Source organism: Chenopodium album, chromosome 6 (assembly GCF_948465745.1).
Source record: "Chenopodium album chromosome 6, dcCheAlbu1.1, whole genome shotgun sequence".
NCBI lineage: Eukaryota > Viridiplantae > Streptophyta > Magnoliopsida > Caryophyllales > Amaranthaceae > Chenopodium > Chenopodium album.
In genome coordinates this window covers 66129173-66201261 of record NC_137839.1, presented here as the reverse complement: position 1 = coordinate 66201261, position 72089 = coordinate 66129173, and the positions used below count along the sequence as shown (strand labels likewise).

At 32.6% G+C, this 72089-nt stretch overlaps 1 protein-coding gene across 1 annotated transcript; it reads right to left on the bottom strand.

Annotated features, from left to right (window-relative positions):
• Positions 1-23126: 23126 nt before the first annotated feature.
• LOC145635031 (cysteine-rich receptor-like protein kinase 8) lies at positions 23127-57891 on the bottom strand. Its single transcript, XM_081686335.1, has 7 exons — positions 57060-57891; positions 56771-56899; positions 50477-50598; positions 39241-39451; positions 35965-36202; positions 23588-23738; positions 23127-23467 (listed from the first exon to the last, which is right to left on the bottom strand). The coding sequence occupies exons 1-7, from the start codon at positions 57844-57846 to the stop codon at positions 23150-23152; spliced, it is 1956 nt and encodes a 651-aa protein (XP_081542461.1). The 5' UTR covers positions 57847-57891; the 3' UTR covers positions 23127-23149.
• Positions 57892-72089: the final 14198 nt, after the last annotated feature.

Here is a 72089-nt window from a genome sequence, read left to right as displayed (position 1 = left end):
TAAGGGGGACTAAAATTACCATTTTACCCCTGGCAAGCATCAAAGCCTATTTTGCGGCATTTTAAACATTTAATATGGTCGGATAATCGGTTTAAAATTGTGAATCATTTATAGCCCATGTTCGGGGATAATCAAACCACCATACACTTATCAATTTTCAGCAACCGTCGGCTTTCCTCAGGCTTGGAAAGCGTTATCGGTGGATTTTTCTTCAAGTATAGAAAACCTCCAAGTTGGCTTTCCTCGGGCATGGAAAGCATCATCCGTGAATTTTTCTTCAAGTATAGAAAACCACGAAATTCCTTTGTCGGCTTTCCTCAAGTATGGAAGGCATTATTGGTGGAATTCTTCAAGCATAGAATGATACCAAATTCATTTGTCGACTTTCCTCAGGCATGGAAAGTATTATCCGGTAGCTTTCTTCAGGCTTAGAAAGGTACCAAACTCTTCAGTCGGCTTTCCTCAAGCATGGAAAGCGTTTCAACCAATGTCACTCGGTAGATTCCTTCAAGTATAGGAAAATACCAAACTCGTCTGTCACCGACACACTGGTGCCAGATATGTATTCTATCCCTTTACTCTTTTATCTGTAGAACTAACATTTTTCTGCAGGTATCGGCGTATACAGATTGATTTAGGATCGCAGAACGTCTTAAATCATTCTCCGTCCCTATCGACTACTTTGACTATCGTTTTCGAAACTGACGTTTCTACAAACTCAGTCAAAGTGGGGGCTTCTGTAGACACCTAAAAATGTCTCCCCAAAACCAAGCCCGATGATAAATAACCTTTCATCGCCGCTATTGGTCGGGTTTAGTATTTAATCCCGAGAGTGTTTAAAAAATCGTATTTTATTAAATTCATATTTTTGAAAGGTCCATGGATCAGTCTTGGTGTTTGGTAAAAGCATAGTTTTAATTTGTTAATTAATTTTAAGCCCAAACCTTTTTTTTATTTTATTATTATTGGCCCAAATATTTTATTTAATTTTATTTATTATTTTCTTATTTTAGCCCGAATATTAAAAGTCAGAAAAAAGCCCGTAATCATCAATCGGCACTCAAAAAGCCGAAAGAAATTAGGGTTAAAAATGAATTTAGACGGAAAAGTGGACTGGAATTGACCGTGTCACGGTCAAGCTTGACCGTGTCACGGGAACTCTTCCCGTCTGACGGTGGGACTTCCCGTGACACGGGAGGTCTGCCGTGACACGGGGAGTTCCGTGTCCTTTCCGCGTAAACCCTTAACGCGTTTTCCGTTCCGTTTTCTGAAAATTTCCCGCGACACTCCAAAAACTGACCGTGTCACAGGAACTTGTACCGTCTGACGGTACAGTCTAACCGTGTCACGGTACAGTCTGACCGTGTCACGGGATACTTTTTTAGGGTTTTTATCATTTTAGGGTTCCGTGTGCTCCGTCAGCACATTTCCCTATAAATACCCCCTCATTTCTGATGAACGGGGCAACCAGAATTCTATTATTCTTATTTTTTCTCTCTTCTATGTTCTTAACCTAAACACTAGCCTACCCTTTTCACTTCAAAATTCCTTCTTCAAGCACTCAAAGGAGTCCATATTTTACTCGAGGTTCTATCCTTAAACCAAGGCGTGAAAGGTAGAATCGTTTGAGGGCTTGGCCCCAAAATTAACTTTGTTTTTATTTAATTTAATTTAATTGTTGTTTTATTATTTCCTTGAAGTTACTAACTCGTTTATTATTTTGTAGTTGCAAGCAAACAGATTCAAAGTAAGAGTTATGCTCTTTTTATTATTATTTTTCTAACGATTTTTCTGTTGTTAGAAGAATTATGACTAAATTGGTTCTTTTATGTTTATATTGATTTTATTATATTGACTAAATTGGCCTTCGAGATCGCATGGATCACTTGTAAGCCGTTCACGGATCATAAAAGGCAACCACGAATAAGGGACAACGAAAGGCAACTACAATTGACTCGTGAAGGTTACACCCCATTCATAATCCATGAGATTACTAAATCCATAGGGTTCGGAACCACGAAAGGAGGATCGAGGATGATGGTACGAAGTGAGTCATGGAATCACATTCGCCCGTATTGGCCTCTACTCGATTCTTATAGTGAAAAGTGATCCATGCGATCTCGAAGGCATGCAAGCAAAGATTCAATTTGCTCCAAACTATTATTAAGATACATTGGTTTAATATTAATGCAACATATAATTCTAAAATATCGTGATCACTTGATTAAACAACAAGATTAAAAAGGAAACTAAACCGGTTTTCCAAAGTATCTTATTAGGCGTGATTTTCAATTACACATTCCCTTTAACATGTAATATGGTGATCAATAAATATAATAAAATAAACATCATGATTAAGCTGTTATTAACTTCAATAAAAATATAAATCAAATTGAAACAATTAAATTAAATAAAAAGTAGAGTTGATTTGGTCCAAACCCTTAGTTAATTATAACTTTCACGTCTTGGTTTAAGTATAGAACTTTAGGTATTGTATTGACTCCTTGGAGTGGTTAAGAGAAGAATGATTTAATTAGGAATATAGGTTTTAAGGCTTAGAATATGAGAGAGAGAGAGAGAAGAATGATTTTTTGGTGTAAAAGAGAGAAAGAGAAAAGCATTTGATGCCCCCAACTGTAGAAAGGAGGGGGTAAGTATTTATAGGGAAAATAAGTAGAGGGAACACACGAAACCCTAAAAAGATAAAAACCCTAAAAATTAACACCGCGACACGGCAGAGAACATCGTGACACGGTGCCAGGCACCGTCAGACGAGGCACACTTCCGTGACACGGTGGAAAACAGTGCGACGTGGGAAATAATTAAGGTACGGGAGAGAAAACGCGTGAAGGGTTTATGCGGAAAGAACACGGAGATGCCCCGTGTCACAGCACAGGCACCGTGACACAGCATTGTCCACCGTGGCACAGTACAGTACACTGTGTCACCATAAAAAAAATACGCGGAGATTACACCCCGTGTCACGGAATGGGCACCGTGACACGGGAAATTGTACCGTGACACGGTGAAAAATCCCGTGACACAATGGATTAAACGTGAATAATTACACAAAAAAGGAACCGTGTCACGCCAATAAGCCCCGTGACACGACAGCATTTGCTGCGTCGCGGCGTTTTAGCTACTGCGCGGTAATTCCAGTTTTTTACCCGTTTTTTAAATCATTATAACTTTTGATCCGTAACTTGAAATAAGACATATAATATATCATTGAAAATCGTATCAAGTCAAATTTCTAACCCAATTAGAATCAGGTCAAAATAATTTTTAGATTTTATGATATGGCCGTTTTAGTGGAAGGGTGTCGGTTTTGGGCCGAGTTTAGTGTTTCGCACATATCTTTTTCCTTATAGCTCGGAATCGGGATTATGATATATGGTTGGAAATCTTATTGAAAGGCCTATCCAACCAAATAATAATTGGATCAAAATTATATATCCATAAAATCAGTTCAAGTCGATTTTGCGATGTGGACACGAAATGAGCTAGGAAATGGATTGGTTTATGAAATGTATTGGATAGAACATGGATTTAAGCGCTCCAAAGATTAAATACTCAAGCCTAACAATAATGGAGGTGAAATTTTGTTCATCGTCAGGTTTGATTTTGGGGAGACATTTTTAGGTGTCTGCAACGGTGAATAAAAAAATAATTCAGTGGCATTTAGTGAAAAATCTTTTTTTTTTTTTTTTTGTTTTGGTGATATGTGTATAGGATATATAATATCACTTACTGCCTATACGATATTATTTATAGGTTGGATGTTATCATCTGCAGCTGGATGTGATACCATGTATATCAGCCAATAAAAAGAACATTTCTACTAATTGATATCAGACAAGATTCGGGACATATCAAATATTAATTTAATAAACACTTGTCAGCCAACAAAATTAACATATCAACCAACAAAGAAACATATCATCCAACAAAAGGATGAAATTAACAAACAAAAGCAACATATAAGCCAACAAAGTGAACATAATAGCTAGTAGCTAACAAAAGAAACATATTTGTCAACTGATGTCTAGTAGCAACTAACAGAAAACATATCAGATATTTTTTTAAGAAAAAAACATATCAGAGCAGCTAACAAAAGAAATATATCAACCAATAGAACAAATATATCATTCAACAAATGAAATATATCAATCAACGCAATATTTATTGTGTTTCTTCAATTGTGATTTCCCGTAGTAGTGCTTTCTCTTTCGATGATGGTCTGATCTCCTCCTATTTTTCGAATTTGCAGCCAGACCCAAATCTAGAACTCGTGCTAGGGCCCATTAACTTCTCCTTCGACCCAAAAGCACTTATCTATAATTTCTTCTTAGTTGATTGTGGTTTTTTCTTCTCCTCATCATCACTATAATTCATCTTTTGTTCCTTTTCTTTAATTTGATAATGGGTTACTGTAATATCCTTCATCGTTCGATGCAGAACTTAGATTCTATATGAGCATCTGATTTTCTCCTGCTCCGAATACGAGGGTGTGATAGAGAATATCTATAGATTATTCTTCTCCTAGGTAGTTTTGGTATATATTTTGTATGAGAATATTTTTATAATATCTTTACATATCTTATTAATAACCTAGTAGGCTAGTATGATTAGGACTCTCATATAACCCTATAAATATTGAGCAATGAGAATAAATTTGATTGAGAAGTTTTATATTATTTGATAAACCCAAAACAAACGATGAATGACGCAAAAATCAGTGATAAAGCCATCATCGACAACCAATGACCGAGTTCTGATCTTCAGCATACATGTAGACACCTAATTGTGTCTTCCCAAAAACCAAACCCGGTGATGAGTACCTTTCACGTCATTCAATATCGAACGAGGTGAAATGTTGAAGAGTCTTGTGAATTATTCTGTGTTTCTAAAATGTTTTAATAAAAATAATTTACTTCTTTTTTCGAAAATCATTCATTTAGTATCCTATTTATTAAAATCATCTAATACAATTTAGTTTAGTATAGTTATAGGTCCAATAATTGTATAGTTGGATGGGGTTTGAAATGACCTTTCCAACGATATATTATAAGCTCAATTATGAGTTATAATGAGGAAGTTATGGCCGAAATACTAAACTAGCTAGATCCTAAATGAGTTTTATGGGCGACCTAATGATCATGTGGAGGGTCCGTTAATTTTAAATATATTCCTAAAATAATTAGTTTTTATCCTAATCTTCTAGAATCTTCTAGAAGGTTATTTTGAGTTCTAATGGGATTAGGATTATTAATTATAATAATATTTGATTTTGAAAAGATAAAAATTCTAATTGGAATAAAACAAGTATTTATAAAAGATTAAATCTTGTTTAATTAAAGATAAGTATGGAATCTAAGTAACCTAATTTGATTAGGAGAAGGAATTTGTACGAGAATTTTTATCATGCAGCAACCATCGTGCTGCAATGGGCTTATCACCATGCGATGGAGCCAGTTTTACTCCGAGTCTGATTCTGACTCTTTTCTATCATTTACGGACGATTTTTCACTATAAATAGGGTCGATTCCCCCCGTTTTTAGATCATCAAAAATCATCTGTTGTTTCTTTCTCTATCAAAGCTAGAAGCTTGTTCTCTCTATTCTTTTTTCTAAGCCTAGCCTTTTCAAAATACACGAGTCTCGAATACACCTAGCAAAGCTCGAAGTTGCCTTAGACCTCAACGTGAAAGGTTGATAGTTCTGAGGGTTTGGTCCCAAATTTATGTTTTTATTTATGTTTTATTGTTTGAATAATATTTTTATTTAAGTTACTAATGTGTGTATTCTTTTGATAGAAAGAGGTACGAGGCTTCAAATTAAAGTGAGTAATTCAATTACTCTATTTCCATAGAAATCATGCTTAGATTATTTTATAAATACCTAGTATTATGTTAGGATGTCTTTATTGATTTCTAGACTCTAGTATCATGTTAGGGATAAAGCTTTAATCTTTGTTGCTTAGTGACATGCTAGGATTTGTTATTAATCATGTTAGTATCATGCCTATGATCTTGCTATTATTATGCTTTGATGAGATTGAGAATATTTTGATGATGATGATTTGTTGTGTCAATATTATTATGTTTCTTGATATTATTGTTATTGCTTGATCACACCCTCCCTTGCAGGTTTAAAGGGAATGTACTTGAAATGATGCTTAATAAGATAATTGATAATTTATTTAGGCTAATATGATTTTAATTCAAGTGATCACCAATAATTGATTTATTTGTGTATCGATAATCAACCAACATAGATTAAACAGGTTTAGAATTAATATATTGATTGTATGTTAATTGGAAAGTGCACACGAATATGAGAAGCTAAGAACAAAGTAGAGGACTATTTAGGGTGTAGACACCTACTTTTGGCCTCTTGTCCCGAAAGGAAGTGCGATGATGTTATAAAAATCTGGTCTTCATGTTAGATCAAAGTTGAACTGTTTATGGGCTACGAAATGCATTATGAAGTAAATTGAAACCCATATTTGAGACCAATTTAACTTAGAGCCTTGTCCAATTACTAATTAGGCATAAAACATGTTCATACATGTTTAAACTTGATTAATAACGGACCCAAATGCGGCAAATGCAGTGATTGGATCCAATAGAACCTACATTGTTGAAAACCGAGCCAAAAAGATAAACCAAAAATCAAATTCCCATGAAATTATTTTACAGATGGATAGCCCTTTCATAGAGCTTTCCAACGGTATATTATAAGCCCAATTCCGAGCCAAAACAAAGAAGTTATGATCAAAACACTAAACCGGGCCCTAAAACTGACACCCTTGCACTCCAACGGCCATAACTTTTTATCCATAACATATTTTAACCTAATTCTAACGGCATTGGAAATTAGACATTCAGAGCTTTCCAATGATATCTCACACTCTCCGACTCTGCAATCAAAATTTATGGAAGTTTTAAAAATGCGTTTTCGTAAAAGGCAAACTGCAAACTAGCACAACTCAGTCAGTTGCGCGCCTGGCGCGCGCGACTCATTGAGATACGCGCGGCATCCAGCGCGACTCAGAGAGTTGCGCGCGCCACCTGACGGAGCGGCTCTAAAACCCTAAACCTAGATCCCTACGCCTATAAATAGGGGTCTTCGTTCAGCATTACGAGAACCAAAAAATCAGAATTAAAACCCTAGTATTCTTAAAACCCTAATCTCTCAACTTCTCTTACTATCATACTACTTTTTCTTCTCTCTTCCCAAATACTTTCCAACCCTAATTGAATCCATTGAAGTCCTTGAGGTACGAAGAAGAAAGAAATTCCATAAACACATTAAACGGAGATTTAACATAAAAGAAGAGCGGTTAGTTTCCTAAGCACTTATATAAATCTCTTTTCCTTTATTGTTTAAATAACTTTAATTGAATAAATAGTGTTGTTTGATCACTTTAAAAAAAATTTAATTAATTAATTCACATAGTATTATTTTGTTAATGAAGACTAGAATTTGATAATTAATTGTTGTTTTATCACTTAAGACAAGGCGAATATTGTTTATTTTGTTCTTTTCACGAATATTGATTAAACAAAGAATAATGAATTTTGCAATGTAATTCCTACGTGATTAATGCTTGTAAATAAAATCAAATAACTTAGTTTTAGGTTTCGCGTTGCATATATTGTTTGGTGATGAAATTTTGAAAAAGAAAAAGCTAATAGAGGCCGCACTAGGGCTTGAATAGCGATTATCCTTTAAAGGGAACGTTATTTTAGTGCCCTTTGCCCCCGAACTCATTTCTGGTTTATGTAGATCAATTTGGGCATGGGTAAACTTACGATTCGTGCTCATTATCCCATGAAATCCATATGGGAGAAAGGCATGAACGAGGTTTATGGGTTTTCCCAAAACTCATTGGCGACTCCTACTTGTTTCTTACAAAAAAGCGTGATGATAGAATCAATTCTAATTCCAGGTCCCCCAAACAATCAGGAATTCAAGTCCTAATACACCCTAACCAAGGGTAAAGTCCTAGGCTTTTAAACGACCATGGGAATCTAAGGAAGGACCCCCTTACGATTGGATCACCCTCCTTACATAGGGCAGGTTCAATCTCATTTATGTTGGAGTTGTACCTTCATTCTCGAATATTCAGTCATGGTTCAGGACTACTATAGAGTTAGCGATCTCTGTGATCGTGAATGGTTTATAAGTTCTTAAAACTTATTGTCAACTCTTTTGCTCTAGCTTCCTTCCCTTTGGATGTCACCATGCTTAAGTGCATGATCACAGCGGGGTTCAAGTGTGGAAAACTTGAAATATTCCCTACAATACCCGAGCGGTCAATGTTTAGTGTAACACTGATGGTTTTGCCGTCTGTAGAACACCGCCAATGGCTATATTAGGATACTAGGTAAGGGAGATTTTGTACGTGTAGAATTCTCCAATCACTTGCATTCTTAGAGAGATTGTATTCTTTGTATGTAGGTCTCTTAGTCTCTAAACCGAAAAATAATATGGAAAGACACTCGTATATGTAACGATGGGTATGGTGCCTTAAAAAACATTGGAGGATTTATGTGGATCACATGCTCTCAAATGATGCCCAAGCCCAACAACCATATTATTATTAATAATTATTTTTTGAAACAACCTAATAAAAATCGACTTTTTGTTCGAACTATGTATAATAAAATAAAAATATGTTGTAAGAAATTATCTATTAAAATGTGAAATCTTGTAAAAGACGACTACCATATGATTATACTTCCTTTGTTCTTTTTTTTTTTTTTTTGCCTGTTTGACTTATACAGTTCTCATGATTTTCTTAAGAATATATATCTCTGTTTCCATACACATATGTACAAAACATAAAAACTTCGTATTCATTAAAATTTATAATGAGGATAATCCAACAAGATCGATCTCATGTGACTAAATAATCTTTCATAGAGATCTTCTTTCAAAAATAAAAATATAAACTTTTATAGAGTAATGGAAAATTATGATCAAAATTTTGAAAGTTCAACCCAAATTTGACTGCAGAAGGAAAAAAAAAAAAGAAATGGAGGGAGTTGTATAGAAAAGGAATAATGATCATTTTTGGTGTATGTGTTGTGACTTAAGATATGAAAAAGGAAGAAACTTGTATAAATAATGAGGGTGGAATAAAATTGAAATTGTGTTAATTAATGGTTTTAATAACATAATTATGCCTGTAAAAAAATAACATAATTATGGACGGAATCTATAAAGTTAACTAATTAACTTGAACGTAGTAGTAAAACATTTCAACACTAGACTAGATAAAAGGATTAGTCTCTCTCTTGTCTCTTCTCTCCAAATAAAACCTTGCCTCTATTTTTTAATTTTGGAGAAGCCTTCATCAGTTTTTACTGGTGAAAAACTTCAATCTATGTTTTTTATGTGTCTTTTCTTTTTATTTTGGTTTGCTTTAGGTCTATTATAGATCTTCCTCTTTTAGGATGAACATTCCTTCTTCGAAAGAAAGGGCTTTTCTTGTTCTTTAGGAAGATTTTTCTCTTTCGAAAGCTAAGAAAGGTTTTTCTTCTCTTTTTTAAAGGAAGATTTGCTTTGTATTTGATGGGTTGTTTTAGGGTTGCTCCATGAATAAAGATTTGTGTGGGATCGAAAAAGAGGTTAATCTTTCGAATACAACCAAGTAAATTATCAGACGGAAATTTTCTTCACAGCTAAAGAAGATCTATAGACCCCCTCGTCAATTAATGGAGTAAATCACAGCAGTGTGAAAAAGGGTATCAAGAATTTATTATTTGCAACAACGATCGTAGCATTGTTGAAAGAATGTTTTTATTGATCCAATTGTTATTTATTTGTTATATATATAAACTTTTTGGTAGATGTCGAATGACTTTTTATTTGGGAATAATTTTTTATCAAAAAAAAAAAAAAAAAAAAAAAAAAAAAAAAAAAAAAAACCTTGTTCTAGGATTTTAAGGATGATTTACAAATTACATATAAGGCAATATAAAAAGAGCAAGCCCCAATTTATAACCTAGATAAGCAAATTGTGTTTAACAAATGACATTTTCGTATATAAGTTGCATTGCAAATTGTGTATTGTGATTAAAACTTTTTTTTTTTTTACTATTTGCTTCTATTCATCATTTTCTTCCTCCCACCTTCTTCTTCTTCGTGTTCATCTTCTTTCTCTTGTTCATATTTTTTCTTCCCACCTACCTTAATCTTCTCCTTCCAATCTCTGCCCACTTTTACCTTCTCTTTCAAGTCCGTTAGACTCCATTTTTGCCAGCTTCGCCGGCGAAATTAAACGAAAATCCTAATAACAAAATGAGAAGTTAATGGCATTGTTAACCCTAAAGGGTAACTGAGCTTTCCTTCCTCCATTAAATTCAACTTTGCACCACCATTTTTGGCGACAAAAACCCAAATAATCAAGTGAGAATAACGGACATGATTAACCCTAGAGGGTGGATAAGCTTTTCTCCCTCCATTCATTTTGACTTGTTCAACGTCATATAATGAATGATGTACTTTCTTCCACCATGGAAATTGAAAGTTGAAGGAGGAGAGAGAAAACAACAAAAGCTTGAAGGAGGAGATAGAAAATCAAAAAATACCAAAAGGCTGAAATGGGACAGAGAAAACAGAAGTTAACCTTGGTTAGATGTAATTTACATATACAACCCTTGCTTATTTATAAAGGTTATAAAATTGTATTTTGTCATATAAAAACTTAAGGAAAATTTGACAATTACCACCTTCTATTATGTCCATTTTAGCAATTACCACCTTATTTTTTTTTTAATTACCACCTTCTATTTTCAAAAATATCACAGGTTAACACCTTCTCCACCACATGACGTCATGTGGGCCCTACCCTTTACCTTTCCCTCCTATTTCCCCTTCCTCACTTCGATTCTCATCTCCCCTGTTTCTCTTCTCTCTCCTTCAACATTATTGGCAATCAATTCTTCCTCACCCACCTAATACTTTCTGAAAATTTACTCCCTATTGTCACATTCTCTATCTCCCTCATAATTCTTGGTCAAAATAGTTGCTAAATTGCCCAAAATTGTACCTTGTTCCAGGGGCAGTATTATAGTACAATTGGGTTGGAATTGAAACGTCATTGTTGAAGGGGGGACCAAGCTAGGATATCTCAATTAGTTCACCAATTGAACACCCTCACCCCTTTTGATTCGTAAAACCCTTATTGCAACCAGGTAATAAATCACAATTTGTGTTCAATTAGTTCATTAATTGAACACCCCCACCCCTAATTTGATTCGAAAAACCCTAATTTCAACCCTAATTTGTTGTTAATTTAATTCGGAAAATTACAATCGTAAACCCTAAAACGCATCAAAAATCCCTATATTAAGAAATTAATACGAACAACATACCTTTTTTTGGGAATCATTGTCATGTTGCATCAACCACCAATAATTGTTCGTCAATTTGGATTTAGAGGAGTAAATTGAAGTGTTCTGATTTTTTTTTTGGGTGGGGGGGAGTTAGAGGAGAGATGAGAATCGAAGAAATGGGTGGGAAATAGGAGGGAAAGGTAAAGGGTGGGGCCCACATGACGTCATGTGGTGGAGAAGGTGGTAACTTTTGATGTTTTTAAAAATAGAAGGTGATAATTTTCAAAAAAAAAAAAATACAAGTTGGTAATTACTAAATGGGACATAATAGAAGGTAGTAATTGTCAAAATTTCCAAAACTTAATTAAATTCTTGAGTTGAAATAAAACATAACTATGCTTGGGGCTTGCCCATCTCTTTCACCAAAAAAAAAAAAAAAAACATAACTATTAATTTATTAAACTATTGTCCATATAAGCTTGGTAAGAGATTCGTTTACTCTTTTTTTTTTCCAACTGCTTCAAAATACAGAAAAGAAAAAAAAAAAAGGGGCAAACTCTTCATTTCCCTCCCACCACCGAGGAGGAGAAACTCTTCACTTCACCCAAAAACTAAAAAGAAATACAAACGAAATAAAAAAAATTATCCAACAAGTGACCGGCTATTGGAGTTGATTAACTACATCTTATATCTAGCTAATCGTGTCTTCATCTTATATTACCTGGGATGCATCTCACTAATCGTGAATTGATTTTCAGATGATGATTTTGACTCACTAGTATTGCTCATTAACGTCGTTGATTGTAGACTATTGTAAAATCTTCGAGGGTGTGGCGGTGTTGGCATTGAGTTGATAGATGTATCGTTGTTGAGCAAATGAACAACGGTTGACATGGTCGGTCTCCCATTTGTGTTATTTTGTGCACACCATAATCCAAGATGAATGCATTTTAAGACTTCAACACTCGAGTAAGTATCGTTCAATATCGGGTCCATAAAATCCAAGGGTTTTTCTTCGGAAAACTTCTCCAAGCCTAATACATTAAATTGTGGTCATATTAGGGCAAATTTAATAATCTTTTTCTAGGATTTAATAAATTAAGAATGAATTACATTTAATTTAGTAAATATGATTTTCTCATTATTACACTTACATAGGTCAAGAGGTCTTCTTCTCCATGTTGGTGGAATTTTGTACTAATCTTCTTGCCACTAACAATCTCTAGAACCAACACTCCAAAGTTGTATACATCTGATTTTACATAAAATTGCCCATGCATTGCATATTCTGGAGCCATATAACCACTACAAGACATTGATGAATTCAGTAACAAAAAAGAAAAACACTAGGAAAAAAAAAATTATAAACAGTTTCATTATAACATTAGCTTCTTATAATTTAATTTGAAGTTGACTTTGAAAGATAGTTAAAAGTCCAATAAATATACTCATTTGTTAGATCCTTACTATGTTCAGGTATTTAAAACTTGGATTTTCTCTAAAAATTTGTACATAATTTTATTTTATTATTTTTTGAAGAGAAAAAATTGTACGATGTTTATAACATACCTATAAAATAAAGTCATATATTTGAAGGCTGTAAATGAGTAATAAATTGAGAGTCGGACCACTTTTAATTTTAGAGAAGGTTTTGCGTGAGACTTGACTCACCGTGAGATCAATATACCTAACAATTAACATGGTTGACAATAATATTCTAATATCTACTAACAGTAATAATTTAATTTATGACATTAATATTCTAATATCTGACAATAATATTCTAATATATGACATTAATATTCTAATTAATGTTTGACGTTAAATAATCTAATACTTTATTATATGACAATAGTATTTTAAGCAAAGAATAATGACTTTTGCAATGTAATTCCTACGTGATTAATGCTTGTAAATAAAATCAACTAACTTAGTTTTAGGTTTCGCGTTGCATATATTGTTTGGTGATGAAATTGTGAAAAAGGAAAAACTAATAGAGGTCGTATTAGGGCTTGAATAGCTATTCTCCTTTAAAGGGAACGTTATTTTAGTACCCTTTGCTCCCGAACTCATTTATGGTTTATGTAGATCAATTTGGGCATGGGTAAACTTACGATTTGTGCTAATTATCCCATGAACTCCACATGGGAGAAAGGCATGAACGAGGTTTATGGGTTTTCCCAAAACTCATTGGCGACTCCTACTTGTTTCTTACAAAAAAGCGTGATGATAGAATCAATTCTAATTCAAGGTCCCCCAAACAGTCAGGAATTCAAGTCCTAATACACCCTAACAAGTGTAAAGTCCTAGGCTTTTAAACGGCCACGGGCATCTAAGGAAGGACCCCCTTATGATAGGATCACCTTCCTTACATAGGGCAGGTTCAATCTCATTTATGTTGGAGTTGTACCTTCATTCTCGAATATCCAGTCATGGTTCAGGACTACTATAGAGTTAGCGATCTCTGTGATCGTGAATGGTTTATAAGTTATTAAAACTTATTGGCGACTCTTTTGCTCTAGCTTCCTTCCCTTTGGATGTCACCATGCTTAAGTGCATGATCACAGCGGGGCTCAAGTGTGGAAAACTTGAAATATTCCCTACAATACCCGAGTGGTCAATGTTTAGTGTAACACTGATGGTTTTGCCGTCTGTAGAACACCGCCAATGGCTATATTAGGATACTAGGTAAGGGAGATTTTGTACGTGTAGAATTCTCCAATCACTCGCATTCTTAGAGAGATTGTATTCTTTGTATGTAGGTCTCTTAGTCTCTAAACCGAAATATAATATGGAAAGACACTCGTATATGTAACGATGGGTATGGTGCCTTAACAAAACATTGGAGGATTTGTGTGGATCACAAGCTCTCAAATGATGCCAAAGCCCAACAACCATATTATTATTAATAATTATTTTTTGAAACAACCTGATAAAAACCGACTTTTTGTTCGAACTATGTATAATAAAATAAAAATTATGTTGTAAGAAATTATCTATTAAAATGTGAAATCTTGTAAAAGACGACTACCATATGATTATACTTCCTTTGTTATATTTTTTATTTTTTTTTTGTCTTTTTTTTGCCTGTTTGACTTATACAGTTCTCATGATTTTCTTAAAAATATATATCTCTATTTCCATACACATATGTACAAAATATAAAAACTTCGTATTCATTAAAATTTATAATGAGATTAATCCAACAAGATCGATCTCACGTAACTATATAATCTTTCATAGAGATCTTCTTTCAAAAAAAAAATATATAAACTTTTATAGAGTAATGGAAAATTATGATCAAAATTCTGAAAGTTCAACCCAAATTTGACTGCAGAGGGGAAAAAAAAAAGAAATGGAGGGAGTTGTATAGAAAAGGAATAATGATCATTTTTGGTGTATGTGTTGTGACTTAAGATATGAAAAAGGAAGAAACTTGTATAAATAATGAGGGTGGAATAAAATTGAAATTGTGTTAATTAATGGTTTTAATAACATAATTATGCCTGTAAAAAAAATAACATAATTGTGGACGGAATCTATAAAATTAACTAATTAACTTGAACGTAGTAGTAAAACATTTCAACACTAGACTATATAAAAGGATTAGTCTCTCTCTTGTCTCTTCTCTCCAAAAAAAAACCTTTCCTCTATTTTTGAATTTTGGAGAAGCTTTCATCAGTTTTTACTGGTAAAAAACTTCAATCTATGTTTTTTATGTGTCTTTTCTTTTAATTTTGGTTTGCTTTAGGTCTATAATAGATCTTCCTCTTTTAGGATGAACATTTCTCCTTCGAAAGAAAGGGCTTTTCTTGTTCGTTAGGAAGATTTTTCTCTTTCGAAAGCTAAGAAAGGTTTTTCTTTTCTTTTTTAAAGGAAGATTTGCTTTGAATTTGATGGGTTGTTTTAGGGTTGTTCCATGAATAAAGATATGTGTGGAATCGAAAAAGTGGTAAATCTTTCGAATACAACCAAGTAAATTATCAGACGGAAATTTTCTTCACAGCTAAAGAAGATCTATAGACCCCTTCGTCAATTAATGTAGTAAATCATAGCAGTGTGAAAAAGGGTATCAAGAATTTATTATTTGCAACAACGATCGTAGCTTTGTTGAAAGAATGTTTTTATTGATCCAATTGTTATTTATTTGTTATATATATAAACTTTTTTGTAGATGTCGAATGACTTTTTATTTAGGAATAATTTTTTATCAAAAAAAAAGAAAATCCTTGTTCTAGGATATTAAGGATGATTTACAAATTACATATAAGGCAATATAAAAAGAGCAAGCCCCACTTTATAACCTAGATAAGCAAATTATGTTTAACAAACGACATTTTCGTATATAAGTTGCATTGAAAATTGTGTATTGTGATTAAAACTTTTTTTTTTTTTACTGTTTGCTTTTATTCATCATTTTCTTCCTCCCACCTTCTTCTTCTTCGTGTTCATCTTCTTTCTCTTGTTCATATTTTTTCTTCCCACCTACCTTAATCTTCTCCCTCCAATCTCTGCCCACTTTTACATTCTCTTTCAAGTCCGTTGGACTCCATTTTCGCAAGCTTCGCCGGCGAAATTAAACGAATATCCTAATAACAAAATGAGAATTTAATGGCATTGTTAACCCTAAAGAGTAACTGAGCTTTCCTTCCTCCATTAAATTCAACTTTGCACCACCATTTTTGGCGACAAAAACCCAAATAATCAAGTGAGAATAACGGACATGATTAACCCTAGAGGGTGGATAAGCTTTTCTCCCTCCATTCATTTTGACTTGTTCAACATCATATAATGAATGATGTACTTTCTTCCACCATTGAAATTGAAAGTTGAAGGAGGAGAGAGAAAAACAACAAAAGCTTGAAGGAGGAGATAGAAAATCAAAAAATACCAAAAGGTTGAAAGGGGATAGAGAAAACAAAAGTTAACCTAAGTTAGATGTAATTTACATATACAACCCTTGCTTATTTATAAAGGTTATAAACTTGTATTTTGTCATATAAAAACTTAAGGAAAATTTGACAATTACCACCTTCTATTATGTCCATTTTAGCAATTACCACCTTATATATTTTTTTAATTACCACCTTCTATTTTTAAAAATATCAAAGGTTACCACCTTCACCACCACATGACGTCATGTGGGCCCCACCCTTTACCTTTCCCTCCTATTTCCCCTTCCTCACTTCGATTCCCATCTTCCCTGTCTCTCTTCTCTCTCCTTCAACATTAATGGCAATCAATTCTTCCTCACCCACCTAATACTTTCTGAAAATTTACTCCCTATTGTCACATCCTCTCTCTCCCTCATAATTCTTGGTCAAAATAATTGCTAAATTGCCCAAAATTGTACCTTGTTCCAGGGGCGGTATTATAGTACAATTGGGTTGGAATTGAAACGTCATTGTTGAAGGGGGGGACCAAGCTAGGATATCTCAATTAGTTCACCAATTGAACACCCTCACCCCTAATTTGATTCGCAAAACCCTAATTTCAACCAGGTAATAAATCACAATTTGTTGTCAATTAGTTCATTAATTGAACACCCCCACCCCTAATTTGATTCGCAAAACCCTAATTTGTTGTTAATTTAATTCGGAAAATTACAATCGTAAACCCTAAAACGCATTAAAAATCCCTAAATTAAGAAATTAAGATGAACAACATACCTTTTTTTGGGAATCATTGTCATGTTGCATTAACCACCAATAATTGTTCGTCAATTTGGATTTAGAGGAGTAAATTGTAGTGTTCTGATTTTGGGGGGGGGGGAAGTGAGAGGATAGATGATAATCGAAGAAATGGGAGGGAAATAGGAGGGAAAGGTAAAGGGTGGGGCCCACATGACGTCATGTGGTGGAGAATGTGGTAACTTTTGATGTTTTTAAAAATAGAAGGTGGTAATTTTCAAAAAAAAAAAATACAAGGTGGTAATTGCTAAATGGGACATAATAGAAGGTGGTAATTGTCATAATTTCCAAAACTTAATTAAATTCTTGAGTTGAAATAAAACATAACTATGCTTGGGGCTTGCCCCTCTCTTTCACCAAAAAAAAAAAAAAAAAAAAAAAAAAAAAAAAAAAAAAAAAAATCATAACTATTAATTTATTAAACTATTGTCCATATAAGCTTGGTAAGAGATTCATTTACTCTTTTTTTTTTCCAACTGCTTCAAAAAACAGAAAAGAAAATAAAAAGGGCAAACTCTTCATTTCCCTCCCACCACCGAGGAGGAGAAACTCTTCACTTCACCCAAAAAACTAAAAAGAAATACAAACGAAATAAAACAAATTATCCAACAAGTGATCGGCTATTGGAGTTGATTAACTACATCTTATATCTAGCTAATCGTGTCTTCATCTTATATTACCTAGGATGCATCTCACTAATCGTGAATTGATTTTCAGATGATGATTTTGACTCAATAGTATTGGTCATTAACGTCGTTGATTGTAGACTATTGTAAAATCTTCGAGGGTGTGGCGGTGTTGGCATTGAGTTGATAGATGTATCGTTGTTGAGCCATGGGCGGATCTAGAGGGGGTTCAAGGGGGTTCATTGAACCCCCAAATTTTTTGAAAAAAATTATAAGTTTTGATTTTTTTTTAAATTTTTTTAAAAAAAAAAGAAAAAAAAAATGAGATTAAAATAAATTTTTGTGAAGTAAATAAACAAATATGTAACTTTGGCACATTGGTAAGGGAGTAACTAATAGAGTAGTGAGGCTCCTCTTGATCACGGGTTCGAGACCAACCACCCTCATTTTTTTGGTTTTGTTTTGTTTTTTTTTTTTTTCCCTTTCGATTTCTTCCGTTGTTCTTTATGAGTTAGTCCATAGTTGGGTCAATAATTTTAGGAGCAATATGTTGGTCATTTTGTTAAGTTAGAGAGTCAAATGAATTTAGAAGTTAATGAGTTTATTTAGTGGGTTTAATCATGGCATTATACTTTCAGTTTTCTAGCTTATTATTTGTTGTTTGTTAGCCTACATATATGGGCCAATATGGCTCTTGTATTCGGTGAATTAAGCATGAAGAAATATTATTGAGTTCTTTATTTTACTTGCTTTATACTTATCTAATATTATTATTGTTTTTATCCTTTAGTACGTATTAGTTTCAACGGTCCTCTTATTCCTCTGCTCCTCTTAATTCTTAAATCTTTATTTGTTTGTAAATTAGTGACAATTAGATTAATTATTGATTTGTTTAATTAGTTTTGATATATTGTTGACGTACAAATTGAATTTAGAAACTTTGAATTTAAAATTTTTACTTGGTCTTTTAATTGATAATTAGAAAAATTTTACATTGTCAAATTTGTGTTTATTGGGAACTTTGATTTTTTTGCTATATAATTATAGATTTATCATTTATAGAAATAGTAATTTTTTTTTTTTTTAATTTTTTTTTAAACAAAGAAATAGTAATGTTTTAGCACGCTTTCAAAGTATAAAACTCAAATAATGCTTTTGTAGGTTTTTTTTTTAATTTTATTTTTATTTATTATTTTGTAACTGTTTAATCCATCCATTTGTAATAAAAAATTTGAACTTATATATTGAATATTTAATTAATATATGAGCATCGTTTGTTTTTTAAGATTCCGAACCCACAGTTCGGAATTCCTGGATACGCCACTGGTTGAGCAAATGATCAACGGTTGACATGGTCGGTCTCCCATTTGTGTTATTTTGTGCACACCATAATCCAAGATGAATGCATTTTAAGACTTCAACACTCGAGTAAGTATCGTTCAATATCGGGTCCATAAAATCCAAGGGTTTTTCTTCGGACAAACTTCTCCAAGCCTAATACATTAAATTGTGGTCATATTAGGGCAAATTTAATAATCTTTTTCTATAGAGTTAGCGATCTCTGTGATCGTGAATGGTTCAGGACTACTATAGAGTTAGCGATCTCTGTGATCGTGAATGGTTTATAAGTTATTAAAACTTATTGGCGACTCTTTTGCTCTAGCTTCCTTCCCTTTGGATGTCACCATGCTTAAGTGCATGATCACAGCGGGGCTCAAGTGTGGAAAACTTGAAATATTCCCTACAATACCCGAGTGGTCAATGTTTAGTGTAACACTGATGGTTTTGCCGTCTGTAGAACACCGCCAATGGCTATATTAGGATACTAGGTAAGGGAGATTTTGTACGTGTATAATTCTCCAATCACTCGCATTCTTAGAGAGATTGTATTCTTTGTATGTAGGTCTCTTAGTCTCTAAACCGAAATATAATATGGAAAGACACTCGTATATGTAACGATGGGTATGGTGCCTTAACAAAACATTGGAGGATTTGTGTGGATCACATGCTCTCAAATGATGCCAAAGCCCAACAACCATATTATTATTAATAATTATTTTTTGAAACAACCTGATAAAAACCGACTTTTTGTTCGAACTATGTATAATAAAATAAAAATTATGTTGTAAGAAATTATCTATTAAAATGTGAAATCTTGTAAAAGACGACTACCATATGATTATACTTCCTTTGTTATTTTTTTTTTTTTTTGCCTTTTTTTGCCTGTTTGACTTATACAGTTCTCATGATTTTCTTAAAAATATATATCTCTATTTCCATACAAATATGTACAAAATATAAAAACTTCGTATTCATTAAAATTTATAATGAGATTAATCCAACAAGATCGATCTCACGTAACTATATAATCTTTCATAGAGATCTTCTTTCAAAAAAAAAATATAAACTTTTATAGAAAAATGGAAAATTATGATCAAAATTTTGAAAGTTCAACCCAAATTTGACTGCAGAGGGAAAAAAAAAAAAGAAATGGAGGGAGTTGTATAGAAAAGGAATAATGATCATTTTTGGTGTATGTGTTGTGACTTAAGATATGAAAAAGGAAGAAACTTGTATAAATAATGAGGGTGGAATAAAATTGAAATTGTGTTAATTAATGGTTTTAATAACATAATTATGCCTGTAAAAAAAATAACATAATTATGGACGAAATCTATAAAATTAACTAATTAACTTGAACGTAGTAGTAAAACAATTCAACACTAGACTAGATAAAAGGATTAGTCTCTCTCTTGTCTCTTCTCTCCAAAAAAAACCTTGCCTCTATTTTTGAATTTTGGAGAAGCTTTCATCAGTTTTTACTAGTGAAAAACTTCAATCGATGTTTTTTATGTGTCTTTTCTTTTAATTTTTGTTTGCTTTAGGTCTATAATAGATCTTCCTCTTTTAGGATGAACATTTCTCCTTCGAAAGAAAGGGCTTTTCTTGTTCGTTAGGAAGATTTTTCTCTTTCGAAAGCTAAGAAAGGTTTTTCTTCTCTTTTTTAAAGGAAGATTTGCTTTGAATTTGATGGGTTGTTTTAGGGATGTTCCATGAATAAAGATTTGTGTGGGATCGAAAAAGTGGTAAATCTTTCGAATACAACCAAGTAAATTATCAGACGGAAATTTTCTTCACAGCTAAAGAAGATCTATAGACCCCCTCGTCAATTAATGTAGTAAATCATAGCAGTGTGAAAAAGGGTATCAAGAATTTATTATTTGCAACAACGATCGTAGCTTTGTTGAAAGAATGTTTTTATGTATCCAATTGTTATTTATTTGTTATATATATAAACTTTTTTGTAGATGTCGTATGACTTTTTATTTAGGAATAATTTTTTATCAAAAAAAAAAAAAAAATTCCTTGTTCTAGGATATTAAGGATGATTTACAAATTACATATAAGGAAATATAAAAAGAGCAAGCCCCACTTTATAACCTAGATAAGCAAATTATGTTTAACAAATGACATTTTCGTATATAAGTTGCATTGAAAATTGTGTATTGTGATTAAAACTTTTTTTTTTTTTACTGTTTGTTTCTATTCATCATTTTCTTCCTCCCACCTTCTTCTTCTTCGTGCTCATCTTCTTTCTCTTGTTCATATTTTTTCTTCCCACCTACCTTAATCTTCTCCATCCAATCTCTGCCAACTTTTACCTTCTCTTTCAAGTCCGTTGGACTCCATTTTCGCCAACTTCGCCAGCGAAATTAAACGAATATCCTAATAACAAAATAAGAAGTTAATGGCATTGTTAACCCTAAAGGGTAACTGAGCTTTCCTTCCTCCATTAAATTCAACTTTGCACCACCATTTTTTGCGACAAAAACCCAAAAATCAAGTGAGAATAACGGACATGATTAACCCTAGAGGGTGGATAAGCTTTTCTCCCTCCATTCATTTTGACTTGTTCAACGTCATATAATGAATGATGTACTTTCTTCCACCATTGAAATTGAAAGTTGAAGGAGGAGAGAGAAAACAACAAAAGCTTGAAGGAGGAGATAGAAAATCAAAAAATACCAAAAGGTTGAAAGGGGAAAGAGAAAACAGAAGTTAACCTAAGTTAGATGTAATTTACATATACAACCCTTGCTTATTTATAAAGGTTATAAACTTGTATTTTGTCATATAAAAACTTAAGGAAAATTTGACAATTACCACCTTCTATTATAACCATTTTAGCAATTACCACCTTATATATTTTTTTAATTACCACCTTCTATTTTCAAAAATATCAAAGGTTACCACCTTCACCACCACATGACGTCATGTGGGCCCCACCCTTTACCTTTCCCTCCTATTTCCCCTTCCTCACTTCGATTCTCATCTCCCCTGTCTCTCTTCTCTCTCCTTCAACATTAATGGCAATCAATTCTTCCTCACCCACCTAATACTTTCTGAAAATTTACTCCCTATTGTCACATCCTCTCTCTCTCTCATAATTCTTGGTCAAAATAGTTGCTAAATTTTCCAAAATTGTACCCTGTTCCAGGGGCAGTATTATAGTACAATTGGGTTGGAATTGAAACGTCATTGTTGAAGGGTGGACCAAGCTAGGATATCTCAATTAGTTCACCAATTGAACACCCTCACCCCTAATTTGATTCGCAAAACCCTAATTTCAACCAGGTAATAAATCACAATTTGTTGTCAATTAGTTCATTAATTGAACACCCCCATCCCTAATTTGATTCGCAAAACCCTAATTTCAACCCTAATTTGTTGTTAATTTAATTCGGAAAATTACAATCGTAAACCCTAAAACGCATTAAAAATCCCTAAATTAAGAAATTAAGATGAACAACATACCTTTTTTTTGGAATCATTGTCATGTTGCATCAACCACCAATAATTGTTCGTCAATTTGGATTTAGAGGAGTAAATTGAAGTGTTCTGATTTTTTTTGGGGGGGGGGAGTGAGAGGAGAGATGAGAATCGAAGAAATGGGAGGGAAATAGGAGGGAAAGGTAAAGGGTGGGGCCCACATGACGTCATGTGGTGGAGAAGGTGGTAACTTTTGATGTTTTTAAAAATAGAAGGTGGTAATTTTCAAAAAAAAAAAAATACAAGGTGGTAATTGCTAAATGGGACATAATAGAAGGTGGTAATTGTCAAAATTTCCAAAACTTAATTAAATTCTTGAGTTGAAATAAAACAAAACTATGCTTGGGGCTTGCCCCTCTCTTTCACCAAAAAAAAACATAACTATTAATTTATTAAACTATTGTCCATATAAGCTTGGTAAGAGTTTCAATTAATTTACTCTTTTTTTTTTTACCAACTGTTTCACAAAAACAGAAAAGAAAAAAAAAAAGGGCAAACTCTTCATTTCCCTCCCACCACCGAGGAGGAGAAACTCTTCACTTCACCCAAAAAACTAAAAAGAAATACAAACGAAATAAAACAAATCCAATAAGTGACCGGCTATTGGAGTTGATTAACTACATCTTATATCTAGCTAATCGTGTCTTCATCTTATATTACCTGGGATGCATCTCACTAATCGTGAATTGATTTTCGGATGATGATTTTGACTCACTAGTATTGTTCATTAACGTCGTTGATTGTAGACTATTGTAAAAACTTCGAGGGTGTGGCGGTGTTGGCATTGAGTTGATAGATGTATCGTTGTTGAGCAAATGAACAACGGTTGACATGGTCGGTCTCCCATTTGTGTTATTTTGTGCACACCATAATCCAAGATGAATGCATTTTAAGACTTCAACACTCGAGTAAGTATCGTTCAATATCGGGTCCATAAAATCCAAGGGTTTTTCTTCGGACAAACTTCTCCAAGCCTAATACATTAAATTGTGGTCATATTAGGGCAAATTTAATAATCTTTTTCTAGGAATTAATAAATTAAGAATGAATTACATTTAATTTAGTAAATATGATTTTCTCATTATTACACTTACATAGGTCAAGAGGTCTTCTTCTCCATGTTGGTGGAATTTTGTACTAATCTTCTTGCCACTAACAATCTCTAGAACCAACACTCCAAAGCTGTATACATCTGATTTTACAGAAAATTGCCCATGCATTGCATATTCTGGAGCCATATAACCACTACAAGACATTGATGAATTCAGTAACAAAAAAGAAAAACACTAGGGAAAAAAAAAATTATAAACAGTGTCATTATAACATTAGCTTCTTATAATTTAATTTGAAGTTGATTTTGAAAGATAGTTAAAAGTCCAATAAATATACTCATTTATTAGATCCTTACTATGTTCAGGTATTTAAAACTTGGATTTTCTCTAATAATTTGTACATAATTTTATTTTATTATTTTTTTAAGAGAAAAAATTGTACGATGTTTATAACATACCTATGAAATAAAGTCATATTTTTGAAGGCTGGAAATGAGTAATAAATTGAGTGTCGGCCCACTTTTAATTTTAGAGAAGGTTTTGCGTGAGACTTGACTCACCGTGAGATCAATATACCTAACAATTAACATGGTTGACAATAATATTCTAATATCTACTAACAGTAATATTTTAATATATGACATTAATATTCTAATATCTGACAATAATATTCTAATATATGACATAATATTCTAATTAATGTTTGACGTTAAATAATCTAATATTTTATTATATGACAATAGTATTTTATTATATGACAATAATATTCTATAGTATTATTTATGACAATAATATTCTAATATCTGATTTAGTAATAGAATCTAATATAAATAATCTAATACTTGGCAAAAAAAATCTAATATCTAACCTTATTAATCTAATTTTTGCGTTATTAGTAAACAAGGTATGAACAATGGTATGACTACTTTTTCAACTTCGCCTACCACTCTAATGCTATTGCTTCTCTCATTCTACTCCCATCCTCTCTCTTCCTTCACAAGTTTCTCTCAATTCCATCATATTTCATCTATTTTCTTCTACTTTTACCTAAAATTTACTCTAATTTTGGGTGTTTAATTACAGATCAAATCTTCTCTCTGCTAAGTTTCTCTCTCCTCATATAGTTATTTTATCTGCTTGTTGTTTTTGAATTAATCTTGTTGTTTTTCTGTTGCCCTGAAATGGCGACGTTGAATCTCCGACGAATAGCGTTGATAAGACACCGTGAAACCACCGTAGATTCACCGAAAGTCATCTCTGTCATCTTCGATATCATTAATCTTGTTTGTGTGGTATATAAGTCCATCCACACAAACAAGATTAATGATATGTTCTTTCTAGTTAGTTTTGACTTTCTAAGAACACTTGCAAGTAAGAGGGAGTGTTGAAATCCATTGTAGCCCATTTGTAAGTGTTCCACTTTGGAGAAAATAGGAGAGATAGTTCAACTTTATAAGGTAAAAGAGTTACTCCTACTATTGCCAATTGGTTTTAGTATGGAAGCTCCTAAGCCTTGTTTGTGGACCAAACTCTCCACCTCCTCATTCAGACTGCCAGGCCTATTTCATATTCTTTCAAAATTTAACAGCTATTATTGAAATCCAACCCCCACAACCAAATGTGCATATTTCTTCAACTAAATGTGTATGTTTTTAGTACTCAATAACCTATATTGCTAATTAAATATATAACCCAAGATATGTATGGAACCTTTTAAGCTAATGGTTTATTTTTATTTGGGAAATACTCTTTGGTAACCTTGTATTTTTTTTTCGTTTTCTCTATTGTAAATTTTAAAAAATAAAAAAAAAAACATTGTATTATTATTATTTTAAGTTGCATATAACATTAATAATCATTTTTTTTATTAAATTCTAAACTATAGTTATAGATTTTCTTTTTAAATAACAAAATTGTTTTTCCCAGTAATATAATTTTAAAAAAAATAATAATAAATAACCCCCCTCCCAACCTAGTCAACCACCTAACCCCTCCCCCAATTGGCGTCGCTCCTCTCACCACCCTATCGGCGGGACCCTACCCCTCCTTCTTGCTAGAGATCCCCCAAAACTTTCCCCCACCACCGTGACACCATACTCCCTCCCCATTCTCCTCCTCCGACTTTCCCCCACCCCCGATTCATACCCCCTCAGCCCCTTCCTGGAAAACAACCCTATGCCCTCGAAATCAACCCCTCCCCTGTTTTCGGCCACCCAAAACCACTAAGAAAATTGTGTGATTTAAAAACCCTAAATGCCCAATTTTCTGGGTGATTTGGGGTGTGGTATAAGGTGGTCGAGAATAAAGGGATCGTGTTTTGGGAGGTCAGAGGGGTATGGGTTGCCGGCAGGATGGGGGGTGCGGCACTGCCGACTGGGGGGGGCAGGTGGTGGCTAGAGTTGGTGGGAGAGGAGCATTGGTTTTTTTGTTTTTAAATTATATTTTCTTAGTTCCACAAATATTGCAACAATGATGAAATTACGCATCCCAAAGAAATTTATATGCTAAATATCTATACTTATATAAAAGTGAATATTATAAAAAGTTGATATTGTGAAAATATTTTACGAGACGAATCTTACTAGACCCCACATGAATATACTTTACTTAACCTACAAATCATAATATGTTATCAAACAAGCGTAATGAATATTGTAAAATTCCCGTTGTTGCAATGTTACTTCAAAGGAGGAAGTATTATTTCCAAAACAATTTTATTAATAAAAAAAATAATTAACCATAGTTAAAAAAAAATTTATTAAATAAATATTATCTTTTGTAATTATTTATTAATGTTACCAATGTTAATAACTTTTTTTTCCAGATTACTATAGAGAAAAATTAGGTGTTATCAAAGAGAATTTCCATTTTTATTTTTATTTTCTATTCCAATGATATGTCTTATGTTTACAATGTTTTGTTAAAAAGAGGTAATCATATTCATAAACTTGAAAATTTAATATTTAAATTTAGGATTTTTGACTTTTACCACCAAAAAAAAAAATTACGAAATTGTTTTTTAGTACCAAATATTTTGAAAGTTTTGTTTTACCACCAAAAAAAAATTTAAATTGTTTTTTACCACCAGCCGTCAAAAACCTAACGGAATATTTTAAATTCTTCAATTTTTGTGCCAAACACATCATATTTAGAGGTTTTGGGGGGCATTTTGGTCTTACAGGATAAATTTGAGGTTGGAATTGATAAAAAAAAATGATCAAAAATACTTCTTTTGTGTGTTTAAAAATACCTCGGTTTGCGTGAAACACACAAAATGAAGCATTTTCGATCTTTTTTTGTCAATTCTGACTTCAAATTGGACCAGATAGACCAAAATGCCCCCTAAACCTATGAACAAATGTTTTGCGCACGAAAATCAATGAGTTTTTTTTTAAACCGTTAAATTTAACGGTTTTCTTGACAGTAGGTGGGAAAAAAAAAATTATTAGAAGTTTTTTTTTTGTGGTAAAATACAACTTTAAAATTTTTGGTAGTAAAAAACAATTTCGTGATTTTTTGTAAAAGTAAAAAAATCTTTATATTTACACATATATAATCAACAACAACCTATAAAAGAAAATTTTTACCTCATTTCTTTATTTGCTCACACATAAAACATTAATACCTATAGCTATTTTTAAGCTAATGTTGTTTTCTATAACAATTAAAGAACGAAGTTAACTAATTTAATAAATTTACGATACCATATATTGAAAAATATATTTTGATGTTCAATAATGATAGAAAAATATGTTTTAAAAGTTCGAGTGCTAAAATAAATGTAACTAATTTAACTTATATCAAGATTTTAAAGCAAAACTTCTATTATAAATGCTCATTTACAATATACATATAATGATGTGGGGTATTGCCTGAGCCAAAATCTACTTGTATAATTAAACATTAATACTTCCTCCGTTCTTTTATTATTGCACCACTTGCATTTTTAGGAAGTTTCACAAATATTGCACCATTTCCTCTTTAGGAAAAAAGTTATTTGTGTTCACATTACAAATACTCAACGTACCCTTGTTTTTTTACACTTACTTTTTACCTTTCTCTCTCTTACTTTTTTCCACTACCAAAATATTTGCACCAAAGCCTTAAGGTGCAATAAAAAAAAATAAAAAAAAACCAGAGGAAATATCTTTTTTAGAGTATAATATTATAAAACTTTATTTTAATGCAAGTACATTTTTAACAACACTTTGTATATTAACATATAATATATTTTTAGAATATATATATATATATATATATATAGAGAGAGAGAGAGAGAGAGAGAGAGAGAGAGAGAGAGAGAGAGAGAGAGAGAGAGAGAGAGAGAGAGAGAGAGAGAGAGAGAGAGAGAGAGAGAGAGAGAGAGAGAGAGAGAGAGAAAAAAAAAATATTATATATAAATATATATATATGTTATGAAATATTATATATAAATATTATATATTAACACCAATAATATCTTTGATTTTTTTGGGTATTACTTTAGTATTGTACTACTTTTTTGCCCGAGCAAAGCTCGGATAATCATTGAAAAAAATATTATATATAAATATATATATATGTTATGAAATATTTGTGGATATCCATTATCCTCCTTTGTATCATTCCGGAACAATCTAATTCTAGGGTTTATATTCTTATCCAATCAAACCCTAATATATTGTATGTATATATACACCTTATCATATAGAATAATATACACAGATTTATTCTCTTTCTATCTCTCATCTTTCCCCTTATTTTACAACACGTTATCAGCACCAAAGCTCTAATTATTATCTTCTTATGTCGCATCTTGGGAAGAAATTAGAAGGAGATTAATTTTGATCATGGGTTTTGATCTTTTAATAATGAAATCACACGACGTTTCAAGAATGTCATATCATTCCCAATCCTCATTAATTAATTTGGGACTAATACAAGTAGTCTCACGGTATTAATAATTTGGAATGTTAATAGTAGTGCCGCTTTATTTGATCACAAAGAACTCTCGTATTATTTTTCGGTTGCATTGGTTTGTTTATCTTGAATTATTGCTATACTTTATTTTCTTTTCATTGACGTTTTCATGAGTTACAGGCTAGCAGATGACGTTGACAACATGAATTTGACGATAAGGCTGGTTTTTATAGTGGGGAAGATTTTGATATTAGGAAAGTTCATTCTTAACTATCCTGTTATTGTTAATTTTAAGCCTTTACATAATATGTTTATATTGTTTCCCAAATTTCCGTATTTTTATTATTCCTAGAGTTCAATGAGCAATTTAAGAATAGTTGGATTTGATGCAGAAAATAACTAATTAGTAGTTTTGTTTTGACTATGAGTTTTGTTTAGTTTGAATATAAAAGGGTATTTAGAATTATTATTGGTGTTAATTTTATGAACGCATGGTTTTCATGAACTTGTATTACATATATTTACTAGATTTTGGTATTATTTTTCCTATCCGTAAATGAGTTTAGTTATTTCTCTATGCTTCATAGCAAATATGAATGGTTTGATTTAGCAACTATTTATCCATATAATTTGTTTGTGAAATCCTATGTCTAATGCCTTGAATGTTTGTAAATTGTACGAAGTAAGCCTAAGGTACATGTGAAACTATTTGTAATTTATGTATTGAATTATGTTTTTATATTTCAAGTATGATATGAACCATGTGGTTTTCCACTAACGTGAACGTGTTAATTTTGGTTGCTTATGTGCTTGTTTCTATTTTCTAATTAAGCTTTATCAGGCAATATATTGATATAATTGACCCGACAGTATAGTTGATTCAATCGATTCAGGTATGTTTTTATTAAAGTGTGAAGTAGTAGGTTTTCATATTTTTTACCTTTTCATTCAATTATAGTATTATGTACCTACTTGAAGTTTGATTATTGAAATAAATGTAAATTGAATACGATGTGCGGAGCTGAAGTTCCTTATATTTATAAAGAGTATTCACACTAGCTTCAATATATAAATGGCTCAAAACCCTTAAGGATAATACAAATAAATGAGCATGATCTACAAAGCTAAAGCATATTGCTTAGATTTGCACTACATACTAACGTGATTCTATAAACACAATGTCATGTTTACCTTCTCTTTCTGAAAAATGTAGATGGATTGGTATATATTCTCGTACATATGGACTTGAAGTTCCTTAATTAATTAAATATATAACAAAAAGTGTGTTATGAGTTCAAGTAATTAAACATGACATTGTGAGAAACTATACATAATCAACGTTTTATTATGCCCATAAATATAAGAGGTTTTGTTTTTTTAAGATGAATGTAATTGGGCATGAAGAACATGATCAGTGTTCTATAAGTATAATTTTATATAAGCATGTTTTTGCTAAAAGGAACACGTTTCTTGATACATGACATTGCCAAAAGAATTGGCAAAAGAATTTATGGCTTAAAAGTTGCAAGGATTTTAAAGGTTGTTGGATTGATTCATTCCATACCCCCATATGCAAGGATTAGGGGGAGATTGTATGTAACTCTTGCATATAAATAAAATAAAATAGATTGATAGTCAGTTTGATACATACAATAACTTAAATATCAACGATTTATTTAATAGAAGTGACCACATGTTCATTAAATATTTTGAAATGATACCATCCTAAAGATGGATATAAACAAATGACATTTATCATATACTAGTTGTAAATGCTCTAATTTAAAATTGATGTCCTTAGAGTACAACATCAATTGTTGATGAACCTATAGCATGCCTGAAGCGTGATAAATTAATAGGTTCTAAAGATAATTAAGTATCTTTGAAAAGGAAAGGAGTGACTATTGACAATGACAAATTTGAGGAAGTGGTAAATATCATTATATTTCTAGAAGCAATCACTTTTAGTAAATTTCATATGTTTCATGATTATATAAAAGACTCAAGAAGAGTATGAAATATCCAACAAGATTAACATGTATCAAGTTTATAGTTTGAACTTCAGTAGAGTATGAGTAATTATTGGATAAAATATTAATTGATTGTCTTGCCAATTATATAAAGAAACACATGTTGATGTTCTAAAATCACATGACATTCATGGTCATGCATATAGTAAGTTTAATAAAGTGATCACTAGTGTTGAAAACTGACAGAGTCCAAATTCGGAGAAGTGATTGGATGTGATAATTAAATTAGGCCATCCGGGTTTAATAATAATTACCCGTAAAGGAAACCTGAAGTTTCATTTGATAAAGTGCTGACGCTTTCTCAATGTTAAATATATAAAATGAATTGAATGGCAAGACGTAACATTGATATTGGGTTATATTTGGATTGTGAGTTATAATAATTTGTATTGATGAAAATTTCAAGATTTAATATGTTTTGATTTTTTTTATATAAAGGAGTAATGGCTGACCAGAAGTTCACCAAAATTACTTATATATTATTGTCAACTATCAAGTGATTAGAAGCTCACCAAATATACTATTTGAGTCTTTAAAGATCCAGAGGATCATCACCAACTAGAATTACAAGCAAGTGATTTATGCTTGTATAACAATTCTTTTGATTGGGCACTACTACAAAATTGGCCAAAGAGACCTTAATTAAGAGACCATTTAATTAAATAAATGGTCTCTTTGTTTCAAGAGACCAAATATTTTAAATAAATGGTCTCTTGGGTACAATCTTATGGAGATGAAAATAAAGGAGAGACCACTTTTCTTAAATAAATGGTCTCTCTTTTATTTATTTATTTATTTAAAAAATAGGAGAGACCACTTCTTTTAAATAAATGATCTCTCTTTTATTTATTTATAAAAAAAGGAGAGACCACTTCTTTTAAATAGATGGTCTCTCTTTTATATATTTATTTAATTAATAAAAAAAGAGAGACCACTTCTCATACATACATAGTCTCTCTTTTATTTATTTATTAAATTAATCAAAAAGAGAGACCACTTCTCTTATATATATGGTCTTTTTTTCATTATTTAACTTTTTAAAAAAACAAGAGACCGTTTTTGTTAAAAAAATGGTCTATCTTTTATTTTTTTTAAACCGAAACCCTAAGTTGAAGCTCGGCCGCCACCCCCTTCACATCACCATTTTCCCATCTTTCACAATCTCCTCTCCGCCTCTTTATCTCTCTTGTCCTCTCTGTGCTTCCCTTCTATGTTCTATCTTATGCCCCTCTGATCTCCTTCTTTCCCTCTTTCACAATCTCCTCTTAGCCTCTTTCTCTCTCCTCTCTTCCCAAGAGTTCACTTCACGCCGCCGTCGAGTGCTGCCGTTCGATCATATCACTTCACGTCGCCGTCAAGTTCTCCGCTTCTGGGTTTCAAATTTTCTTGACTGTTGATTTCACCTCACTCACTGTCATTAATTTTATTTGTTGAATTTCATCTTTCCTCCAAATCCAATACCAAGATTTCCTTCATCGTGTTTTCGAACCCTAATTAATCGTTTTCTCTTAATTTGGCTGAATTTCTTAATCTTTGCAATATTGATCTTAAAGTATCGTATATGTTGTTTTTAGGTGTTGAATACTAGACAATGTCGCGTGTATATGTTGGATATTTGGATCCACGGGTCACTGAGCGAGAACTTGAAGACGAGTTTCATGTTTTCGGAGTTATTCGAAGGTCAGTCGGATCTTTAATTCCGATTTAGCTTTTTATTTGGATTTCTTTTGTTGATTTTGAGTGATATCAACTAGTTGTTGTCTAATTCCTTGAAAATTTGGTTGATTTGCAGTGTTTGTGTTTCTCGAAGAGTGATTTCAAGGTGGCGGTGGCGTGGCTTGCGGTGGTGGCAGTGGCGTAGTGTAGGATTAGGTGAGGGGAGTTGTGTAGATTTAGGTGGCTTTTTTTTATATAATTTTATATTAAGAATATCTATTGTAATATTTATATGTATTTTGTATAAATTTCTTGCAAGTATAATGTATAAACTAGTACTCGTATTTTTTTTTGTAAATGTTACAAGTAGAGAAATTGATTTTTGTTAATTGAAAGTATATATATATATATTAAAATATGAATAATTTTTTTTTTAGAAAAAAAAAACAGAGACCATCTTTTTGATTTAGGTGGTCTCAGTTTAACAAAAATTGAGACCATCTATTTGAAATAGGTGGTCTCAGTTTTACAAAAACTGAGACCATTTATTTGAAATAGGTGGTCTTAGTTTCTGGAAAAACTGAGATCATCTATTCTAAACAAGTGGTCTCTCTTTTTAAAATGAGAGATCACTTTTGATGAAGTGGTCTCTTAGGCCAAAGAGACATGTGAGCTAGAGACCACCCCTAAGGTAGTCTCTTTGGCCATTTTGATATGGTCTCTTTGGCCAATTTTGTAGTAGTGGGGGCTATTATATGTCAGCACATAGGAGAAGAAAGAAAAACGTACAACTGCACAACATATGTCTCCCCATTGACATTGATCTCCAGAAGAGAAAATATTATTGAAAATTTAATAATAAATACACATGAAATATAAAGTTAATGAATAAATAATTCTTCATTGAAATTATTCTCCAGAAGAGATAAATTTTGATTGTGATCCTCCGATCCTAATGAAGTGAATTTTATTAATGCAAATTTGTCTACTAAGTTGGTATATATTAAGATGCCCCTATAAATGAGATATTTTACCAACTTAGGGGGAGAAGAACGAATTAGAAAAAGTTGGAAAAATTAATTAAAATAAATAAATAATAAATATGATCCCTATAATGGTAGTTTGAAAAGTTATATATATGCCAACTTTTGTATATACATTATCAAGATATGTTGCACATTTATGATTTGATTTGTATTCAGTTATGACTCATGTTGCATAGCGTTGAAGATACATTTAGGTCATATTAATTATGTGTATACATTGAGATAAAATCTTGCCAATTGTACTTGAATCACTACACCTGAAGTGTAGTTTGTATATGATCGGTTCCAAAATAAAGATATGTTTAATAGATATGATTTTGGCAAGATAGTGCAGTTGACACTAATAGTGTAATAGTATATAAATACTATAGTGTATGAAATACCCTAAAAGTGGTATAGATATCGATCTGAATTATTATAGTAGATGGCCTATGATGTAAGAAAAAATTATGATGGTACCCGACCAATGAGAAATGTATTCAGATATCATAGTAAAATAGCATGCGGAATGTAAGTTAAAGGAATTTTATGATACCAGTACATAATGGAACCGATGAATAATATGCATATGCATAATGGAATGGATTAATAAGTAAGGGATCTGAAATATATGTACATTTTGATGTTGACATAATGATAATGATCATAAGTTTATCATGGACCCGAAGTCCAATGAAATATGGATTTTTAAATCCACACTGTAAAGTGTCTTGCATCATTTTGAGTCTTATATTCATGTGCATGTGAGTCATAGGTTAATGGTTTATTGCATATGTAGGAAATTAGATGCATTACTCATTGTATAATTTGTTTAATATGTTATCATGTTTTATATATCTCATATTGCATGGATTAATTTCTTATAATTGTGGTATGTGTGAATGTCTGTTCAAAATATATATAGTATGGCGTATTTGTAACTTTGAAGGAAAATTACAAAGAAATATTTATATTCCAATGGGCTTATAATTGTGATGAAATTATTGAAAATTAAACGTCGATTTAATAACATGTTATGAATCATGTAAAAGGAGTTCATGAAGAACTTTTATACGACGTATTAAATGCCAACACTACAAATTTTTATGTCTTGAATATTGCAATTATTATTAAACTCTTGAAAAGTCTATGTGACTACATTATTGACATCTCAACCTGAAGTTTGAGCATATAAGAGCTAGTGAAATTTACAATTTGTATTCGCAGAAAAATTATCGTGTAGTTAATTACGAAACTTCTAAAGAAGCGGGATATTTATGCGTGAAGCTGTTTTCTTATGGTCTAGAAGAACCATGATCAATGTATATAATTACATATGTTATAATTCAAATGAGATTGAAAAATGACATTAATATTATCAAGTTTAGTCATCAAATTATTATTAATGAATGTTTGATCAAATAATAATTATCAATTTCTATTATTAACGACGACTTCCAGAAGAAGTCATAACCGCATGAGTTTAACCTTTTTAATCAACTATTAAACAGAGATTTGAAATAATGATATTAGAGATAAACACATGTATGGTGAAATGAAGACAATTCACATGTTCACGTGAAGACTTGAAGAATTGAAGATGCAACTTCAGCTTAGGAGATTCGAAGATCAACGTATGATATTTTACTTACTACATATGAGAAGATATCCAAACATATTGGATTCATTGTTGCGGCACTGGAAGATCAAGTTATGTATTCATCAGGGGGAGAAAATACGCGCTGCACTCTTTTTCCCTTGACCATGGTTTTGTCCCACATTGGGTTTTCCTGGTAAGGTTTTTAATGAGGTAGTATCTCGAGCGTATTACGAAGAATGTTGTACTCCTTTTCCTTCACTATGTTTTTATCCCATAGGGTTTTTCGTAGTAAGGTTTTAATGAGGCACAGTCTTCGATAATGGACATCCAAGGGGGAGTGTTATGAAATATTTGTGGATATCCATTATCCTCCTTTGTATCATTCCGGAACAATCTATATCTAGGGTTTATATTCTTATCCAATCAAACCCTAATATATTGTATATATATATACACCTTATTATATAGAATAATATACACAGATTTATTCTCTTTCTATCTCTCATCTTTCCCCTTATTTTACAACAATATATATATATATATATATATATATATATATATATATATATATATATATATATATATATATATTATAGATTTTGTACACATTTAATATTTAATATTTAAATTTATTATTGTTCTATTATTTAGGTTGTATAATTCTATTTTTTTTATCAGTTATCTGATTATTTTTAAAGAAAAAATTAAAAATAAAAAGATTTTTGGCGTAAATTTTTTTAATGTGAGCGCGACACATGTACGTATGGGATAATCCTGGTGATTACTTTAGCAAGTCTTCCGTTTCATAATGTTAGTCTCATATGGAATCAATCACATAAATTAAGAACAGAAGAGTATTTGAAATCTAACATTAAGTACAAAATAATTCATAATTAGGTTACCTTATTTAAGTTTTTGATGATTTATTTGGGAAAGCATGAGTCATAATGCATAATTCGGAGTAGAGATTTCCTTACTTATAGTCATATCAATTTACAACTAATTAATTCCAAATAAAAATTAAGTTAAAAATGAAATATATTCAATATGGGTAGATCTTTTTAAAACGCTCAAAATAGTATATGAGACTAACATAATGGAACGGAAAAAGTTTATAGCATTGATTAAGATAAATATATATTTGTCCTAAAATTAAAATAAAATGTCAAATATATTGAGGAAGACATGGAAACCAAAAAAAAAACTTACTATGTTCCAACAACTCTGCTAGTGTCATCCACTGTTTGTTCAGCTTTAAAGATTCTTGCTAAACCAAAATCTGCAATTTTTGGATTCATATTTGCATCAAGCAAAATATTTCCAGATTTAAGGTCCCGGTGGATGATTCTTGGCCGCGAGTCTTCATGAAGGTATAGTAGTCCCCTAGCAATGCCTCTTATAACTTCATACCGAGTAAACCAATTTAATTCTCCGTGCTTTTGTGCATCTACAAGAATTTTTTTAAAAAGAATTAAAAAAAAAACTGAGACAGTATTTTCCTCTCTATTTGATATTACTAATTTCATAATATTTACACACATATAATTAAAAATACATATGGTTTAAAATAGGAAAATCGGAAGTAAAAATAATCTCAACTTTAATTGATTCACTAGATGAAGCCCGTGTGATGCACGGTTTGTTTGTTTTTTTTTTTAATAATATTTTTTTTTTTGTATTTATGAGCCTAAAATTTGTTATATATTTAGATAAAATTCCTAATATTAAAATATAATATATAATATTTAATTAATTTAAACTTAAAAATCTCATTCGCCAATTTTGCTTACATGGCATTTAAATTATTTAATTCTAAAAGAAATTAATAATCTCTTATTTAATTGGCTACTACTAAGATTTATAATCCTACATGGCGCGCTGAGAAAATTAGATCCTACGTGGCTCTCTAAAAACTCGGGAAAAAACTCCCCTTTATATATATATATTAGATTTTAAATAATTTTAACTTTTGATTATTTTTAAATAAGAATTTGTTAGAAAATAACACCACAAAAAATTACAGAATTTTGATTATAACACCACAAATTGTAAAACTTTTATTATAACACCACAAAAAAACCCCATAAATTGGATTTTACCCCCCACTAACGGATTTTTGGACGAAATCCGATGGTGGAACCACTATGGACATGTGTCAATCAGGTATTGGTTTTTATAAAAAAAGAAAAAAAAAAAAAACCCAGCCGCTAACCACCACCGGCAGCCCAATCCTAGCCGCTAGGCGCCAATCCTCAACCCCGGCGCCCTCTCTCCCACCAAAACCAGCGAAATCAGCCACACAATCACCCTTGAACCTGGCGACAACCACCCCATTCCTTTTAACCGCCACAAAAACAAAATCCACTGCGAAATTCTCCCGCTAGAAATCGATTTGGTTTTTGGGTACGGGTTTGGGTTTAGCCGTCGTTTAGGTGAGGGTGAGAAGAGTATGTAGGTGGTTTGTAGGTTTGGGTATAGGTGTGGGATGGGGTTTCGACGGTTCGGCGATGGTTCTAGCTGAGTTTGACGACGGTGGTGATGATGATGATGGGTTAGGCGGTGGTGGTGTGATGTTGATGTGGTTTGGCGATTGAGTTATCGAGGGATAGGGCTGGTGGGGTGATGAAGATTACCGACGACTTGGTTGAGCTTGCTGCAATGGGACTTGCCCATGATGGTATTGGTGGTTGGGATAGGGTTTAGGATATTTTTCTTAACTAGAATTTTTTTATATTTATTTTAAAACAATAAACAATTGACACGTGTTTATGGTGGTACCTACTAAATAGATTCCATCCAAGGATCCGTTAAGTGGTGGTGAAATTCATTTTTTTTTCTTTTTTGTGATGTTATAATAAAAGTTTTTTTTTTATGGTATTATAATCAAAATCGTGAGAACTTTGTGGTGTTATTTTCTAAAAACAAGTCCTTTAAATAATCTCAATTTTATTTATTATTTTTAAATGATCACAACTTTCAATTGTTAACCAATAAAAGTTAGAATTATTAAAAGTTTAAAACCAATTTGTTCCTTACAAAATGAGCTACAAAACATAACTCTCATTTGTCCAACTTTAATTGTTACTATATTCAAAGAACAAAAAAGTGGAGTAAAGGATTTGAATATCATATATTGTGAATTTGTGATGCTTCCCACCTTTTAGATCGATTAATTTTGACCAATAAAAATTGAGTATAATTACGTGTTAAATATTTTGTTGATAACTAGGTTAGTTCCCGTGCCATGCACGATGATCTATAGTTATAAATTGAATTAGCCGCGTGCGATGCACAACATAAAAAATTTCTTTGAAATAAATATATTTAATTTATATATGTACCTCATATGAGGAAAAAAAAATAGAAACATAACCATTAATTGCAATGGTATCTGAAACTAAATAATTTTGAACATAGTAAAAAATTAATTAAATTATACAATGCAGAGTACTCTTAAACTGAGAGTAATTATATTTAGAAGCCAGATAGTTTTTTTTATAAATCAATATAATGTAAAAATAATAATTTAAGGTAAAAATTGAGAAGGTTTCAAAAAAAAAGTAAAAATAAAAATAAGAATAAGATGTCAGCAATTAATATAGGCAGAAAATTGTTTTACCACAACTTGACATGTGTACAATTTAAATAGAGGATGATGTCAGCGGTTGTTACTTAAGTTACGTTTATAGATTTTTGTATTGGGAACTTAACATTATAATTTTTTTTTGGATTATAACATACTTCCTCCGTTTCTTTATTCACGTTTGTCAATGTACAAATTAAATCATTATTATCTTTAGTTACCAATAAGCAAAAATTATAAAAAAAATTGATATTTTAAAAATATACATTGCGATGAATCTAATAAGATCCCACTTAACTATATTTTTCCTTACATATAAATCACAAAACATGGTCAAAGAGAGGTGTATAAATAGTGTTAAAGTCAAAAAGTGTCAACTAATAAACGAAGGTAGTAATCCTTTATAAACTATTTTTTTTCCCTATTTAGAAAGTCAAAAAATGATCCACTTTCTACCAAATCCCCTTTTTCTTCTGTCAAAAAAAATAAAAACCTTTTTTCTTGCTACAATCAGTATAGGAAGCTAGATTAATCCAAAAAAGTACTCCCTTCGTGTTTTTTTAAGTGTTACACTTTCCTTTCTGGCCTTGTTTTTTTAAGTATTATACTTTTTTTTTAGCAAAAAGCTACATTAAAATATTATCCCTCTCCTCTCATGAACCTCACCCAAACCCACTACTGCTTTTTTATTATATCTTTTCTCTCACATTCATTAATTTTCAATAAACTATTAATCCCATTATCTTTCTTTTATAATTTTTTAATACTCCAACTACCCTACTTACCTCTTATTTTATTTAACTCAATTAAATTGCCTAAAACTATGTCCGTTCAAACTGTAATACTTAAAAAAAACACGTAGGGAGTAATTGAGAAAAACATTTGTCAAAGAGTGAACATACCAAATAGGAAATAGTTGAGGCTTTTGTTGGGAACAAATTCATACACAAGTAACATCTCTTCTCCTGCCAGGCAAAATCCCAATAGTTTTACCAGATTTCTGTGCTGAAGATTGGCTATTAATGCCACCTCGTTCTTAAATTCTTCAACCCCTTGGCCTGAAATCTTTGATAGCCTTTTAACTGCTATTTCTTGTCCATTTGGCAGATAACCCTACGATAAATGAAATTGTTAGAGTGTAGATATTTTATTAGTGTATTTTTTATATATTGTTATTGTAATTATTTTAGCTAATTACTTTATTACCCTTAAACACTCTTGTATATAATCTGTCTTGAGGAATGAGAACGGTCAGGCAGAATATTTCTATCATGGTATCAGCAGCCTAGGTATCCCTAGCAGCCGCCATATTCTTCTTTCTCATTCCTCCATTCTTCTTCTTCTTCTTCTTCTTCTACCTCTTCACCTTCCTTCTATTCCATGGCCGACCTCACAAAGCTGCATCCTGCTACCACCGTCCCTAACATCAAGACCTGTATTCCTGTTGTCCTCGACTATGAAGGCAAACAATTTAACACTTGGGTTACTCTCTTCAAGCTTCACTGCCGGGCTCACTTAGTAATCGACCATATCCTCCCACCCAAAGTCGAAAATGCAACGACATCTCCACCCACTCAAACTGAGGCCGAGAAAATCGCTGCTCAGGCTCTATGGAACAGGCTTGACGACATTGTTCGTCAATGGATATATAGCACCATATCCAATGACGTTTTGAATACAATAATCGATCTCGATGACACCGCTGCCGACGCTTGGAATCGACTAACTAATTTATTCCAAAACAACAAATCGACTAGGGCTCTTCAACTAGATACTGCCTTCACCAATACTTTCTTATCTCAATTTCCCAATGTCAAGGCATATTGCACTCGTCTCAAGGTTCTTGCTGATAGCTTGGCAAATGTTGGGTGCAAGGTCTCGGATGAACGTATGGTTCTTCGTCTTCTCCAAGGTCTCACTAACGAGTACAAAGGGTTCAAGACTAATGTTCAGCACCGTCACCCTCTTCCATCCTTCGAGACGGTTCGTTCGATGCTTGAACTTGAAGAAGCCACCAATGGTGATGCCCTGAATTCTGACCCTATTTCAGAATCTGCTCTCATTTCCCATGCTCCCCCTCCTCCTGGTCCTCCTTCTCATGGTCATCACATTGGCACTTCATCTCAAAATCGGGATTCATCGCAGAACAGGGGCAAGAAACAGAAAGGTGGTCGGGGCGGCTACCACCGCAACAATCGGGATGGCAACCATGGGGGTTATGGTCGCCAACACCAGCAACAGCGCCACCATAACCCACAGTCGCACCAAGCTCCGCCGTCGCACCCTCCTCCACAATGGTTTTATCCACCATGGGCTGCGTGGGGACCTCAGCCGTGGGCTACACCACCCTGCCCATACCCCACGGCTGGCAGAAACTCCTCCCATGGTACTCGCCAACCACAGCAGCAACCTGGCATACTTGGTGCAAGGCCCCCTCAAGCGTTCTACAGTGCTTCTCCTCCTCCTAGTGTCTCCTCCACACCAACTGAAATTGACCAGGCCATGCATACTCTTTCTCTTCGCCAACCCGATGATAATTGGTATATGGATTCGGGAGCATCTTCTCATATGACCTCCTCTCAAGGTAATCTCTCGTCTTATTTTCAATTGAGCAAAAACAATGGCATAATTGTTGGTAATGGTAGCATGATTCCAATTTGTGGGTATGGTCATACTTCTCTTAACCCCTCCAATCCTTCCCTACACCTTCACAATGTTTTACATGCTCCTAATCTCATCAAAAACCTTATTTCCGTTCGTAAATTTACTACTGATAATATGGTTTCCGTTGAGTTTGATCCTTTTGGGTTTTCTGTGAAGGATTTGCGGACGGGGAGCAATCTAATGAGATGTGAGAGTTCGGGCGAGCTTTATCCTTTCACTACCAAACTTGGGGCTTTTTCTTCATCATCACCTTCTGCACTTGCTGTTGTTTCTCCTAGCATTTGGCACTCTCGCTTAGGTCATCCAGGAGATGTTATTTTTAGTACTTTGCGTAGTAGTAAAATGATTCAATGTAATAGAGCTAAAACTAATGTTTGCCATTCTTGTCCTTTGGGAAAATTAGTTAAACAACCTTTTTATGACTCTTTGTCGTTTACTTCAATGCCATTTGATATTGTTCACAGTGATTTATGGACATCACCTATCCCTAGTAATGCCGGCCATCGCTATTATACTTTCTTTTTGGACAACTATACAAACTTCCTGTGGACTTTTCCCATCTCACAAAAATCTCAAGTCTTTAACATATTTTTGTCTTTTCGAGCATATATCAAAACTCAATTTGAAAGAGACATTAAAGCTTTCCAATGTGATAATGGTCGTGAATATAATAATGGTCCTTTTCATAAATTTTGTGAACAACATGGAATGACCTTCCGATTCTCTTGTCCTCATACCTCTCCTCAAAATGGGAAAGCCGAGCGTAAAATAAAATCCATCAACAACATCATCCGCACTCTTCTTGCTCATGCATCTATGCCCCCCGCCTTTTGGCATCATGCCTTAGGTATGGCTACATATCTCTTAAATCTTTTGCCATCCAAAGTCTTAGGCTACAAATCTCCAACTCAAATTCTCTACCAAAAGACTCCTTCTTACTCCCATCTACGTGTTTTTGGTTGCTTATGCTTTCCTCTCTTCCCCTCTACTCAAATTCATAAGCTTCAATCTCGTTCTACTCCATGTGTCTTCCTAGGGTATCCTTCAAATCAAAGAGGATACAAGTGCTATGACCTCTCGAGTCGTAAAATAATCATTGCTAGGCATGTTTGGTTTGATGAAACCACATTTCCTTTCTCCACTCACTATACTCCTACTGCCCATTCTTATGACTTCTTAGATGATGATACTTCTCCACTTAGGATCCACTATTTGCACCACAACACAAATTCAATCCCTTCTACTTCTCAGCAGCCCATTCACGAGCCAATTTCGGCCCATCCAAATGATGCCCAACAGCAGCCCACTTCTTCCTCCCCTATATTACATGATCGGCCTCCTTCTCCTCCATCTATTTCGGGCCCAACTCCTTCCTCTATAGCAGCCCATGACCGGCCCTCCTCACCTCCCTCTAATTCGGGCCTCTTCTCTCCTACATCCACACCATCAGCCCAACAAGCCTCTCAAGCCCAACACATGACCACTAGGAGTCAGAATGGCATTTTCAAGCCTAATCCCAAATATCAGAATCATGCTTTGTGCACCCAAAATGCCTCCATATCTCCTCTTCCCCGTAACCCAATCCATGCTCTCAATGACCCAAATTGGAAAAATGCTATGCAAGATGAATATAATGCTCTCATTGAAAATAAGACATGGGATTTGGTTCCTCGTCCATCTAATGTCAATGTTATTCGTTCATTGTGGATTTTTAGGCATAAAAAGAATTCTGATGGTTCTTTTGAGAGGCATAAAGCTCGACTTGTAGGTGATGGGAAAACTCAGCGGGAAGGCATTGATTGTGATGAGACTTTTAGTCCGGTTGTCAAACCGGCAACTATTCGGGTGGTTCTTTGCATTGCTCTTTCTCACTCATGGCCAATTCATCAGTTGGATGTTAAAAATGCTTTCTTACATGGGCATTTGAATGAGACCGTGTATATGCATCAACCAGTGGGATTTCGTGATCCTAATCATCCTAATCATGTTTGTCTGTTGCGGAAATCATTGTATGGTTTAAAACAGGCACCTAGAGCGTGGTATCAGCGTTTTGCTGAATTTGTGGCTACTATTGGTTTCACTCATAGTGTTTCAGATAATTCTCTCTTCATCTACAAGCGAGGCACTGACGTTGCTTACATCCTTCTTTATGTAGATGACATCATTCTCACGACATCTTCTGATTCTCTCCGATGTTCTATCATCTCTCTTCTTAGTGCTGAGTTTGCAATGAAAGACTTGGGTCATTTGAGCTATTTTCTTGGTATTGCGGTTTCTCGTAATAGACATGGACTATTTCTTTCTCAGAGAAAATATGCGGAGGAGATCCTTGAACGAGCGGGCATGGCTAATTGTAAACCTTGCTCCACTCCCGTTGACACCAAAGGGAAGCTTAGCTCTGACTCCGGCGCTACCTATGATGATCCGACGAAATATCGTTGTCTAGCAGGTGCTTTGCAATACTTGACCTTCACCCGACCCGATATCTCATATGCCGTTCAACAAATCTGTCTCTTTATGCATGATCCGAAGGTCGGCCACATGGATGCTTTGAAGCGCATCCTCAGATACATACAAGGTACTATTAATTTCGGTATGCATTTGTATAACTCCCCCATCTCTTCACTTTTTTCATATACGGACGCCGACTGGGGGGGTTGCCCGGATACCCGCCGTTCCACTTCCGGCTATTGTGTATTTCTTGGTGATAACTTGGTTTCATGGTCTTCTAAGCGGCAGCCTACCTTGTCTAAGTCGAGTGCCGAAGCAGAATATAGAGGGGTTGCAAATGTTGTCTCTGAATCTTGTTGGATTCGCAATTTATTACTTGAGCTTCATCGGCCTATCTCTAAGGCCACTATTGTGTATTGTGACAATGTAAGTGCGATTTATTTATCGGGGAACCCAGTTCAACACCAACGAACCAAGCACATAGAGATGGATATTCACTTTGTCCGAGAACGAGTGAGGCGTGGTGAAGTTCGTGTTCTTCATGTTCCATCCCGGTACCAAATCGCAGATATTTTCACCAAGGGACTTCCGCGCATACTTTTTGATGATTTTCGAGACAGTCTAAGCATCCGCAAACCTCCTGCTCCGACTGCGGGGGTGTGTTAGAGTGTAGATATTTTATTAGTGTATTTTTTATATATTGTTATTGTAATTATTTTAGCTAATTACTTTATTACCCTTAAACACTCTTGTATATAATCTGTCTTGAGGAATGAGAATGGTCAGGCAGAATATTTCTATCAGAAATTTACATTGTAAACTTTCAGTCGGAAAAAAAAAAAAATTAAAAAGACAGAAAAAAATTTAAAAAAAAAAAAAAAAAAAAAAAAAGAAGAAGAAGAAAAAACAGCTTCCTAATTTATGCTCCTTGATTGTAATTTATTTGTTATTCCATTTTCATACTCCGTATTTTTAGTTTTCCAATTCCATAATTATTCCAGAAAAAATAGAGTTATGAAAAGAAAATGTTGAAAAGCTTAATTATATTAATGAATATACACGTATATATAGTACAAGATTAGAACATTGAACATACCAAACTATGACTAGATACAATATGTGACTAGGTACGTTAGCTAATTATAAGGGATATACTTTGACTATCAAAATTAAAGAGTAAATATGTAAGGGATTTACATATTCTAAACAATAAATAATAATGATATAATCATCTTTATCCTTTATAGAATCAACAATGAATTTAACCTTTCAATCAAACTATAGTCACCAATATCTAATCTCCCACCAGGGAAGAGAAGAAGACAATCAAGACCTAAAACTCTCATTAAAGGAGAGAAAGAACCCAAACATTGTGTAGAAAACTCTCATAAAGAGAGAGAGATAAGAGCATTATTATTGACTAATACATTAAAAATTAAAGACAAATTTGGGGCCTACCGCCATCAAAGAGATGATGATGGTAGCCCTTGCGAGTGATGAGAAGAAGTATTGGGTTTTAACGCTTTAAGGAGGAAGAGACAGAAAAATTGGACTAATGAAAAGTATAATGTTCTTATTTTGTTGTTGTTGGTAATGATGTTTTTAAATTATTATAATTGTTCATGGATTATTGTTAACAAATTCGTTATTGAAAGAACAATGTAATTTAAAATAATATTAGCTTTTGCATTTTTTTTTTTTTCCCTTCTGATTGTGTATTATTTTCGGACGTTGAATATGATAATCTTTCGTATTATGATAATGTACTTTTATCAGTTTTTTAATCCATATTTTTGTAAATTGAAATGAATTTGTTCATTGAGTTTGATTAATATATTCTTTAGGTCTGAATTATATGTTTTTTGAGCTATATGTTCTTTATTTACATTACAAACTATGATCTTATAGGTATGAAGGTTAAAAATGTTTCTTGGGTTTTAATAATACAAATTGTATTATTTTTACTTGAATAATACGTATTTTTAGGTTCTTGTTCATTTGTTTTAACCTTTATATTGTTTTAGGTATTTACTTTTATCATTGTATTCTTTAGTTTTACCCCTCATTTTTTTAGGGCTCTTGCTTTTTTGTTGAGTTTGTATGTGTTTTATTTGAATTTACCTCTTATAATTTTCAATATATATAATGAAATCAAGATCATGAAGGCTGACGAAGATGATAGTTTTTGGGGATCCCCTCTATTAATGATTGATTTTCAGATTTATAAAACATTTTTTATATTAGTAATTAACATGATAATATTATGAAATGAATAGTATTTATATTTACCGAACTATCTAAAAATAGAATTACAAGAAAATTTCACAATAATTAATGAACATTATGTGAAAATAAAATTATACAACAATTACAACAAAAAAACAAGGACATTTAAATTAGTTTATAAAGATATTTGATATAATAATGGACATGTGAAAAGAACATGGTGTTAATAATTAATTACACATTACAAACAATACAAATTTAGTCATATTTTTCAATAAAGAATATTATTAAACCATATAAAGAACACCACAAAATTATAAAAAATAAAGAAAAATTAATTGGTGAAAAAATATTATTTTTGGTAAGAGATTGTTTTTAAAAGTAAAACATTTAAATAAAATAATTAGAATCTAAAATTTAGAAAATGAAATTTCAAACTTTAAATTTAAAATTTGAAAATGAAATCTTAAATTATGAAAAAAATAAATTAGAAATAAAAATTCATGAAAACTGAATATTTTGAAGTGATTTGACATTATTGCGTGGTAAAACTAAATTACGGATGATTTAAAAATTTATAACTTTTTAAAAACTTATTTACGATTTTGCGTTGGAATGAAACTTAATTATGAAATTAAAGTCCACGTAAGCTCTGGAATACATTTAGGATAAGACCATCTCCAATGGTGGGACTCAACTTTGAGTATTGAAATACAAAATGAGTTATTTTTTACCTCCAATGGTGATACCCAATACACTTCTCAATTTAGCAACTCATGTGAAGTCTAATTCCCCAATGGTGAGACTTTCTAAAGTATACTAATGTCACTTTCAATTTATGGCCCACCAAATCATTTTCTAAATTTTGTCAAAAATAACACCACCTTTGGGCGGTCTTCCCATAATAGCACCACCTTTTGATTATTCTAGAATAACACCCCCTTTCATATGTATTTGCCAAAAATAAAACAAAACCGGTTGGTAACCTGCTGTATTGGTTTCCTATGACACGTGTCACAATGTCATTGGTCAATTATTTTTTTTTATTTTTTTATAAAAAACCTAAGTAATTAAAATAAAGTTAAAATTAAAAAAAAAAAACCACCACCTAGCCTCCCTGCCCAACCCTCACCCCCGCCGGCGCCCCTCCCCCCGTCCTCGTCGTCGATCGACCTCCCTAGCCTTCCTCCTCCCCTAAACGACACCCCTCCACGGCTCCACCCATTCCTCCACCCTTAAACAACCCACCACCGAAACCCTAGCCTACGAAAATTAGGGAGAGGAAGCCGAAATTGAAAAGGGAAGGAGGGAGGGGGCCGAAATCGGAAAAGGGAATAGGGGAAAGGGTCGGCCGGAAAGGGGTCGGGAAGGGGAGAGGGTGGTGCAAAGGGGTCGAGCAGGGGAGGTGGGTGCCGAAAAGGGGTAGGGAAGGGGAGGGGGTGACGGAAAGGGGAGGGGGTGCTGGAAAGGGGGTCGGAAACTAGGACGGGGGCCGGTGATAGGGTTCTTTTAGGTGGATGGTCTTGGTGGGGGTGGTGGATGCCGGCGAATAGTGGTGGATGCCGATGATAGTCGTGGGAAAGGGGGTTAATTTTTTGTTTTTTTTTTTTGTGTTTTTTAAGTTTTTTCAAAGTCAAAAAAAAATAAAATAAAAATTGACCAATCATACTAGGACACGTGTCCCAGGGTAACCTGTAAAATAGGTGACCGGTTTTTGGTTTCATTTTTGGCAGATGTGTGTCAAAGGTGGTGTTATTGTGGAATAATCAAAAGGTGGTGTTATTTAGGGAAGACCGGTGAAAGGTGGTGTTATTTTTAGCAAATTTTCCTATTTTATTATTTTTTTTTTAAAAATAAAATTAAAACTTAAATAAATTACAAAACATATTATAATATTAGGGCCTGTTCATATTTACTAAACTGAACTGAACTGAACTGAACTGATTGGAGCTGAACTGAACTGAACTGAACTAATTGGAACTGAACTGAACTGAACTGAACTGAATACTTTATGAGAGAGGGAAATTAAGAGCTGAACTGAACTGAACTGATTGGAGCTGAACTGAACTGAACTGATTGGAGTTGAACTGAACTGAACTGAACTGAAAATAAGTAAATATGAACAGGCCCTTAATAAGGGCTTACACTTTTTGTCAAATGAGACTCAAAGTTGAGTATCTAAACTTAACAACTTTATTTTGGAATTGCTAAGTTTAGATACTAACTTATTAGTATCCTTTACTCTCTCTCTTCTAAAAAGACTCACTCAAGTAAAAAGACTCACTCAAATCAAGTCTCACCATTGAGATGGTCTGGTTGCGGTTTGTCTTTAGTGCTACAAGTAAAGATATGGAGTAGCAATTTATAAAGGGTAAGATAGCGATTTTAGCACATAAACCGCTACTTGATTTGACTACAATTATTGCCTCTAAAATAGGGGTATTAAGGTAGTGATTTTGCTCTAAAAAAACAAAAATAAACTTATTCGAGTCTACGTGGACATTAATTTCGTAATAGAGAGAAAAAGGAATGTAATTTAGGGACAGAGTGAGTAGTATTGTACATTTAATATATTTGATTTGCTTATGTGTGAGAGAGTAATGTGCGTATATTTTTAGGTATTTGATATTGCCTCCATTTCATAATATTAAACAAAGTCAAACTTAGCAGACTTGTTAATGTTTGACCCTAAATATAAATAGTTAAACAGTAATACATAAAAATGTAATATTATAAACTATATCTGCATGATCTTTCATAACAATACTCGTAGTAGTAATTCTAGAATTTTCAAAGTCTTATGGTGAATACATTAGTCCAAATATATATATGTATGGTTTATTCTAAATATGTAGTCAGATAGTATATGTAAGTCACCGTTCACTTCACCTTATTTTTGTTGACTTGAAATTTTTTTACTTAACTGAAATATTTTTTACTGAACTTAAATTATTTTTAATGAACTGGAATTATTTTTACTGAACTAAAATTATTTTTGCTGAATTAAAATTATTTTTTTACTGATTTTCTATTATATTTTTTCTTTAAGTTTACTATTTTTTAATGAATTGAAATTATTTTTACTTAATTGAAATTATTTTTAGTTTCCATACTTGCATTCACCTTAAAAAAAATATACTACTCCGAATTAATTAAGATAATTCATACCCAATACTCCTCGATGGAAGATAAGTATAGTATGGTGGGCATAAAATGGTTATATGGAAAATACTCCTCAATGAAAGGGTAGAATTACAAGAAACTTACCACGTACGAAAGTATCGTTTTTATAAAATATAATCATACCTACCAAAATGAGTCAAAAATATGAAAGATATTATTCTAAGATATAAATCAATAATAAAATGGTATAAATGATGTCAAATATATTTGCAATATTAATTAAAAGATATTATAAAAATTTATTTATTTAGGAGTTTTTAAATAGGCGGAAAAATATTAAATAACAGAATAAGGCCCTGTTTGATTCACCTTAATTTTGCTGAACTGAAATTATTTTTACTGAACTGAACTTATTTTTACTGAACTGAAATTATTTTTACTGAACTGAAATTATTTTTATTGATTTTCTATTATAATTCTTCTTTAAGAAAACTGAATTTTACTGAACTGGACTTATTTTTACTGAACTGAAATTATTTTTTACTAAACTGAAATTAATTTTACTGAACTGAACTTATTTTTACTGAACTGAAATTATTTTTACTTAATATTATTTTTTTAAGGTGAAGAGAACAGGGCCTAACATGTGTCATTTATTCATCTAGGCGCCCTTTGTTTTAGTATAGTTGTAGATTTTTAACATAATAGCATTTATTAAAACTTGTGTGACTTTTATTATTATTATTATGAACCTGAAGTATTACGTTACTTATAATATGATTACCTTTATTTTTTTATATTGACCGTACATAAAAAAATTCATAAAAAATAAAAATTAATCTCTTATAGCCTTTATAACACCAAAATGACTTTTATTTCTACATAATAACCTCTATTTTAATATATTGACTTTATTTTATTAATAAATCAAGCATAATGTCTCTGAATTTTCGTGGCCCACAATAAATTAGTGTGAACCATTCATAACCTTCGTCATCGTACCCGTTGTTTGTTGTTGTTGTAATTTTGAAAATTAATATCCGAATTCTTATCCAATATCCAGTTTTTCAAATTAGATATCCAATCCAAATTGAAAACTCGGATCGGATATTAAGAAATTCGGATCAATTGAGAATATTCATAAACTCAAATCGAATTTTTGGGTATAGGCCTACTAGCCATTATGAGAGTTACTTTGTTAGTGTTATAAAGTTTATTAACTTACTAGGTCTATGTTATAGGGATTACGTTGTCAGTGTAATAGGTGCTACCCGGTCAGTGTTATATATAAGGATTACTCGGTTAGCATAACTGGGGCTACTCAATCAATTTTATAGGGATTATCATGTTCTTTACTACTTTTACAAGTTAAGCGACTAGCCGCACACAAAATGGGCTGTATTTATATTAACTTGATTAAAATTTTTTCTTTAAAGTTAATTATTGATTCTCAATTATATTTGTTCTTTAAATTTACTTGTTTTAATGGTTAAAACTTATTTTTAACAAATTAAGCTAATTTGTTTTTCCTAGATTGAACTAAATTTTACAAAACTGAATTATTTTTAATAAATATTATTGCGTTAATGTGAAAAGAACGGGTCAAATAATTGACTTTAATTTGTTTTAGAAAATTTAAATTTATTATGAAGAAACGTTGTAATTGATTATTACCTTATAGACCCTACCAAAGCCTCCTTGACCAAGCATTTGGTTACCCGAAAAGTTGTTCGTCGCAGCTTCAAGTGTCTTCAGTTCGAACACCAAAGACTCCGCAGTCGTCAAATCACCAAGAACTATCACCACAAAACACATAAGCCCAGTTACATCATTGACAATGGTCGTATTTCACTAAGTGTTTCGGTTCATATTTTCTATTGTATTTTATTGAGATATATCATATATTATATTTTAGGAAGATATTTATTCCCTAATATTATCTTGTGTATTCCTTAATATTCTAGGACATCTTATGATTCTAGGTTAAGGAAAGTATGTAATGCTATATATATTTGGGGCTATGCTTAATGAGAAATCAAGCAATTGTATTTTATTCTTTCTAATTTGTCATGGTATCTAGAGCAGGTTAATTTTTTTTTCTCCATAATCAACGATGGCCGGTGATGATACACCTCCACCACCGCCACCACCAACTAAAATAGAACCGAATTCCCCCTATTATCTTGGTCCTCAAGATCGTTCCGGCGATTACATTACACCTACTAGGCTTAAAGGCGACAACTATGATGAATGGGCTACCGATATACAGACTGCCTTGGAGGCCAGAAGAAAATTCGAGTTCCTTGATGGAACAATTACCACGCCACAACCTCCCTGTACCAGATCTGACCGGACTGCTCTCAATGCAATGCTAATTTCTTGGCTGTCTAATACTATTGATCTAGAGGTTAAATCCTCACTTTCGAAATTCAGAGAAGTAAAGCCCTTTTGGGATCATCTCAAGCAACGCTATGCTCAAATTAATGGCCCTCGTATCTAGCAACTTCGGTCTTCGCTTGCCAAGTGTGAGCATCCCGAGTCGATGTCTGTCTCTGTTTATTATGGGAAATTACATGCTATATGGCAAGAACTCGACCATCATGAGCCATTAATCTCTTGTACTTGTTGTTCTTCTTGTGTGGCAGGTCGGCTTCATGAACAACGAAGGGAGCAATCCCGTCTTCACGATTTTTTGATGGGGTTGTACCCTGCTTATTATTCTTCGCTCCAAACAAACATCTTATCTCAGGATCCTCTGCCTAGTTTGGACAGAGCATATTAATTGGTGGTACAAGAAGAGAGGGTTCGTACTGCCCATCAGGAATCCGAGGCAAAATCTTCGGAGGTCGTTGGATTTATTGTGCGCGCTTCTTCTACTAGCAATAGCAATCGTGTCTCTTCGGCTTGTTCTCACTGTAAAAAGTCGGGGCATGATTTATCGCGTTGTTTGTTTCGAACTCCTTGTCCTCAATGTAAAAAGAAAGGCCACGATCCAAAACATTGTTATGAGATGATAGGCTATCCTGCAGGATGGTCACAGCAACAAGATGCCTCGACTAGTCAAGGCAAAGAGGGGTGCGAGCGAATCCAGCAACGGCAGAGGCCTCTTCCTTGGGCACAGCCTTTACAGCCGAGCAATGGAAGGCTCTTTCAGGATTTGTGGGTAACACTCATATTCCCAAAAATCGTCTAAGTGGTAAGTTTGATGATTCTTGTTGGATTACCGGTAACAAATCTTGGTTGTTTGATATCCATACTATAGAATGTCCCATTGGCTTACCATATGGAGAAAGGGTATTAGCAACTTTGGAAGGCTCCGTTCGGTTGTCCGACAAAATCACTATCACTGGAGTTTTATTTGTGCCTAATATCACTTGCAATTTAATTTCAGTTACTCAACTCAGTGATCAATTAAATGTTGTTGTTCAATTTAACTCATATATGTGTGTTATACAGGACCGACTGAAGGAGATGATTGGAACGGGTCTTAGGCGGGACGGACTTTATTATTTTAGCAAACCGGATGTGCTGCAACGTGTGTATGTGGTTGAACCGTCATCAGAATTGGATCTCTGGCACAGAAGAATGGGTCATCCTTCGAAGAGAGTAGTTAAATTGCTTCCTCACATTAGCAATAATAATAATAATTATAGTTTTGCAAAAGGATGTGAAGTATTTTTTCGTGCTAAACATCCTGAGACAAATTTCCTTTGAGTGATAATAAAACCTGTAGAATTTTTGAAAAAATACATTGTGATTTATGGGGGTCCATATAGACATGTTTCGTCGTGTGGAGCTCGTTATTTTTTTACTATTGTTGATGATTATTCAAGAGCCAATTGGATTTATTTATTGATTGATAAGACAGAAGTGCTTAAGATGTGTATGGCATTTGTTGCTATGGTCGATAGGCAATTTGATAAAATTACAATTAAAATTGTGCAAAGTGATAATGGAACAGAGTTTAATTGTTTGCGTGATTATTTCGTCGCCACTAGTATTCTTTTTCAAACCTCGTGTGTAGGGACTCCTCAACAAAACAAGAGGGTTGAAAGAAAACATAAATACATTCTTAATGTTGCTAGAGCCTTACGATTTCAAGCCAAACTACCTATTTATTTTTGGGGAGAGTGTGTTTTAGCCGCGGCTCATTTGATTAATCGAACTCCTACTCCTACTCTACAAAATAAAACCCCTTTTGAAATCCTTTTCAATAAACAACCCTCATTTGATGCTATTCAAACCTTTGGTTGTTTGTGTTTTGCCCATAATAAAAAAAACTAGGGGAGATAAGTTTTATAGTAGGAGTCGTAAATGTGTTTTCATGGGGTATCCGTTTGGTAAGAAAGGATGGAATCTCTTTGATCTTGAAACAAAGGAATTTTTTATCTCTTGTGATGTCAAGTTTGTTGAAGATATGTTTCCCTTTGGTAACCCGGATGATGTAAACATTGATGTAAATTTCTGTGATACGAGTGAAGAAATACATGTGGATTTTGGATGATTTTGATTCGGGGTATGCTGCGAATGAAGGCCTCGAAAGTGAGGCAATGACTGATACGCAGGAAGGGTCGGGGGGAATCAGCCCACTCCGCAACCCACCCGCAGCATATGCCTCCAGGCCGCAGGGGGGCTGCAAAGTCCCCTGCCCCATGGTCTGCCACTGACCAGCAGCAGCAGGTGGGCGAGGCAGCTCCTCACCAGCCTGCCACGAACCAGCAGCAGCAGCAGCTGGGTGAGACAGCTCCTCCTAGTCCCTGCAGTCCAGCAGCACTCTTTGATTATAGAAATTGCCACGGATCAGTCCGGGCAACCCCTTAATCAGGCAGATTCAACAGTTCCGCAAGCTACACGTGAGTTGGGTCGTGGTTTTCGGGATAAATATCCCTCGGTTTTGCTTCGTGATTTTGTTACACACACGGTTGTTGCTAAAAGTCCGTCTCCTACTTCCAATTAGTCTCCCGATACTCCGTATCCCTTAGCACATTATATAAATTGTAACACATTTTCTATGAAATATCAGAAATTTATTGCAGCTGTGGTTCAAACTAAGGATCCGACATCTTTTAGAGAAGCTATGAAGTATGATGGGTGGACCAAGTCTATGAAGGAAGAAATTCGGGCACTCGAAGATAATGGAACATGGACCTTAGAGCCTCTCCCCCTGGGCAAGAGGGCTCTAGGGAGTCAATGGGTCTATAAGACCAAATTTTTGTCTAATGTTGAGGTAGAATGCCTCAAATCTCATTTGGTTGTGTTTGGCAATCATTAGAAAGCAGGTATTGATTATGATGAGACCTTTGCTCCGGTGACCAAAATGACAACAGTTCGTACATTCCTTGCTATTGCTGCTTCCAAGAATTGGGAGCTTCATCAGATGGATGTACATAATTCCTTATTACATGGAGATCTTGATGAGGAAGTTTATATGAAACTCCTTCTCGGGTTTGAAAGTTCGGATCCTAAATTAGTGTGCAGATTGCGCAAGTCTTTATATGGCTTGAAACAAGCTCCCAGATGTTGGTTTGCCAAACTCACCAAGGCTTTAAAACAATATGGTTTTCGACAATCTTACTCTGATTATTCCTTATTTACATATATATACTAAGGCTACTGTTCAAATTAACGTCTTGGTTTATGTTGATGATCTCATTATTTCTAGGAATGATTCCGTTGCTCTTACTGTTTTTAAAGCCTATCTCAGTGACTGTTTCTAGATGAAGGACCTTGGTCCTTTGAAATATTTTTTAGGCATTAAGGTTGCTCGTAGTTCTGCAGGTTTGTTTCTATGTTAACGTAAATATACGTTGGATATTATTTCTGAAGCGGGGTTGTTGGGTGCTACGCCTAGCGGATTTCCGATGGAGCAAAATCACAAATTAGGTACGGCTACTGGTGATTTTCTACCAGATCCCGAGTCATATCGGAGGCTAGTAGGCCGATTGATATACCTTGCTGTCACTCGACCTGATCTTGCGTATTATGTTCATATACTGTCTCAATTTATGCAGACTCCTCGTACGGAGCATTGGGAGGCCGCTTTGAGGGTGGTACGATATTTGAAAGGCACTCCGGATCAGGGTATTCTCTGAGTTCTTCTAGTGACTTGACTTTGGAGGGGTGGTGTGACTCCGACTGGGCTGCTTGTCCTTTAACTCGGCGTTCTCTCACAGGTTGGCTAGTGTTTCTTGGAAAGTCTCCTATTTCATGGAAAACGAAAAAGCAACCCACACTTTCTCTCTTTTCGTCTGAGGCCGAATATAGGTCCATGTCAGGAGCCACATGCGAGCTTAAATGGTTTAAGGCGTTGTTGTTAAGTATGGGTGTCCAACATCCAAAGGCGATCAAATTATTTTGCGATAGTCAGTCTGCTGTACACATCGCAAAGAACCCAGTTTTTCATGAACAAACGAAGCACATTGAGGTTGATTGTCACTTCGTTCGTGATGCTATTAATGAAGGCTTAATTTCTCCATCTCATGTTTCTACAAAGGAACAATAATCTGATATCTTCACTAAAGCTCTCGGAAAGTCACAGTTTGATTATCTTCTTTCCAAGTTGGGCATTTTGGATCTGCATGCTCCAACTCGAAGGAGGGGGGGGGGGTATTAAGATATATCATATATTATATTTTAGGAAGATATTTATTCCATAATATTAACTTGTGTATTCCTTAATATTCTAGGAGATCTTATGATTCTAGGTTAAGGAAAGTATGTAATGCTATATATATTTGGGGCTATGCTTAATGAGAAATCAAGCTATTCTATTCTATTCTTTCTAATATGTCATATTTTTTTTTTTGAGAGTATTTTCTATTGTATTTGAATAAATGTTTCACTTTTATTTTTGGTACCTTATAATAATATCTTACTATTTTATTCAACACGGATAACCCTTCATATTTTAATACTACATGAAATCAGTGCGATGCACGATTTGTTTGTATTATAAAATAAGTTGTGAATTCCATCTCATTCGTTATATACTTTGATAAAATTCATAATCTCAAAAGATAATATTATATTTAATTAAATTAAACTTTTAAATATCATTCGTCAATTTTATTTACGTGACATTTGAATTATTTAATTTTAAAAGAAAGTATAATTCTATCGTGTAATTGGCTATGTGTAAAATTTATGATCCTACATGAGTATTAGGAAACATTATTATCAGATTTTTTTTATATATTGTAGTAAAATTTAATCATACATATTTAAACTCAAATTAGTGTATTGACATACGTATCAAATTTAGCCCCCATAGTTAGGGGTGAGCATGTGACGAGTACCCGTACCGTTAGTACTAACGGTTCGGGTACCCGATAACCAAAATCACTAAAGGTGATACCCATAATCGAAACCGATAAGTTTGGGTACCCAGATTTTCAGATCGGTTATCGGGTACCCAATAAGATATCCAATAATGATAATTAATTATGTAGTTATTATGATATAATTTACAACTAATTAAAAACAATACCATATGACCTTGACCAAATTATTAATAATATTACTAATCATTGATATTATAAAGTGATTATGTAGTAAAGTAAAAGTTTAGATTTATATTAATAGATTTTAGTAGGGGGAAAAAATGCTTATCGGATCAGATCGGGTAACTGTTAATTTTAAAATGATACTCATAACCATATCCGATAACAAATTATCGGAACGGATACCCGAACCATTATGATTATCGGATCGGGTACCCTAATTTTCGGAATGATTACGGATCGGTTTTTTGGGTTTTTGGTTTTTCGAATAGTTTTGCTCGGCCCTACCCATAGTACCATGGATTTTGACTAGCGGCTGTACTAGCACAACTGCACAAACTTTGTCATTGGATGCATGTAATAAATAAATGAAACCTGACACCGAATTCGCAAAACCTTGAACGATGAATTATAGCAAGCATATTATTTAAAAAAAAAAAAAAAAGAAAAAAGAGAAAAAAAGGCTTACCATTTTTAACATCCGGAGAAGAGTGCTTCTTTGTTTTCTTTATATAAAAACAAATGCTTGTAATTATTAGCATTCCTAAGACAATGATGGGCACAATGATTGCAACTACTCTTCTGGTCGCTTTCTTTCCTATATAGAACCATTGGTAAATAAAATATCATACTCCAACAATTTTGGAAAGTTTAACTTGGCAATCATAAATCTGTTACAACTGCGATTAACAGCTAGGAAAAAAAAAAAAAAAAAAAATAGATAACGAACTCTAGTGCATAATTAAACCAGGACATACCTCGAAATTGTCTCAGATTATTTTGAGGAGCCATGCTTGTAGGCGAATTAACAGTATGAAAAAACTTATAAACTTCGTACGGAAGAGTACAACTAGGCATTAGCATTATTGCTCCCCAGTTATATTTTCCAATAAATTGAGAAACAGCCGCAGTTAAACACTGGAAGCAAATCTCCTTTGACAAATCGGGAGTACATTGAGCCAAACTGTACACATTTCTATTCAGAGGTGAAAGCGGTACTTCATCAGTGGCGTATAAGTTACCAGACTTGTTAGAAGCTGCTCTGAATGTTACCTCATTAAATGAGTTCTGAAGCGCAGTAACCCAATCATCCTTTAGATCCGTGATGTTATTTGAATTGTACAATGACCGCGAAGGTTGCTCCTCTAAATGAGAGAAAAATGAGTGACCAGAGTATCGAATCATGCAGGGTTCCTTCCATAATATTGCTTGCGTTGCCCTTGGACAAAAGTTTTTTATCTGATTGCTTGCCATTTGAATACAGTCATGACACTCTTTAGGATACAAATCTCCTCGACACAAAGCAAGGCCGTAAACAGGATCTTGATTGTCTAAACCTTGCTTGTGTGTAAGAAAACTGTTTTTGGCAGTCGAAATTTGAGAGACCAAAGTTGAGAGGAGATGATTGAAATTGGTTTCGAAAGTGCTATTATGAGCGTATGATGATGAATTATAGCAATGAGATACATTATAGTTTACTGTTACTGGGAAGGACACAGTTGAGGTACCAAGCAAAGATAATAGCATAGACAAGATGAGCAACATGATGGTGAGTTGGGAAAAAACAAAAACTTTGGTTCACGAATTCTGTTATTGTTCTTGGATATCTTCGTGTTCTTGGATATCTTCAATCTTTTGACGTTGAATTTATAAGGAATGCTAGCTGCGCTATTGAATTTTCTTACCACCCTGCAAGTTGGTGGTAGTGGACTAGTGGCTAAAGATTGGTCCCACATTCGGCAATTTTGGCACAAATGTCAAAAAACTAAAAATTTGACAAAGTCATAACTCATAAGTCATTAGTCTCATTTTCCCAATTTTTTTTCTTTTCATCTGACTTTTTTCTCCCTAACACGATTCTTAAAACATATACCAGTATACTTTTTGTACGCCGGACAACTTATAAAAGCTTGAAACCAATAAAAATATATGTAATAAATTCTAGCTATAAGCATGAATAATAAAATATTGGGCTTATTGTAAAGAAATACATTATACAAATTAATTTTGTGAAAAATTAAATTATTAAAAAAAAAATGTTATAAGAAAATACCTACTTCGTATTAAATAATAGATGTTGTAAGAAAGTACCTTATAAAACAATTAATGTTGTGAAAACCTACCTTTTGTCGAATTATTGCATTGAATAAGAGACGTTTAATGACCCTTTTTCAATCATTTTTTTTCTTTTTTCCACCAAATATTTCCATAGCCACGTTATAACCCTTAATTCCCCTTACCCTCCCCCTTTCATTGTTAAATTAAGCACATGGTACTATGGTAGCAACTTACATCATTTAGTTTTTATAAGATAGTTTCTTACAACAATTTTTTTATATAGCATTTTTTCACAAATTTTAATGTATATAATGTAGTTTTTCACATAAAAAGTCTTAAAATATATAATGTGACAACTTCAACATTATTTTATTACATACATAAATGATAATTCATATACGGCCAAAGTTATTAAAGTGAAGCAAAGGATTATAGAATAATTTATGTTACAAAGTGAGCGACAAGTAATTTAATTGATTTTAATACGATAAGATGCATGCGGGGTCATTGGGATTCATAGAAGAAATTGCACCCCAGAGTCGGGATTAGTGCATTAGTCTACAATAATTGAAAGTTTGTATATGTTATTTACAGAAAATCGCCGGAAGTTGAAATTGTAAAAATCAAACTTTCCTATATTTTATTAATGTCATGTTTTTATAATTTTTTGCATATATGAAATGTCCATATTTTATTACTTGTTTTTTTGAAAATTTTTTATACCCTTTTTTTTTATTATTTATATTTCACTCGATTAGGTGATATTCACTTCACCTTTAAAAAAATACCAGTTTAATTAATTTCAATTCAGCAAAAACAATTTCAATTCAGTTGTAATAAGTAACTTTAAAGAAGAAATATAACAGAAAATCAGATAAAAAAAAAAAAATCAGTTCAGCTATTGCTCCTTAAACTTTATGTCCAGAATCATAAATACGTAGGGAGTATTTGTTGTAAGACACATCTAGATAACCGTAAAACATCAATTTGGGAAAAAAAAATTAAAGACAGAGGGAGTAGTTATTCAAGATCTTATATAATTTGAATAGTTTAATGCATACACACTCCTTTTTTATTTAATTGCAACACACTCCTTTGGCACGCACGTTAAGGAAGATATTAGACTAGGTAAACGGATAAATTAATTTACAAAATTTTAACCCTATAAGAAGAAGAAAAAAATACACTTTAATAATCCCAAATACGGGTGATTTACTTTCAATAATTCCAACTAAGGTTTATTTTTTAATAGTCCCAACAATGGGGTCAGTTTGCCTCCAATAGTCCCAACCGGTCAACGATGAATCAATGACCTGTTATAAGATCGAGGTGACCATGACACGTGTCAATACGTGATTGGTCAATTTTTGAATTTTTTTTTAAAAAACACCAAAATCCCAGCCACCCTTTCCTCCACCCCCAAACCTCGCCGAAACCCAAACCACAACCCTCAATCTCGCCGAAAATCGGCTAACCAACCACCGAAAATGGTTGGCCGACCTCTACAACCCATCCCCAACCCCTAAACCGCCCAACCAGCCATCCCCGACCCCCCAAAAAGACCTTAAATATTTTGATTTCAAGCGAGCCCAACCTCAAATTCGACCACCTTAAAGGTCTTCACAGGCGTGGATTGGGTTCGGAGGTTGAAGATGAGGTCCAAGTTGAGAATTCGGTGGTGATGTGTCGGTGGCTAGTTGTTTTGGGGGTTAAAAGGCCTGTCGATTGGTGGTTTAGGGGTGACTGGTGGTTTTTGGGGTTTGGAGAGGAAGAAGGAGGGGGGAGAAGTAGCAGCAGGCAACGATGGTGGTGTTAGTTGGTGGTAGTTCATCAGGGTAGAGTAGAGAGAAAGAGGCACGAGAAGGAGAGAGAAAGGAGTTTCGTGGGTGTTCGTCAATATGGGGTAGCGTTGCGGTTGGTCGGAGGGGGTAGGTGAATGGTCGAGGCGATGGTGGAGGCGGCGGAGCCGCGGTGTTGGGAGAAGAAAAAGGGTAGAGCCGCCATGACCTAGGGTTTCATGGTGGGTGTAAGGTGGATGAAGGGAGGAGAGGGTGGCTAGGACGACTTTTGATATATTTTTTTCTTTTTATATATTTTATATTAAGTCAAATTATGTGCTGACATGTGGCGTTTGTTTTGTTTAAAAAAAATAGTTTACCCTTTCAGCAGGTAACCGGTTTTTGGGACTATTGGAGGAAAACTCACATAATAGTTAGGATTATTAGAAAATAAACCTTAGTTAGGATTATTGTAGGTAATAGTTGAGATTATCAAAGTGTATTTTTCCTAAGAAGAAATAGATAAGTTGCTACGATTTAGATTTCATAGTTTAATTCATTCGTTTACCTAGTTTAATCAGCTCATCGATAAGCGTGATAAAAGGTGTGTTGCAACTATAAAAAAAAAAAAAAAAAAAAAAACATACTACCTCCGTCCCCGAAATAACAACCCATTTGGCCTAATTTTTGTCCCAAAAAGAATGACCTATTTGCATTAAAATACCCACCAATTTGCAATAATATTTGTGCAAAATTAGCTTCCCCATATAAAAATTTGAGTTTCCATGTAATTTTATTACTTTCCCTCTCTATTTTTTTACAAACCCCATGTATTTTTTTATCTTTTTAATATACTTTTATTTTTTTATTTAACTTTCTTAATCGCGTAATCAACCCAAATGGGTCGTTTTTTCGGGGACGGAGGGAGTAGGAAGTATTTTGCTAGCATTAACTTTTTATAATATATGGTCTAAAAAAATAAATATTTTTAAAAAATGGATATTTTAATTGTTAAGGTAAGTTGTGCATTCACAAACATAATAAAAGATTGAAAGAACGACTATTTCATCAAATGCCACTGAGCACTTACAAAATTCACCAAATGCCATCAAAGTTTTCAAAATTCACCAAATGCCACTGACAAACAACACAATGGCACCTCGTGCCACTAATAGCATATGGACGTTAGTTTTCCGTTAATGCAATTCTTATTTCATTAAATGCCATTACTTTGGAAAATTATTTCACCAAATGCCATTATTTTTTAAAAGGACTTTTTGTGAAAAACTCCAGATTTTGCGAAAAACTACCCTACAAACAAAATGTTGTAATTAACTACCTTATAAAATATAAAACGTTGTAATTGACTACCTTCTATCGGAATGACACATTTGACTTTTATTTCCCGATGTTGACCATGTCACGTGAGGGTCATGTGACCCTTTAATGACTTAATTCCACTCTTTTCCCCAAATTTTCCCGCTTTACACTAATTTAGCCCATATAATTATCAAAGGGGTTCCAAAGAAACAATATAAAATATGAATAATCGTATTGTTAAGGAAAGAGTTGGTATAAAACGAGAAAATTTGGGAGAAAGGGGGGAATTAAGTCATTAAAGGGTCATGTGACCCTCACATGACATGGTCAACACCGAAAAATTAAAATCAAATGTGTTATTCCGGTAGGAGGTAGTCAATTACAACATTTTATACTTTATAAGGTAGTTAATTACAACATTTTTTTTTTAGGGTAGTTTTTTGCAAAATTATAAGTTTAAAAGGCAGTTTTTCACAAAATATCCTTTTTAAAATTAATACACAATAATTATTTATTTTAATGAATAAAAAAAATACTTTTTTTTTCAATTTTCGTGATGAATATTGTTCGGGTAAGGTTTTGGGTGTTATTTTGATTCTTTATGGGGTCAAATTAAACTCCAAATTGGCAAAAAAAAAACGTAAATACCCCGTTTCACATTTTTTTTTTCTGAAAAAAAAAATTACGATATCGACATACAAAACGGGGCATATATGTTATTTTTAGTCAATTCCGAGCTTAATTTGTTTCGGATCGAAATGACCCCCCAAACCTTAACCGATCAATTTTAATGGTTAAAAAATAACGACACGCTAATCGGAATATTTTTCAACACACAAAACAGAGCATTTACGTTATTTTTTTTTGTAAATTCTGAGCTTAATTTGTATCCATCAGGGGTAAAAATGACCCCCAAAACCTTACCCGATCAAATTTTGATGGTTAAAAAATAATGACACACTAATCGAAATATTTTTCAACATACAAAACGGAGCATTTACATTATGTTTTTTGTCAATTCCACTTAATTTGTACCCATATAGGGTCAAAATGACCCCCAAAACTATACCAGAACAATTATTGTCACGAAAATGAAGAAAAAACATTAGTTTTATTAATTAAAATAAATAATTAAAATGAACCAATCATATAATGACACATGTCAAGTTTTAATCTTAATGACTAACGGAGTTAACGACTGTTAGTCATTAATGACATTTGGTGAATTTTTTAAAAGCTCGATGACATTTGGTGAATTTTGAAAACATTGATGACATTTGATGAATTTTTTAAGTATTCAGTGACATTTGGTGAAATAGCCGTTGAAAGAATTGTGTGAACTAAAAAAAGGAAGTATCATATTATAGTCAATTAAACTACGCAAATTTAAAAGCCAATCAAAGTGTAAAACCCAAAACAACCGAATGAAACTATCACTTGACTGGAAAAATTCTAACCTTAGAAAAATCAGAATTCAGCATCTTCTAGTCATTATCTCTAACTACTAAAAGTAAACAATTGCGAGCACTAACTTTTGAAATTGATCTATTATTAGTGAATACCTCCATAAATTGTCTCAGACGAGTACGAATTTTCCACGGATGTTGCCGTTGCAACTAGTCCTTTAGTACAGCATCAATGTAATCATTGAGTGAAAACCTTTGCAATCGATGACATAAAAAGATAGTGGAATATATGTTCATTCTTGTGGATTAAATTATAGAAAATACTAGTAGAGTTGAGCAATATGGAAATAGGGTTTAATTTTGTTAAGGGTTAGAATGTGGATTAAATTAAAGAAAAGTAGTAGATTTGAACAAAATGGAAATAATGGTTTAATTTCGTTAGAAAAACTATTGGGTGTGTTAGTGGACCATCTCAACCAAAAGTTTAAGCTGATGGTTGAGCCCAGGAATATGTTTTATAATCTATCACTTCCCCTCACATGAAAGGCCCTTTGGGCTTGAAATGTGGATGCAACACAGGCCTACCCATATCTTGTGCGAATTAATTACACTTTGAAGGAGGGGTGTATGAGATTCAAACCCGCGACCTTTAGTATCACGCTGGCTCTGATACCATGTTAAAGGACCAACTCAACCAAAAGTTTATCCCAACCAAAAGATTAAGATGATGGTTGAGGCCTAGGAATATGTTTTATAATCTATCAGGGTAAGCGGCAACAATCAACACCATCACAGAAAATTCCGGCAGCCATTCGCCGCCTTTCGCCTCTTCTCCGACAACTATTCGACGAAGTTATATGCCCGGTAAAGTTTTTGACAGGAACTAGAAGGATCGCGTTGAAATGGCGGTTAGTCTAAAGACAGTGTGGTTGGAGCAGAAGAAGAGAGGCAAAGATTTAAAGAAGGTGAAAGAGGAGAAGATGATTTGAAGCTAGGAAGAGATTTAGCAGCATAAGATTGAATAGAGGAAGTATAAAGAGGAGAGAGAAAAGAAGAAAGAAGAAAATATTTTGATTGTCTTTTTTTCAAAAAAATTAAAAAAATAAAATAAAATAAAATATTACTATCTTCATAGAAAGTATATATCTTGTATCAAATTATACCTATTCTCCAACAAACAATACATATATCCTTGTCCAAAAAAAAAAAAAAAAAAGATACATATGCTATATCAAATAGGAAATTTTGTTATTATTAATCCCAACTTTAGGCCATTTACATTCATCAATCCCAACTATCAATTATTAGATGAAGCACGTGCGATGCATGGTTTGTTTGAATTTTTTAAAATAATTAATTTTGTTATATATATGTTTATGTGCTAAAATTTGTTATATATTTAGATAATATTCCTGATATCAAAAGATAATATTTTATATTTAAATTAATTTAAACTGGTTAATCTCATTCGCCAAATTTGCTTACGTGTTAGTTAAATTATTTAATTCTAAAAGAAAATAATAATAAAAAAAATTAAAGGGACTTTTTTTTAATGTAAACGTGACACGTGTAATTCTAGAATATTCCCGGTGATTACTTTATTATATAGTATTATTGTATAGTATTGATATAACGGTAAACTTTTTGTACGATGAATACTTATAAAAGCTTGACATTGATAAAATATATAATGTGGGGCATCTTCTTGGCACAGTAACGAACCCCGGCACGGTCTACGCTAAGGATATATATATATATATATATATATATAAGGAATCCGGTAAGAACCCCTTCTTATATAGGAACTCCTACTTATATAAGAACTATTCTAATCCGTTGGATTAGTTTGGAGTAGACGGTTAAGATTAAAGAGTAAGAGAAACTTATAATTTTCTCTCTCCTAACACAAAATGTCATCCCTTTCTCTTAAAAATCGCCATTCAATTTCTACTCTCTCTTCAAACTCCCAAAAACTGCCATTGTAGCTGCAATTCGAAGGTTATTCAAGGTTTTATTAACATAATTCAAGGATTTTCATCAGTTTTCGTAATACTAGTTCAATTTAAGTACTAATTTTGGCGAAATAAAACCTTAATTCGCAAATTTTCAAATTCAGGCTTGGATTTTTTTTTTTTTTCGAATTCGTTAGATTTAATTGCTTATGTTCACTATATGTTAAAATTCATTGTTGTCATCTATTTATTGCCCAAAATTTATATTTCATCATTTTATTTCATTAGTTTCGAACTATTGCTTTTGTTGCGTCGGAGCTTGCTTTTTAGCTTATGTTCTAAATTATTTTTTCAGCTTATGTTCTAAATTTTTTCCTAGGTTCTAAATTATTTTTTTAATTAATTTTTACCTATGCTATAAATTATTTTTTCAACTTATGTTCTAAATTATATTTCTTATGTTCTAATTTTCTTAATTGCTTATATATGTTCTAAATTTTTGATATCTTCTAAATTATTTTTCTTATGTTCTAAAATTTTCAACTTATGTTAAAAAAAAATTTAGCTTATGTTCTAAAATTTTACCTATGTTCTAAAGTTTTTTCTATGTTCTAAATTTTTTTTCTATGTTCTAAATACGAACTTCTTAAAATTACAGAAATGTCATTACTAAAGGATCAATTTAGATGGTTAGATCAAAAACTAATAAAGGACTAAGATTGGGTTTTTATATAGAGGAGCTGAGGGTTCTTACATGAGCCTTCATATATATATATATATATATATATATATATATATATATATATATATATATATATATATATATATATATATATATATATATATATATATATATATATATATATATATGAAACATTTTATTACATACTTCAATTAGAATCTATATATGGACAAAATAAATTAAAGTTTGACCCAAATATACTTTATTGAGGGAGTGAGGGATTGTATGCTTTATGTTACAAAGTAGGGACAAGTGATTTAATTGATTTTAGTAAAATAAGATGCATGTGGGGTCATTAGGATTGTTAGGAGAAATAACACTCCCAAATTTAGGATTATTCTATAATAATTGAAAGTTGGAATTATTTAAAGAAAATTGTCTAAAATTGAACTTATTATAACAATTTTTACTATATTTTATTAATATCAAGTTTTTATAATTTTTTGCATGCATGAAAAAACATATAAACTCCTTCCTCCACTTTCCTTTTGCCGCTGTACTATATTATTTGATTCTTTTTTTTTTTTTTGAAAATTTTAATGATATATAACTAATACTAAAATATCAATCGCTAACATCATCCTATCTCAAAATTAAACACATGTCATGTTGTCTTTAAAAGTTTTTTATTCCGCAAAACTATAAATGATGTCATAAATTTAGGATTTTTATTTTATTTTATTAAAATTCTAGTCAGCTATATTATTGCAAGTATAAATTATTGAAAAATAATCTAATAATTTATTTTTTCGTCTTTAGGTATCCTTTTCAACATTTAATTATTCTATGAGCTCTAATTTTTTTTTTTTTTTTTTAAAGATTTCATATATTATTTATTTTGGTATTTTTTTGTTTTTAATTTTGATATGGAAAAATAAACAAATTAATAAAAATTGTATTTGGTTCAAATCATGTATTTCACGACACTAATCTAGTAATTTAATATTATCCTCACTATTAGTGGTCCCTTCATATAAAATACTAATTTTTTTCATATCCTCTCTTCGCCCCACTTATACTCACATTTGTGTTTTTTTTTTTTTTTATTTATTTATTATTATTATTATTATTATTTTTTTCAATCAAGCTCACTGAGTCACTTCTACCATAAAAACAATACTTTCGGCTACTCCTCCTTAAATTTCGTGTATGAAGAAATGAAGCAAGTAATAAAATACGGAGTGAGTATTCACTTGAATATAAGACATGTTTTAGTAACCCTGAAAAATCAAATTAGGCAAAGAAAAAAAAGACAGTGGAAGTAGTTATTTCTTTTTTTGACGGAGGGAGTAGTTGTACGGGTGAAAGTTCGGTTTGCGGTTTGGATTTTACGTACACCAAACCGAATCCAAACCGCTTTTGGACTTTTGATACCGAATCCAAATTGAATTTGAATATAGTCCAATCCAATCCAAAACGAATTAATTTGGAAATTTAATCCAAACCAAACAGAACTTCGTTGGGAAAATTCAAGCAAAGTAGAAATTCCAAAATATAATCAGATTAATTAAAACAGAACAAAAAGCAATTAACAGATTTTACAGAAAATGAACAGAATTTGGGGAAATTTTATTGACATTCAAGCAAAATCACTATATAATAAGAAAATCCGATCCGCCCCCAGGCCACATATTTTCCATGTTTTCTAACACCACCACCCCAAATTTTAAATTGTAATCCCCCGTATTTTTAAATATTTTATAAATGAAATTTTATAAAGAAATTTTTATGAACCTTCCTTCTATAATTTATGTCCAAACAAACAAAGCCTAGTCCATTTTATTTCTTAATTGACCCATTTTTTTATGAGGCTCAATCTTCCTACTTACCCTACAACTCTCTCTCCTATAAATACCCCATAAATCCCCAAAATTTTCCCCTCACAAAAGGTTAGTATTTATTTATTTTCTTCTTATTGTTTTTTCTTTTCTTTTCCTTTTCTTTTTCCTTTCTTTTTTTTTCCTTTTTTCCCCCCTATTCCTCCTTACATGAGACTGCTCACGTTACTGCTACTGTTCACCACCAGGGGCCAACTGCTGCTGGTCGGCGGAACGCCGTCCACTTGACCTCGACACCGCTGCCACCCTGTCGGTAGCCGCCCCCTTTTCTCCTTCCTCTTTTGTCTTATTTTTGCTTTATGTTCTTATAATTAGTTTTGGGTTTTGATTTTATAGTATAAAGTTTATATTTTTAGTATCAAATTCATGTTTTTGATAGTTTAAACTATTAATTTTATATTATAATTGTTGTTTTAATTTTCAGATTTTGTAATTATAAAACCTAGGGTTTTAAATTATTTAATTTGGGATTTTAGGGTTCTAATGATCAATTAATTTGGGGCTTTTGTTCCTATTGAATTTATATTGATTAATTGAGCATAAAAACATGTTTTTAAGGAAGTTTTAATGAGTTTTAAATGAAGTTGTATTGCTGTAAATTTGATTGCTCGAATATTGATTGAGATTTTGTTGTTTGGTTTAGGAGAGGACTTTATAGAAGGTGATTTCTAGCTAGTAAAGTGGCATACTAATTCATTTACTCAAGGTACGCACGAGTTACGAAACCTTGCCTTTAGATCCATGTTTAGGGATGTATCATTAGTATCATGTATAGAGAAGACTGGGCTTAATTGTTTGGTTATACATTGTGATTTCCGTATGTTGTGCACTATTCTAATTTGCAAGTATTATTTATGCGTTAATTTTGCAAGATGCGCTTAGAGGCAAATGTATGATATTAGTTGGAATGATTTATTTATTACTCGTTTAATGATTACTGAAATAGAATGAGTAAAGGAAGAATTTAATTCTTATAAGACGAGGTTAAGGTTTTGGGGGTGCTTTATGCAATCAAGGTGTTTATACACCGAGGTAGTTAAAGGAAACAATAATAAATATTGCTACTGTCACTAATAAATTAAGAATTGAATTGGAAACTTGGTTTTACTTGATTGAGTTGATATTGGATTGATTGTATTGTATGCATACGAGTCATCACCAACTCTAAACCTGTAAATCAGGTAAAGAGCAAGATGGATGAGCAATAAAACTCTAGATTGGTGCACATCTAGAGTAATGACAATCAGGGGTTGGGGTACACGGGGTATTAGCCGTGTACTTTCCTAGAGGCCTTCTAATGTACGAGTCTCTTATTTCAAATACTTTTCAAAAACTAGGAGTTAGATGAGATCTCATACTAGCTATGGTCACGGAGTCGCGTCCGTGGTTGTTGGATGTTTTATTAATGTTTTCAAAAGGAGGCATGGGTTTTTTTTTTTTTTTTTTTTATTGATGTTCCAAATGGAGTATGGGATGGACATCTTTGTCTATTGCTTAATCCAATGAATAAAATAAAATGAGTTAGCTACTATTAACTAGTGAAGTCTTAGTAAAACTGGTAGTTGAGTCATGTGTTGAGTCTATAATTTAATGATGTGTGATGTTTGACTATTAATAGCATGCTAGGAATTTCTTACTATATTTCGCAGCTCGTATGTACTCAGCTTTGCTGATTCCATGCTTTTGTGTGTCTTTCTTTGGTCATGGCCTTCGCATTTCAATGACCCTGTAACGATCCGATTTTTACACTTGTAATATTGGGGAGCAGATTAATTAACCACTGGTTCTTACACATGCAACATTCGCATCAAGGTTGTGGGGTTTTGAGTGGAGTGTTGGTTAGTTTGCACAATTTAATTTGCTACTTACCTTTGAATTTATTTAAACTCGCTTTTATTTTTATACTACTACTTCTAGTTTGGATTTTGAACAAGGGCCTTAACAGTTCCAAGTTATAAGACTTAATTTGGTTTTGCTTATTGGTTTTGAAACTTATTTGTAACTGAATTAGTTTTTCTGTTGCTAATTTCTGATATAACTTTAACATTTGAACACGTGGTGGTAGCACGTCAGTAACTCTCTTGGATTTTGTTCAAGGTACTTACAGGTTTAAAGAGAGAATTATTGGAGTGTTACATAAATTAACAACAAACTAAACTGAAATCTGATATTGAGAGCAAGAGCGGTGAGTCCGGTGACTGTTGAGGAAGACTAAGAGTGACAGTGGGAGCGACGGTGCTTAGTTGATGAGCGGCGATGCTTAGTGGGTGAGCGTGCAGTGGTGCTTAGTAGAGGAGCGCTTGAGACCAAGGGACTGATGGGTGTTTAGAGAAGACAAAGAATGAACGGTACAGTGGACAGAAGGGAGGTGAAAGGGAAAACTGAAAATAAATAAAAAATAAAAAGGAAAAGAAATTATAAAGGACTTAAGTTGCCACTACATGCAAGTAAGTGTGAAGAGGGAGAAAGGGAAAAGGGATTCGGGATTCTAGAGGCTTATATATGAAGGGGAAATGGACTGGGTAATTGGGCTTATTAAATATTTCGGTTTCAAATTTTATTTTTGGTTTGTTGAAGCCCAAACCGAAACTGATCCTCAATTCATATTTTTTTTTAAATCCCAAATCGATCCAAACCAAATTGCTAATTCGGTTTGGTTTGGTTCGGTTTATAGATTTAATCCACATTACTTTCACCCCCTAAGTAGTTGTTTAGAATTTGTTTTGGATCGTTTTAATGCATCTATCAGTAATATTAATTTTTATAATATATTAACTGAACATTATTAATAAAATGGCTCTACCAATTCCTTCAAAATAAAAAGTTAAAGACAAACGTAATAAAGACATATGTGAACTAAAAAAGGAAGTATCAATTTATAGTCCATTAAATACGTAAATTTAAAAGGCAATCAAAGTGTAAAACCCAAAATAAACGAACGGAGCACTTTATTATTACTTGATGGAAAAATTCTAACCTTAGAAAAATTTGCAGGACTAATAATTCTTCATATTCTAGTCTTTATCTCTAACTACTAAAAGTAAACAATTGAGAGCACTAATTTTGAAAATTGCTCTCTCTAAAAAAAAAAAAAAATAATAAATAATTGCTCAATTATTAGTGAATACTGATAAACGAGTGTGGACCACACTCGTCATAACTGTCCACTTTATACGACCATGCAAATTTTTACCTACACCCTGGGGTGGGGAACACTGCCTACACCCCAACATCCTCCGCGCGTGTCCCGCCGTTCCTTTTCATTTATGAATTTCCTGTAAAATTTTATAACATGTTCATTTCTGTATTGGTAAATGTTCATTTTTTAACAAGGAGTTTTTTTATTCTAATTAATACTTCGTATATTTTCTGAATTGTATTTTAAGAATTTATTATAGATAAACGTGAGAAAAAGTTTATTTATAAGGATTACTGCACTCAAATCATTTTTATTATAAGAAGTATTACATCATGAAACGTTCAGTTTTTTATTTTTTTATTTTTTTTTATGTATCAACATATGTTTTTTTTTATTTCATCAAATATTCATTTCAAGAGCTATGTGTAACCGTGTAAGTATAATAAGTTGTATGCAAATACATACATCTAAGAATTCTATTTATTTAAATAAAATGTTGTTAAAAAATAATCTCCAACATAAAATAAATTTAATTTAATTACAATAATAACACATTTCTATTCTATTTCATGTAATTGCTTCATAAACATGAAAGTGAATCATTAAATCCTAAATGTACATATGTGTCTTGTTAAATGAACATTATTAATTGTTACATTTGGTGTAATAAAGTGTCTATATAGATATATCATACACCTTGTTGCACCTCTAATCATATGAAATTTTTGTGTTTTCATGAAAAATATAATACGATGAGCACAATATATTTTCCGCCTTCAACTTCCTTGCTTAATTGTCCTGTACAATAAGATATCACGTCTTTCAAAAATAATAATAACAACCATGAACACATTCCAAACAAAAGTACGTGTAAGGATTCAAAATTGAACATTTACGAATGAATAACAATAATGAATTCAAAAATGAACACAGTGTAAAGTAATAAATTAATAATACATTTTCTACGATAAATAAACATGTGATGATTTTTGAACATTTTATGATATATGAATGAACATACATTAATATATAGGTAAATATATATTAATATATGTGTGAATATACACATATCCAAATGAACATCTATTTATCAATATTGGAATAAATATTTGTCAATATTAAAGTTAAAATGTATACATGTATTAATGTAATATGAAGTTGAACATGTATTATTATGGTTTATGTGACTGTTTTCAATATGCAAATGAACATGTACGTATTTAAATCTAAATGAAATTTTTTTTAAACCTCATTATACATTCATTAATATCTGAATTATCATAAACAAAACTAGGGTAGTGTTATCTCAAGACTGGACCCTATTTGATCTTATCTAAGGTAAGAAGGCGAATGATTATATACTAATATCATAATGAACATATATCAAGATGAAAATGAACATTTATCCAAAAATCATTTTCATTATAAACTAATTTAAATTTCAATAATTTTACGAAAGCTCAATTAATTATGAAAATCAGCACAATTATACTCTATATTCCGGTGGCAAATAATTTCAATATTCCTTATGATTTTTACATATGAGCATTATATT

Excerpts from the sequence above, each read along its gene's own strand:
- LOC145635031 (XM_081686335.1), bottom strand. The coding sequence starts at position 57,846 with ATGTTGCTCATCTTGTCTATGCTATTATCTTTGCTTGGTACCTCAACT. Across the intron at positions 50,599-56,770 it reads TTCTCCGGATGTTAAAAATG|TTCTTGGTGATTTGACGACT; the intron begins GTAAGCCTTTTT and ends TTGTGGTGATAG. Across the intron at positions 39,452-50,476 it reads GCTTTGGTAGGGTCTATAAG|GGTTATCTGCCAAATGGACA; the intron begins GTAATAATCAAT and ends CATTTATCGTAG.